Source organism: Amphiura filiformis, chromosome 4 (genome assembly GCF_039555335.1).
Source record: "Amphiura filiformis chromosome 4, Afil_fr2py, whole genome shotgun sequence".
Lineage (NCBI taxonomy): Eukaryota > Metazoa > Echinodermata > Ophiuroidea > Amphilepidida > Amphiuridae > Amphiura > Amphiura filiformis.
In genome coordinates, this window is record NC_092631.1 from 16151992 (window position 1) to 16224080 (window position 72089).

A 72089-nucleotide genomic window follows, 5' to 3' on the forward strand; every position below is an offset into this window, starting at 1 on the left:
TTCTAGAATCCAAGATGGCTGCCAAATCCAAAATGGCCGCCAATTTGTCTAAAATGGTCTGCCAGCTATAAGGACATTGATTTCTTTCCTTTTTCCTGATTATTTTCACTGCTTATGTTTCTGAGAATCCACTGAGAACTAAAAACTTAATTTGGTCCATTTTCTCCAATCCAAGATGGCCTCTAAATCCAAAATGGCCGCCTTTTATTGTAATATGGCATACCGCTGTGAACAATTACTATCATTGAGAGTAAAATACTTATATCTTATTAATATCTTATTTCTGTCAGATATGGATAAGAAAATGATTCTAAAACATCTTAAAGTAGTGCAACAACATTGTTTAAGGAGAATATATGTGCATTTAACCTTTCAAAATGGCCGCCAAATTGTCTTGAAATTGGCTAAGATTAATTAATTTAATTAATTTATGCAATGAAATGCAGATAATCATGTTTTTAAAAGTTGAAATTTCAATATTGTAATTCAACTTCAAACATTTATGATAGAGCTGACCTTGAGGCATTTAAATGCCTAGTTGTCATCATAAGTTCCTCAGTTTGGTGCACAGCTGTAGGCCTATCATATTCTCTCTAAATTCAGGGACTTATTAAATGACAAAACTTTGAAAAGACTTAAAATTCAAATCTAATGGATTTAAATTATACTCTAATAAAGATTTGAATTTTAAGTCTTTCAAAAGTTTTGTCATTTTAATAAGTCTCTTGGACTTATTTTTGAATCTTAGGAATTTAGAGAGTTGGTACACTCTTCAACTGCTCTACAATTACATGCTTCTGTACAAGTCAGATTGTGTCGTCTGCAGGAATATCTTCTGGAGCATTTGCTTATTCCACATCCGCACCTAACAAGCTCGTCAACATACTCGGGAGCTATTGCCATGTCTAACAGGATAGGTACTGGAATGTTATCTGTATCACTCGACCATCCTAGCTTGAACGGGTCTGGAATATTTGGATTTACCACAAGGTCTTGACTCCAAACATATGCTTGCATATGCGCCCGCAGAATGTGTCGATGCCACGCACAGGAAGTTGAAGGAATTTTATCAATCCTCCCTGGTTGGCTCTTGAAGCGTTTCCATCTCAGTTTTTTAGCTGTGTTGGCCTGTAGGTCATTTTTTGTGCCCATGAGCCTGCAAAAAAAGCCTCTCACAGCGTGAAACAACACTTTAAGAAGGCATTTCTGCATCACCAAGTTGACTCAGTGCTGTGAGTTCTTCAGGTGTTGCTTCAGTGAAGGCCTTGAAGGCAGTCTTCTTGCCTATACCTCTGATATGTCCACATGTGTCGCATCGTGTTAAACAATGATCAAATATGACACGGCAACCTTGTTTTGTCGAAAATGCAACATGCATTATGTTCTTTCATCGACAGGTGTTAGTACACAAGAGGAAGCAGACACTCTAATCATGCTACATGCAGCTAGCAGAGATCTCTCAAGCTGGAAAGAATGTCCATACCATAACCCAAGATACAGATGTTATGGTCCTTGCTCTTCGAAGACTCGCGGTTCCTGGTCTTCAGACAACCATGCTGAAGAACTCACAGCACTGAGTTATCTTGGTGATGCAGAAATGCCTTCTCAAAGTGTTGTTTCAGGCTGTGGGAGGTTTTTGTGCAGACTTGTGGGCACAAAAAATGACCTACATGCCAACACAGCTGAAAAACTGAGATGGAAACGCTTCAAGAGCCAACCAGGGGGATCCAACTTCTGGTGCGTGGCATCAACACATTCCTGTCGATGGCGGAACATCATTCATGTTGCTTTTCACATGCAGACATGTTACAGTGACTATGAAGGTTGCCGTGTCATGTTTGATAATTATGGAAGAAAAAACTCAATCAAAGATATAATCAGACGTTGCAAGTTAGGAGTCCAATCATCAGCGAGAGCCTACATTGTTGCTGACACAACCCCCATCCATGACTCAAAGCTATTTTGGCTATAACAATAAAAATAAGGACTCCCTCACAATCTACCTGGCAAACAAAGTTTTGCAGCCATCGACAGGTGTTAGTACACAAGAGGAAGCAGACACTCTAATTATGCTACATGCAGCAGAGATCTCTGAAGCTGGAAAGAATGTCCATATCATGACCCAAGATACAGATGTTATGGTCCTTGCTCTTCGAAGACTCACGGTTCTTGGTCTTCAGACAACCATGCTTATGGAAACAGGTGACAACAGAAGGAAAATCTTGCTGAAACCAATACATATCAGTCTTAGTACATCAAAAGCAGCAGCGCATCCGGGATTTCATTGTTTGACAGCATGCGACACATGTGGACATATCAGAGGTATAGGCAAGAAGACTGCTTTCAAGGCCTTCACTGAAGCAACACCTGAAGAACTCACAGCACTGAATCAACTTGGTGATGCAGAAATGCCTTCTCAAAGTGTTGTTTCAGGCTGTGAGAGGTTTTTGTGCAGGCTCACGGGCACAAAAAATGACCTACAGGCCAACACAGCTGAAAAACTGAGACGGAAACGCTTCAAGAGCCAACCAGGGGGATTCATAAAATCCCCCCCACTTCTGTGCGTGGCATCAACACATTCTGCGGGCGCATAATCAGAATGTTTGGAGTCAAGACCTTGTGGTACATCCAAATATTCCAGACCCATTCAAGCTAGGATGGTCGAGTGATGCAGATAACATTCCAGTACCTATCCTGTCAGATATTGCAATAGCCCCCGAGTCTGTTGTCGAGCTTGTTAAGTGCGGATGTGGAACAAGTAAATGCTCCAGAAGATGTTCCTGCAGACGACACTATCTGAGCTGACTTGTACAGAAGCATGTGCTTGTGGAGCAGATGAAGAGTGTACCAATACAGCTCTGTGCACCAAACTGCGGAACTTGAAAATACTGATAACATAGATGATGAGTATTGATGACAACTAGGCATTTAGATGTCTCAAGGTCAGCTCTATCATAAATGTCTAAAGTTGAATTACAATATATTTCAATAATTTTCTGCATTTCATTGCATAAATGCTGAAAAATTAATCATAGCCAATTTTAAACACTTTGGCGGCCATTTTGAAAGGTGAACTGCACCTATATTCTTCTTAAACAACGTTGTTGCACTACATTAAGATGTTTAAAATCATTTTAATATCCATATCTGACAGAAATGAGATACATGTATTTTACTCTCGATGATAGTAATTGCCAAAAGCGGTATGCCATATTTTAATAAAAGGCGGCCATTTTGGATTTAGAGGCCATCTTGGATTGGAGAAAATGGACCAAATTAAGTTTTTAGTTCTCAGTGGATTCTCAGAAACATAAGCAGTGAAAATAATCAGGAAAAAGGAAAGAAATCAATGTCCTTATAGCTGGCAGACCATTTTAGACAAATTGGCGGCCATTTTGGATTTGGCAGCCATCTTGGATTCTAGAAAATGATCCTAATTATGTTCTTAGTGGATTTTGACAATCAAAAGTATAAATAATCATTAAGAAAAATATGACTTTATGCGCTTTCAGGACAAATACAGCTTAAAAAAGGCTAAAAATAGTGGCCATTTTGAATTTCAAAATGGCCGGCGAAGACACATTCGAAAAAAATGGAACCAACTCAGGTTTGGTTCGTATGGGTTTTCAGAAGCTAAAAAGCATTGGTTCCACTAGTGTAGCAAATTTTGCACTGGGTGACGTAACACCATGTACTATTGACCCCACGAGTTTCATGTGACATGTAGGGGCATGGTCAATGATCATTATGACCAAGTTAGGTCAAAATCGATGTAAGCATGTGAGTGCTAGAGCAAATGTAAAGGTTGACAGAAAGAAACAAAGGAGAACCTGTAAGAAAAAAGACACAGCCGTGACTAACGTCACGGCTGTGTAAATATGATGTAGTAATGAAGTTGCGATTTATTAATATTAAATGTTTAAATTTTCACGATGACACTATCAAGTCCTTCGTGGTCGAGCGGTCTAAGGCGCTGGTCATATGGTATACGTGATAGCGGCGCAGTGCAGCGTGGGTTCGAGCCCCGCACAGTGTCATCTTCCCGATATCTTCATGGCAGAAATCGCCATGGTAGATTGAATCCACCGCCACACATGGCCATTATACATATCGACCTGTTAAATATAATAGGCCGAATGACATCTGACAAAGGCTACTGACAATAGCCCCGATTAGCTCGGTGACTCACCTCGCTGTGTGTCAGTCAAGCATGGTATGCCATAGGTCATATTCTTACGATTGGCCTATACACTGCGCTATATAATTCGGCACATATAAATCAGAATTATTGCGGAATTATTGTCAGTTTTTGACTCAAGACGCAAGCTACTGTCTCAAAGCGCAAGCTAAGGACTATCATATCTGTTCAAAATATATATTCATGTGCAAGGAACCACATCTGGTTTCTTTATACGAAATCATTTACGGGAGATATTCATCATTTTCTAACCCGGTATCCGAAGATGTTCGTCTGATATCAAAATCGTGCATAGCAATTCACGTGTATCGATCCCGTGTATTCATTTTAGTGTCTCTGCTGCACCAAATAATTATTAGCCAGACGATGTCGGTGTGCCCCGCCTCTGCCTAATTAAATTTCCTTCTTTTTTTAAATTTCATATTATGTTAGGGAAATGTGGCTGGGAGAATGTATGTATGGCGAAGAGTGGTGTGGTCTTCGGTTGGCAGGAAGTAACGTCACCGTTTGCATAGTCCTAAACGGCGTCTCCCAACGGACTGCAGCATCCATTCATGCATCTATTGTTTCCGATTAGAGTGCTGGCATATTGGAAAATGTTACCAATTAATATTCATGAGAGTCCCGGGGGTCACTCCCATTGTGGCCTGTACACCATCCACGATAATCAACTTTTGAAAAGCACCCTAAACAAGAATTTAACCCTTTGTTAAAACGATACCCTAAACAGTTTAACTCGCGCCTGTTTTCACACCCTAAACAGGGATTTTATTCCTTGCATCATATTTCATACCCTAAATTGCATTTCCGCGTATTAGTAATTGCAATTTTGCTACCATTTTTTCCAATTTGTCATGTTTTTGACACCCTAAACACGATACGCGAGTATTGTGCCTACCCACGAAAAACTACCTTATGCGCGTATTTATTATCGCGGATGGTGTACAGGCTACAATGGGAGTGACCCCCCCGGGATGAGAGTGTACATTCAACGTCCAGTTTTCGAAATTGGGTGACTTGTGTTTGGCAGGTGTGAAATACATCTGACTGAGTGTTTTAATTACGTAACGCATAAAGGTTTTGGCATCATTGAATGGCTGCCTAGAGTTTTTATATTATTAAGATTATATACTGATAATTATTATTATTTTCTGTATTTATTCATTTCTTTGCACTTATTCTTTCTTATGTATACACTTTAGGGGCCTATCAATCCCTCGCTCTCCTTCTTCCCCTCTCCCCTTTCCCTCCCCCAGTTTCTTTCTTCTTCTTTTTTTTTTGTCTTCCTCCTTCCTCTACCCTCTCGATCGCCCATCCACGACTATTATCATACTGCGGTACATGTCAGGTCATATGGTTTGTCTTTGGACAAATGCATGCTACATACATACTAAACGTTCACCTTTTTGCCTATGAAAATTAATTAAGAATCTGCAGAACACAAAAAAGAGAGTACCATATTTATTTCTTGGACAATGACATGTGAATATGGATGCATGTGAAAGCCACTACGATGGCCAATAGTCATATCCCAAACGTCAATAATTGTCACATTTTCTACACCAGACATAATTTCTCGCAATACTTGATCCACGCTCCAATAATACCAATGTGACTTATCTCGAATTACTTTACCTTCGAGCTTCTGCGTGTTCGCACTCTTTATGAGAACACGCGTGCTAGGATTTCTTGATTTTAACCGTTGAATTGAATCTCTTATTTTATACAAACGATCTCGGTAGAAAGTGAGGTTCGTTCCTCCAAAATGGGCCCAGAGGGTAATCACAACCACTACACTATTTCCATGCTCAATGTCATCAATTGTATTTGGAATGTATTTCATGTCTTTCACGAAAACTTTATTTTCCCGAATTGGGTATCCATGAAATAGATATTTAAGATGGATGTCATGCACCTCATCTGTAGCAATATTTAATCCAAGATGTCTATTTTCGGCCAGTTGTTCAACTATCGTACCTTTTAAAATAACTCGAGCAAAATGTTCATACCATTGACGAATAGTTGAATCACCAAGAAAATAGAGGGTTTGATTTTGTAAACATTTCCTTATTTCTGGTGGTGTGAACTCTCTATTATGACAAACCAGGGAATGCCACATGTCTTTGAAATAAAATCCGGCAACACTGTCGTCCGGTCTGGTTTCGGTAGCTCCCACAACACATGTCTGGAGCTCCTTTGCCACGCATTTTGAAACTGCAGTGTCTGAAATATCAATAATTAACATTCGAAATAATCAGTAGCAAACAGGATGAATAATGGTGATTATGGCTGGAATAATGATAACTAAACTGAGCTCAAAAAGAAACTTACAATTTTTCACAAGGTCATATCTTAACATTCTATCCATCAAAACCAAATTTACACACAGGATTACTTCAATACTCTAGGGGGCGCAGCACTAATTCAGCGTCCCATATAGGATAACGTGTGAATTCGGTCTACTTCAAGCGCCATTTCTGGCGTCCCTGCAATAATTGGCAAAATAAATTTGGTATCAAATTAAAGCTCTGTTTCTCTAGATTCCAAAACTTTTGTCGGCATATATCGATGACCATTGACATTTTTGTGCAAAAAAAAGAGCTAAAAATATACTAAACTCACCACTCACATTTCAAAATCGGCTTTTCTCTTAATCCGCCACAGAAAATTGCTTTTGAGATCAATTGTCCAGTTTTTTCCTGCATGTTATCATTAATGATACTTGTCAAATTCATATGAGCCGATATTGAGTGATTTAAAGTGAACATGTCGGTAGATATGGTCGCTACAATCTCATATTCACTATGGACTATATTAGCCGAATTTCGTTGTTACATAAAATGCGGAGTGATTTAGTGTTGCGCCCTCTCTACTCTAAGCACATGTCAATAACCAAGCAGTTGCCTAACTGACACAATAGCAAAATGCACTGACATGGAACAGCTACCTAGACCACATTCACAGCCCAATAATTGGCACCCAACACAAGAAATCGGTTAGAATGCGGACAAGATACTTGCACAGATAATAATTTCCACTTTTCTGCTTTACACGCACTTTCTGCACGAAACACGTCATGTTCCACACTATTTCATTTACACTTTGGGAATTACCATCTGTAAGGATATTGTACGCATTCGCACATATTTCTTGTGCTGGGCGCCAATTATTGGGTTGTGGATGTGGTCCAGGAAGCTGTTCCATGTCAGTGCATTTTGCTGTTGTGTCAGTTGGACAACTGCTTGATTACTGGCATGCATTTACAGTAGAGTATTGAAGTAATCATGTGTGTAATGTAATTCTGGTTCATTGTGATAGAAAGGATTTTAAGATATGATCCTGTTAAAAATTAAAAGTTTCTTTTTGACCCTAGTTTATTTATACCACAACTACGCCGGGTAATAATACAAAATTGATTTCTTCCAAACACAACGAATTTGAACGATTGTAGTTAGGCGCAATTTTGGAACAGATGTAAACACTGCAAAATATACACAAAAAACAAAACAATTAGGTTTGAAAAATATCAATAACGAGATCTTCAGTTAGATAAATTCGAAGTAAATTTGCTTACTATTGGACGGCACCACATCAATGGGCGAGGCTAATGATGCTACTTCTTTCGGGCTGTGTAGACAAAATTATATAATGAGATACAAAACAGTAGAAACGTTATTCCGAGTTCAGGTCTATAACAATACCAAAACATTTCCATTTCTGACCTCAATAGTGGAGCCGGAATATGAATTCCCGTGCGCGAATTGAGACGAAGTTTTGACGATGTTTTCTTGTATATTCGAGGGTGCTGAACAAGAACTTGGGTCCAACCTCGGGGAAATATGGGGAACTCTCAGTAGAGGGCGTTTTTCAAAATGGCCGCCAAAATACTACAACATAACGTTCTAATGCTCTAAATAGGTTTCTTGTGGGTTGAATTGACGCAAATGTTACAGTTTTCTTCATTCTTGGTAATCAAAAGGCTACTGAGATACAAATTATTATCCAAAGGTCAGCGTAGGGGGCGTTTTTCCAAATTTCGCACTTTTTCACACATGCCAATAAGTAAAAAGGTCAACTTCTTTGCTGCAAAAAAAACCCCGTTGGAATCAGCCCTTCCATGAGGGAGAAATGTCCACGTTTTAGCTTCCCGCACCACCCCCACCCACTCACCCAATAATTCATATGCCGAATTAAGAGTGCTATTATAGTTGACCTGTCTGTTCTATATTTTTGCAAGTTAAAGAAAGTAGACAAATTATAGGACTTGAATTATTAATTCATGAAGCTTCTGGCAAGATGTCATAAGACAATTCTCAAAATAAAATATATTGATATTAATCCGTTATAACGCCCGTCGATTACGAGCTGATCAAAGTATACACATATGTGATGCGATCAAGCAAATTAGCAAAATCAGTCGGAACTCGGAAATATTGATTTTGAGATATAGCCAAAAAAGGCAATATTTCCATTTGTTTCCTTTTGTTATATGGAACCTCTTCAATTGCTCATATCTTTGGAACTGATAGTTCAATTTGAATGGGGTTTTCTGCAAAATACAGCTTTGAAAATGTTTGTTACTATCCTATAAGAAACTGAAAATTTAGTATTTCCGAGTTCCGAATGATTTTGCTTGATTGAATCACATATTTGCTTGCGATTCTCATAAAATAGGAATGAACCAAAACATACTAACCCCGTGATAGTAAGCCGTACTTCCTTTCCCGATATCAAATCGCCTACATATCCGTCATACCAAGCGCTGGTGTGTATGAAATATGTGTCGCACGACAACAATGCTGGTTTGACACAAAACCACGGAAAACCAGTCTTTTCATCGGTAAAATTACAAAAGCTCATGTTCGCCAATTTATGTTTTGGATTAATATACATGTCAGTTGTTATGTGGCAGGGTGTACTGACCGATGGCGTTTGTCCTTCAGCTTTAAATTGTCCTCGGTAACTAATTCTGGCTGGAAAATTTTCCCTTATTCGTTTCAGGACATCAATAGCTTCTGCGGAATTGATAAGCACGATTGAAATCTTCACTTGTCCAGTCCAGTGAAGGCGGAATTTTGCAGTGTAGGTGCCATTGAAATGATCAATTATTTCATCAGCTGCAGCACTCGCATGTAATTCATCACTATGAATCCAAGCGTAGAAGAAATCACCGCCATACAATTTGCTTTCGTTTTTGGTGTTTCTAGCTTCAATAGATACTTCGAGAGTATCACATATATTGTATGGCTTGTGAATAGATTTGACGAAGTAATATGAAAATTGAGGGCTGGTTGGAAAATCCAGTGAAATATTCACTTTTCTTCTGATGTCGGGTGATTTTGCAATCTGTGGTGTCGGGGTTTTGTATTCGTCGCCATGATGTCTATATGCAATTGCTGGCGCTACGAATCCTCGGTGAGATTGATTATGGAAGCTTGCATCTGCTGCTAAATTACTAAACACCTGTAGAAAACAAAGGCAATATAAAAACACTGAGGTCTAGAAAATGTTTGTAGATGGAGTTGTAAATAAATAGTAGAAATACAAGCTGCCTTGAGCAGTGGTTAAGCCAAGGGAAGGAGGAAGAGATGAAGTGCTGGAGCTTCCCCCGTGGGACATCTTGATACCTCATAGTGCAGTTATGTCCACGGCAAATTCACCGTGACCTTTCCAGCCATAAACCCGCTTAGTGAAGATTAAACCGAGATATGCAGTACTAAGCCATTATAGTAATTGATTGTCCAATGCAAGTTTATTACCACGTGATAATATTAACCAAATGCACCATCGAATTGTCCGCTACGGTCGACTGATCCAATCGATAATGACGCTATTGACATGTACGGGCGGAGCTCCACTGACCGAGTTTTGGGGTATTTTTCAATGGTTTGCTGTCATTTACTCATCAAGGCGGTCCCCCGCTATTATAAAGACTATGCTATTGATTTAAAGATTGACATGTAGAGAATAAACCATGCTTGATTGACAGAAAGTACTAATTTTGTACCTATTACGGTTTCGTGACCCCCCCCCCCCTTCCAAATGAGACCAAGCCAGGGCGGCCTGGTGAAGCAAAATGTGCATTGGAATAACACGGGAGTTGGATATAGATGGTAGGATTTCTTTCTCATACAAAATGTATGGTCCCCCGTTATTAAAGCTTGTACCGGGTTGAAAATTCAGATATTTTGAAAAGAATAAGTAATTTAAACATAGAGCGAGTACTAAAATCATAGCTTTTATACTTTTTGATCTCCTATATCTACAACACAGCGCTACCAGCAGGGGTCAATTGCTATACTATTGTGAGTGCCCCTGTGCTGTGTGCATACAGGTAGGCAACAATAACTGCATGATGTTCTTGACCCTTGTGGAATACTGGCCTCTATGATATTAGATTTTTCGGTCAAAATGTCGCGATAACCTTTTATTATTGTTTCAGTCTAAATAGGATTATGTTACTATGCTTTATTTAAACGAAACTATTAGGACCTTATACTGGAGGTCTGATAGTGTAATTTAAAGCTTTATTGCCTGTCGTGCTGTGCCAAAGTCAACATACTTCAAACATTGCCTGTAGACAGGGTTTTCTGATGAAGATAACTTTTGATGAAGGGGTATTTTTAAATTTTTTTGACCCTTTCAATTGTAAATTTTTCCTCTGAAGGAGAAAAAAACATTGCCTAAGGGGTATTTTTATATTATTTTTGAAGACATTTTTAACAATATGTGTATTTTTGGAGCCATAGGCGTAGATCCGGAGGGGGGGGTAGGGGAAATCTCCCAATATTTTGCCAGGGGATGGTCCATATATAATCATCCCCCAATGTTGACGCCTGTGTGTGAGTTTCTGACCAAATTAACCTCATATTTGGCCATTTTAGCCCCAAAAGTGCAAATTTTTGCGCGCTTTGCGCGAATTTATTCCACTTTTGCACCTTATTTCAACAGTTTAGCTTCAAAATGGCAAATTATTTTGTACCATAAACTTATTCTTTCTCCAAAAGGTGCTGGATTCAATATTGAACTTGGAAAATTTTGTAAAATGAAGACCTAATTGAAGCGATTTGGTGGACCATTTTGGCACTATTACTGTGTAAAATTTAAGTTTGAACAGTTGAAAAGCCGAAAATTGTGAAATGACGGTCCATAAAGCCTTTCGTTGTCACGTTTTCCCCATTAGACCTATAAATTGTGTTAAACATAGGGCCTAAATTGGCAAATGTCGAAAGCAGAAGCGAAAATGGTCACTTGTTTATCCACTACGCATGGGGGTGTCTGATGGAGATGTTCCCCGCTGAGAGGGAAAATTTTGCAAAATTAAAGTCCAATTGAAGACATATCTGGTGCATCATTTAAACAGAAAAAAGGACCCGAACCCAATTTGCAAGATTCCAAACTGACACTATACAATTTAAGAGACTCGCAATCACTAAAACATACATGGATCGATGCGGACAAAATGTGATGGGCCCTACATATCGGGAGTAGGTCCTAAATGCCAAAAGCCGAGAATTAATGCACAATATCGGGTGTTTCTCTATTCAAATCTGAACGCGTACGTTTTCAAGATTTTGTACGTATTGGACTTTAGGACTATGGATTTGAAAGAGTCAGAAAAGTGCCTGAACGCGTAAATACGCGTGTTTTGTGCGTTAAAGTTAACCCTGATTATTTGCCTATAGACTTCCTATAATTGGCACTTTCCTGCCGTTGATGGGGTGACCATCGATATCACGTATTATATAAGCAAACGAGGACAGGAATTGTGTGATATCGATGTTCACCCCACCAACGACAGGAAATTGCCAATTATGGGAATAGAATGGTTCTATTTCCGAAAGGTGTGCTTCTTTAAGCGTCAATCGCATTAGGAAATGAATTGGGAGAAAACCTTCTGTTAATAAAATACTATGCTGACCTCACGCTCCAGAGGCTATTTTAGAAGAAAAAAGTCACTGCACGTTAGCAAACGTAAAATCTAAAAGATCAGCTAGCGGATACAAGCTTGAGGGGATGGGGTTGCTGGGAGAGGGGTTGTATCCCCTCGAGTTAAAATCACGCGTTAAAATCGCGCATTTTACGGACTCATTTTTGACGTTAAGGGCTTAGAGCTGATATCACATTACTCAGACATACCAAATTGCATTCTGATTACGAGGAATAGCCTTAACTGATTTTTGCGATATAATACAAATTTTATGACAAATTATTAAATAAAAAATGATATTTTTGATATTTAACAGTCCTCAAAGTAAAGTTTATCAATCAAATGATATGCATTTAAAGTTGAAAATTGATACATGTCTGGTTCACTAATGTATTTCACTAATTCAGTTAATTGACCTGTCATTTTATTACCTACAGCTCCATGAAAGTACAGACTAGGATCATAAATGTCATTAGGTTTATGGTATTGATGGTATTGATATGCAAAAACGAATACAAACTCTGCAAAAATGCATAAAATGCACACAGGTGCCTACAATGGCACGAAATTAATATCTGTAAAATGTAATAATAATAAAACAATCCTTTTAATTTACTTAGAAGGTAGGTTTCATTTAAAATGTCATTCTATTTAATTGAATTGTCATTTTGATAACTCCATAAAAGTACACAGAACCTCTTTAGTAAATGTTGAATGGAATGCTCACGTGTCCCTATCATCTCTTAACCTGTCGCACAGTAGCGTAAAGTTCTCAAAATGTGATAAGATTTTCTGCAACTTAAGTGATGCAAAATAGCATTTAAGTTGTCGGCAAATTGCATTAAAAAGTTGCATACAAATTTCATTACAAAAGATTAAACACACTCTTCATGAACTAAATGTCTATAGCAAAGAACTTTTATAAACATAGAGTGGCAATAGATTACGTAATGCTTTGTTCCTATGATGCTGATTTGATTTTCCGACAGACTATTCATAAAAGTGGTACCATTGTTTCGAACAAAGGGGTTCCGGCATTAAATCGGTTACTGATCCAACAGCAAATTAACGCTATACACAATAGGCGAGTATCAATAAGTGACTACGCAACAGTCATGTGTAAGGGCAGTCATGTGTAAAGTGGTGTCATTGTTCCCGCGTATCCCAATGTGTACTTATGCGGGTCTGAAGTCTATAGAGGAGGCTTTATATATCAATCAGGCGGCGGATGACATGATCGAGCCGGCAAATTGTGAAACCGCCCGGCCGTATGGCATTTTCCAATATAGTCGGTTAGTTTTGTGGGGTTCATTATCGAACCCCAACGGTTTTAGCTTGTATTTATATTATTTATCAACATAGGCTTATTTGTTTGTGATATTTCAAGCGTGATATTTTCAAAATAATCCCATAATCATGAAAATTTACTGAATTTAGAGAATGCAATGCGGCCACCACCTGCTATCGATGTACACTTCTTTATCACCCACCTGACCTGACAATATATGTAACAATAATTATTAGGCCTATATAATTATATATAGAAACTAAACACATAACAGCATTAGGCAGCCATTCGATGATGTCAATGCCTTTATTCGTTACGTAATTAAAACGCCCAGTCAGATGTATTTCACACCTGCCAAACACAAGTCACCCAATTTCGAAAAATGGACATTGAATGTACACTCTCATGAATATTGATTGGCAACATTTTCCAATAGAACAATGAACGTTGCAGCCCGCTGGTTCTATGGGTCTTTTTATCTTTTCAGTTTCCGTAACTCTATTGTTCAGATACGAAAACGCAAGGGATTCAGTAAGTTTACTGTGATCTGATTTCATTGTTAACTCTGAAGTACCAATCAGCTTATTTCAATAGAGATGATTGCCTGTGTCAATATTAAAAGGCTGGAGTGGAGATAAAAGAGTATGGAAAACCGATGTCTGACCGGTGTTTTAATGGTCTAGCGCCCTCTCGTGTTTGACACTGTTTATCAATTTAAAATTGATTCACATTATTATCATGATTATGACAAAATGCCAATCCGAATGAAAAGGTGCACCTTTTTCTGTAAAAACGTTGAAAATCACAAAGGTCCGCTTATAAGCATGTCGCACCCCAATGCACCTGTGCAGGGCCGCAGTTTCGCCCTGCCCTCGTATCAATGTCTATCTCCCTATTTTGCTTCACCCCCCCGCTCTCCGAATGATCAGTCTCCCCACTCTCTACCCGGTTCCTTCTCTCTCCTCTCGAGTTCTTCTCTTTCTTGTCGTTCCGTCTATCCCTCTCCTCTCTTTCTTCCTCACCCCCTCCTACTCTCACTTGTTCAGTCTCAAGTTTCCCCTCCCTCCCTCCCCCTTCCTTGCGAAATTTATCAGTAGGATCCATGACTGAAAATAAGCTCTGCAAAAATTAACATTTAAAATAAACCCGAGCCTTGCATATAGACCCAACCAATTATCAGATTAGCTTGCCAGTGATACGAATGAATAGAATACATTATCTTTGCTCCAATGCAATTCTTTTGTTGTATTTCAATATAAAACATGATTACCAAATCACCACTTGTACGCGCCTCATTGGGAGATATTTGACTATTTTAGACGCTCGTTTCATCGCCAATATGAAAAACTTTTGCTTATAACTTGGCAAATGGTTAGTATATATTTCAATGCAAGACAATTTTTACGAGCCACTTACGTCTAGGCGTAAGTGCATATACACCAAACACAAGTCAATTGAAGCCGTACAATTTACCGCGAATTTAGGACCGTAAAATTTAGACTCTTCTTTTGTCTAGATTAGCACCCAACCGCACATCTCAAGGTTTTATGTAAAAAATCTATATAACTTACCAAAACGAAAACTGAAATTCACGAGCTTCAAATTTTCAGTAACTAACAAAAGGCTAGAATAAAAGATTGGCCACACCTGGGAGACTACCACTTCAGAATAACAATGACTTACAAAAACTATTACGGTTACGGAAACAGAAACTGAAAAGATAAAACGACGGTATGTATGTTGTGTGGCCATGGTTTATAGGTCTTTATATCAATGGATATAAATTAACAATTAATAGAAAAATGTATCAGTCTATAGAAAGCCTGAGGGGTTGGAGCAAGTCTAGATAAAGGTTTGATAAAGGTTCTGTCAGGCAGGATCGAAATATTTAGGGACCTAATAATTCTTCCAATATGTCAGCGCTCTAATCGGAAACAATAGAACAATAAACCCTGCAGAGCGTTGGTCTATATAGTGCCGAACTTAAAACACTAAGATGTTCAGTCCATAAACAGGGTGTTTATTTTCTACAAGCAATATCGTACACATGATACAGGATGAGTTGAGTAAAAAAAAGTGCAATAGTGCAAAGAATCCATCTTTATTTTATAACCAGGTTGAACTTTTAGGATTTAAAACACATGATATATTCATTAGTGGCCTTGTGTGAAACAACGAAGTAATTAGCACTTACCGTTCTATTGTTATGACACATTTTACAGCGATACTCGATTTTAATGCTTGTCCACGGGACATAAATTTTGAATGTCAGCACACTCTTTGTAAGGTAGATGTAGACTTCTCCGTAGTCCACTTGCCCATTTTGCATACTCTGGCTATTACATTTAAGCATAAAACTCTGATTTATATTGATTTGTGTGCAACTGATAGATTTTCACATCTGTATCTGATCTTTTCAGTCACCTCACTCCCTCTGTTTGTTAGCTTCCCAAGTGGACTACTGACTTTGCCTTGTGGTTAAGATTTTTAACACGGGATTCTATGGAGAGTTAGGCCAATTTCTGGCCTAACTAAAATTGGCCATGATGTAATGCATCTTTAAATGGATCTGCCTTGTGATTGGTCGCCCATATCTCGCTATGGTTTAAATCTTCCGGGCCCGCGCCATTACCATTAACTACACCGTACACAACTATCTGTGGTATTTGCGGCGCTTTTGTGTTGACGCGAAAGTTAATCTCTCATCAAACATCTAGCGCGGCTTGTACTATACCATGCTTAGTACTTGTGGTTAATGGACTGATAAACAAGTATGTTTGACAGTGTGTTTTTAGAGAGCAAACTCCCGGGGCAAAGTTCTGCTTAAAATTCAAAGTCCATAGTCGGATTTTCGTGGTTCGCTATCAATAAACTGGTAGATTCCAAAATCAGAATTGTTCAGTATTAAAGTGAGCATTATAATTATGCAAGTTAATGTTGCATTCAATTACTTTTATTGTCACTAATCATCTGATATTTTTAACTCTTTATGACCATTTTACTATTGAATACTTTAACTTTAATAAACATCAGTATAATTTTGAGTTCAACGAAATGGGTTCATCATGACTAATAATAACATATTTTAAATAAAATTCGACTATGGCATAGTCTAAGGTAGATTTGGAACAACTGCCATTTTCTTCATTGGCAGTGAAGTAGAATGGAGTACACTAAGTTTTATTGTCCCTAGTGTTGAGCTGTCTTGTATAAGTAGAGGAAACATTACTTTTATTTGTTGTTATTTTCATATTTACCCTTACATTAAAAATGTTCATTCTCTATAAAAGAAACATACAAATTTATGGGCGGGATTTTCAAATGTCGAAGGAATGCGTGCAAATTGAAGTGGTGTGAATTAGAAATTATTCAGTATAGGGTGGACATATTGCAGGGAATTGAAAAATTAGAGTTGCAGTTGGGTGAGGTATGAAGGACTTAGTTAGTTTGAACCGAAAAAAAGGGAATTGAAAGAATGCAAAAATCAACCTTGATTTAAGTTAAAGCCAGCTTCAGATCTGGTGTCTTTATTTCGCATTGTGTGCTCTCAGATCATTCAAATTACATGAAGCCTCGTGGACAAAGAGTTAAAATGGTTATCGCCGTAAAATGACTCATAAAATATTGAGTGTGGCATTTATAAAAAGTTTCGATAATGGGAAAGTTCAACTTGGTTCTTACGTGAATATTGATTCGTTGACCTATTGTACTTTTTTATTCACCCTGTATATACATTAAAATACCCAAATGATTTGATGTGCTCATCATTAAGTGTCTATGTGTTTATATACCTATACCTTGTAAGCACCTAGAAGAGTTTAAACCGGCTGATTTCACATGCATTTAGCAAATGAAAAAAAATCAATTTATTAGGTCTTTACAGGTTTCCTTAAGCATGTTGAGGAAAACTTCTCTTTAAGCCTTTTTCACACTAATTTGGCCATAAGTATTGTAAATTTTGATGATAAAAAAGTCCCGATATTGAGCCAGAGGGATTATCAAGCTGCCCCCGTTAGCAGGTCTGCATGCCATAGAGGTGCGCACTTACTTTTTTTATTGGTGTCCCCGGTTGCATATCAGCGGCGATGAGCGGCGATCCATCGCCCCTCATGAAAATGTTCCTGATGGTCATAATTTTTGGCCTGTTTTACTGGGACAATTGCGCACGAAGCGCGCAAAACCTTTCCATTTTACACTATTTTAGCACAAACAAAGGTGATATGTTGTAGTAATGTGCAACATTACACTATTTTTGCCCCAAATTAAGGTGTTTAACGGTCTAAAAAAGAAGATGCACAGGGCAATACGGGACAATTTGTGTTCGGTAGATGGACCTGCCCCCACGCCTTTTGCGGATTTTCTCGTCCACGGGCTTTCCCCACGAGTGACCGAAAAATTGGGAGTAAAGGTCGTTACCAGAGGCGTTGTGAGGCAATATTTGCTTGATTTCCCCTGCCAATTGAATATTTGACTGATCACAACAAACTATAGGATATAGGATTTCCCGACTACAATCCACGAAAAAAAGGTTGGCACACTTTACCTGTCTTTTGGTATATCTCTGCCCCCGCTCCCCCAATTCAATGTTGGACCAAGCCATGTTGTCAACAGGTCCGTGAGACCCTCCAACATTGAACGATGGGGAGTGGGGAAGGGTGAGATATAGGGGGGCGTCTGTACTTCACATATATTGCATGCATGTTTCCCTCGCCTCCCCAATTTTAATAGGGCACGCGTTTCCATTGTTTAGTGCAAGTGTGCCAACTATTAATTTCCTGGATTGTAGATTAGTCTTACTTTGTGGTGTGGAGGAACTTCTTTAATTTCTTAGTCATTTTTCGGGCTGAAACTACAATGCTGGCCATAAATGTTGGGATGGTTTTGATAGGGTTATGTAAATAAGCCCCCACTTCCCCCGTCAATGTTGAATCTTACTTTTTTGGTCACGCGCGCCTAGTGGTACCCAACATTGATTGGTGGGGAAGGGGCTGTTAGAAAAGGGTTTAGGTTTGACACTGTAGAAACCTCCACCTTATCACGTTAAAAATAACGGAAATACGGTCATAATATAGTGTACGTGTATCAACACATTTTGGTGATGGTTGTAGTATAGGAATATTTTAAGCACGGATTTTTAATTCTCACTGCACGGACTTCTATTCTCACTGCACGAACGTGCCAGGAGGCAAGTTAAAATAGCCCCTGCAGAGGTGAATCTGCCCCCTCCCCAACCCCCTCCCCTCTTTGGATACGGCACTATTTCTATACGAATCCCCTTCTTAAAATAAAATTAAATGGAAATTTGTTAAAAACAACCTTTATAAGCCTATACTTATACTTACATGTATACGTATAGCGATTACCATTATAGAGTAATATAAACATGTGGACATGGCAGCCTTAATACATTCTGATGTGTAATCGATCAGCAAAAGCATTCAATTTATTTAAATGAAGCGCCTAAAGTCAGATGGGTGGTAAAAATGATTGCATCGACAGCTAAAGCCTCCTTTATAGACTTCAGACCCACACAAGCACACATTTGTGATAAAACGTGAGAACAATGGTACCACTTTACACATGACTGCCCTTACACATGACTGTATTGTGGTCACTTATTGATACTCGCCTGTTGTGTAGAGCATTAATATGATGCCGGAGCAGTGAGCAATTTAATGGCGGAACCCCTTTGTTCGAAATAATGCATTTCATGTACATATCCTTAAAACTTTTGAATCCATGCTTTCTTCAAATGTTTTCAGCTTTGACAGCCAGTTGCCATGGCAATTGCCATGAGCATGAAAGTTAGTCTTAAAAACACAGTGGTCAATCTGTTATCCTAACCAGCTGGACTTCACTTGGGTCACCATGCTATATGCCCTCAGGCAATTCCAGCCCTGAAACTCACTCCCCTGCCCAGCTGACCTCCAGAGCACCAGGAATGTGTTGACATGCAAAAGGTCAAACATCCCCCCTTTGGCCGTGCCAAAAATCTTTGCCCCCCCTGTGGCCGTGCCAAAAATCTTTGCCCCCCCTTTGACGTGCCAAAAATCTTTGCCCCCCCCCTTAACACATGCAAGATTTTGGGGAATCCGAATTTAAAACCTTAAATTGTCTTATCATATAATGCGAACGCAGCGAGCAGGAAATAATTTTATGGCGTAATATAGAAATGGTGCCCAAAATATCTGTGCCAAAATCGCTTCCCCCCCCTGGCCTTTCGACCTGCCGAAAATCGCTTGACCCCCCTTTCGACCTGCCAAAAATGCTTGCCCCCACCCCTTTTGGCCTGTCAAAAATCTTTGCCCCCCTATAATTCACCAGACCGGGGTACACATAATTATTGCACCACCCCTGAGGGGACATGCATTGTGTGGAATCAAACCCAGTAATCAAGAAGATTACAAATCATGTGATTATTTGTCACTTAACAACTTACCTTATAACGTAGGATTATCAATAAATAGCTGACTAAGGCGAATGTCATAAGTTTAATCAGATCACCAAATTGACCCCTTTGCAATATTTTCATATTGATACAAAGATTGCCCTTAGATCTGCTTGAGAAGGAATTTTAAGCGAAGTATTTTGTGATAGATAATATTGTAATGAAGCCGAATTGATGGTTCCGTTTTACACCCAACCAAACCGCAGTCAAAATTGCAGCGAAGCCAATCCAATAGCCAGGCACAGGGAGAATTTGGAGGAGACATGCAGCCTGAAGAGCATATATGTAGTTGATGTGTTAAACAACAGTATAATTTGATATAGTACACAATCTGCATGATTAATTATTCTATATTGATTATATAAAAATAACATAATACAAACCAGAAAAACACGTGTCGGATTTTGCAACAGTGTGTAGAATATTTGGTATTGATTTCGTTTATTTACACATATTTTTAATTTAAATCAATATTTTCTGCCTCTGCTACAGGGTGTCAAGCATATATGGTGCCGATCCCATGTAATGCTATGGAATTAGGTCATTTTCCATCCCATCATGTTAATCAAATCTGCCGTATTGCAAAACAATACACGTATTGTGTAATTTCTATTGTTATACAGGTTAGGTTCCAGACCTTTAAGCAGGGTCATGTAAAGGATTGGACAATGAGAGGCAAAATAAAGATTCCACATGTTTCCTTGCTTTCTTTTTAAAATCTTTATAAAAAAGATGCCTGTACAAGGTGTCCCAGAAAAAAAATACTGGGCGAATGAATTTGGACGTAAGTCGAGAAAATATACATCAGAATCCAAAAATCTAAAAATCAGCGTGTAGCTCATCTTATTCTTATACGCTAATTTTACTGGAATCGATTGACTGATTGCGAAGAAATGAGCGATTACATAACGCATGCGTCAATTCACTTCATTCCAAGTTTGAAAGAAAGGTCATTCAACACAATGCGCACTAGTGTTTAACCGTCAATGGGCTTTATATTTTGTTCGGTGAAATCCTTTTCGTTCTTTTTTTAAACAATCTGTATCTTGCAGAACATTTAATTAGGTTTTGTTCAATTTTGAGAACCGGCACGATATTAAAAATGAAAGCTTGCATGAAAGATGATGCTCGGTACTTGTAAATATCTTTTTTCGTTAATGTTGATATAAATGTTGCATAAAGAATTTTAATTTTGCATAAAGAAATCCAGCTGGCTTAAAAAAATTCTCACACATATAATTATGTTTTTGGAATATTTCCAAGAAATTGTAATGCAAAGTTTAAATCTTTTAAAACTTCAACATTAACGTTGAATGGTATCAAAAATCACACGTAAAGCTGTAAGCACTTGATCATTGTCATTCTTGGCTCAAATGTTCTTTGGAAAGTTAAAATATAACATATCTGCACAACCTAAAGAATTAAAGTTGGAAAGCTTCCAATTGCAGGAATCAAAGTTTTCTCGGACGAACTGTTATTCATCTTCAGTGAAAGCATGCATAACATAACACCGTCGGATTATAAAATAGATAATGTGGACTAAATCTAATGAGATACACAAACTTTAGGAAGCGGTGAGCGAGTATGTAAAAAGCGCCTATTGATCACACTTGGAATGAACTGCATTGATGCGCGCATTATGTAATCGTTAATTTCTTCGCACCAGTCAACTGAATCAAATAAAAAATTTAAGTTTTTTGATTTTTATGTCTATTTCTCGACTTACGTTCAATTTTATTCACTCGGTATTTTTTTCTGGGACACCCTGTATAGAATAGTAAACTCAGGGACAATAATCACATTAAATAAAAAAAAAAGAATATATGTGTTGAAAAAATATAATAAGCGTCAATGTGCGTATTGAAAACCCAACCTGCGTCTTGAAAACAAAAACAAAAATAAATAAATAAAATACATAAAAATTATTCACAAACCATAAAAACACGTGTCAGATTTTGCACTTTGAAACAGTGTGTAGAATATTTGATATTGATTTCGTTTATTTACACATATTTTTAATTTAAATCAATATCTTCGGCCTCTACTATAGTGTATCAAGCATTTGGTGTCGATCCCACGTAATGCTATGGAATTAGGGTCAATAAAAAATTCATCCTATTAAAAGGGCATTTTGTGATCCACAGCCTCATCCCCCACTTAGACTATGGGACATGGGCATTTATCTTTCACTTCCGTAGTCCACTCTTGGGCAGAACATAAAAACATAACAAATCAAGAGTAAATATATGTCTGAATTAATATCCAAAAAGTTCCCACGTTTTACTTTACTCATTTAGGAGTTATTTGGGGTTTAAAATGTGTTTTTCGTGATTTTTTTCCATTTTTGCCCCAAATTGTCAAATATTAAAATAGCTGTAACTTTAAAAATAAATTGAGTAGAAATTTCATTTCTATTGTAGATGTTACATGTCATATGGATTTCCAACACTGGTGAATAAAAATGTCATAGCACAACTCTAAAATTTAAAAAAATGGCAAACCCATATTTTTGTGCTATTTTGGCCATTTTTGACCTAAAAATGTAATTTTTGCATGGGAAAAAAAATAAATATATATTTTCTTGATTTAAAAAATATGTCATTTCAACCTAGTTATTCTGAACAAAAAAAGTTAATGATGGTGAATGTCTGTGACCTATAGTTTTTGATCTATGGCCCTTTCAAATTCACATATGGACTAAAATAGCAAGTTTTTGTCAATTTTTCCAATATTAGGCTGAAAATGGTACTTTTTTGTAATTTTATCAACATTTTCAGTGTTTGGAAAGTGGGAACTTCACATATATTATGGATATATTGTAGTACTTTCATTTTAAGCTAGTTGTAGATCCACTGGTAGCTCGGTTTCCATGGCAGAAGCAATTATATCGTCAATTTTACTACTTTCAATGCAGCAAAATCATTTTAGTCATCATTTTACTGCATTGAAAGTAGATAAAATTGCTGCTACCACGGTAGTGGGCATACTAGTGGATCTTGAAATAGCTTAACATTAAAGTACAATTACATGTTCATATTATTAAGTGAAGTTCCCACTTTCCAAAAACTAACAAGTTGGTTAAAATGGCCATAAAGGACCATTTTTGGCGTAATATTGGAAATATTGAACAAAAACATGCTATTTTAGTCCATATATGAATTTGAAAGGGCCATAGATCAAAAACTATAGGTCACAGACATTCACCATCATTAACTGTTTTGTTCAGAATAACTAGGTTGACATAATGACATATTTTTATTTATTTTTTTCCCCATGCAAAAATTACATTTTTAGCTCAAAAATGGCCGAAATAGCACAAAATATGGTTTTTGCCATTTATTTTTATATTTTAGAGTTGTGCTGTGATATTTTTATTCACAGTGTTAGACATCCATGTAATATGTAACATCTACAATAGAAATGAAATTTCTACTCAATTTATTTTGAAAGTTACAGCTATTTTAATATTTGACATTTTTGGGTTAAGATGGACTTCACGCTAATTTTTGGATTCTGATGTCTATTTTTTAAATTCATTCGCCCGGTAATGTTTTCTGGGACACACTGTATCTCATTCAAACCAATTCAATGCACGACCTCGGAGTTACTTGCATGACTTTGGCGGGCTATTTTGAAACAGTCATGATTGCACATGCAGGTACTTCTTTTGAAAATCCTAAACAAGGTATAGCAGTCGTTGATAGGATATGCAGCTTATAGAACACGGATAACCTCTATACCATGGGTCAGTTCAAATCGTCCGTATTGCAAAACAATACACGTATTGTATTCTATTGTTATACATGTTGGGTTTTTTGTAAAGGCCTCTCCGGATTAAAAAACAAAACAAATTGCATTATCTGGAAACAGTTATCCTGCCTGGGGATGTCAACTTGTGCAATTATGTGTTTCTGGAGTTCACCAACTGCAGGATAACCTTTGATTTCAGATAGCTCCACAAGAAGACATCCAGAGGTGTAAAATCAGGGGATATTAGGGGCCATTCCATTTAGTCCTTCAAAGCAGTCGCATGATTGCCAAACAATTCTACAAGGCATTGTATAAATTACTGTAAAGGAAGTGGTGAAACTGTGATTTTCATTTTATTTTAATTGTTCGCGCAACTGCATTTATTCACGGTTCACATAAATAGCCACCGAGTTGTTTTAGCCACCAACCAAATACCTCGTAGTTTTTGTTTTTGATCTAGTGTCATTTTTCAAACTGTATACTCTATTATAATACACCCTGTATATACTCTTATTTTAATTGTTGCGAAAGTTGACGTCTATTCTAATATTATTAGTCGCGTTGTCAAGTGAAGATCTGAGCGCAAGAAGACTGTAAGTCCACTTTTGACGAAATTGAGTTACAGGTGGTTTTGAAGTTATTGGACGAGGACAAAAATGTTGACAATTTTTTTTTTGACATTTGGCCATAGGGGTCACGTGAGGGGTCAAAATGAAAAATTGTCCAATGTCGTCAAGAGACATGTCAAATCCCACGGAACCCATAGTAATACAGTTTATTCAGTAAAATAGTATGGTCAATGGTGTGCCTTTGACAGATCCATCAAAATATAGTATATACATGCAGAATACATTATCGATTTTGACTCGCCGGACTGCTACTGCACGTGGCTGTATCATGATACAGAGCAGTATATGGAGTCAACCATTTTTCTTGTACAGACGTTCTGGGTTTTTATTATTTGTTCAAAAAGTCTACATAGAACCCCAAAGTTTATTTCAGAAAATAAACGATTAGATTACCATAACAATGTAACAGTTATCTTTGGCGGGGTTCTATGTAAATTTTTACCATTTCCAGTCTTCATTTTCACTAAATATTTTGGCGTATATAAAATTGAAATAAAATTCTCTGCCTCCTAAACGGCATCATCTGTACCACAATTGTATATCACGAATCGTTATATATAATGTGCAGTTAATATTCATTTATTCCTTTATACATAGGATTCTTCAGTTTTTACACAAAAAAACCCACTCTGCTATTTCAAAAAGGTAATGCAGGCTTCCTTAGAATGTGCAACAAATTAGCATTAACATCAAGTTTTTTTTACGCATTTAAAAAGAACTTGGCCAATGGCGTATCATAGGGGGTGGGTGGATTGTTTGAGTGTTTGCCCGGGGTGTTTGCGCCTCTTCGGTCGCTTCAGGAGAAGTTGCCTTACAAGCTAAGGGTTATAGGGCTTTAGACTGTCCACGTAAATCCATTCCATGGCACGATACGGTGATAACAGTTTACAGTAGTACATTCCGGCTAATCTTGGTGTAAGATAATCAGGATCTGTGTAAAGTGATGTCGAAGTCACCTAGGGAGAAAAAAACAGGATATTAATAAGTACTCAATTTTAGAGAATAGCAAATGTACAAAGGCAAATGTCTTTACTATCGTTGTATTTAAACCAATATTGCAACATCATCTAGAAATCGAGATTTTTGCACTAATGTAATGTACCTTGATCACTAAGATACCCTACAAAAATCTAAGCCTAATATGCTGTACTTCTGACAAAATTTACGTATTTCGTCGGTTTATTATTGTGATCAAAATATTAGTTGAACGCACATCAAAAGGATCCAACTCAGTCACGATGGACAGAACGATGCGCATTGCGTATTAAATAGCGATTGTCTTTGTTTTACGTGATCTGTTCGGGTCAAATTTAAAAATGGACATATCTGATGGTGAAAATAACTCACAATCTATTTTTAAATGGAAGTACGTGTTACAACATGGCTTTAGGAAAAAAATAAAAGTAATAGACATCCATGTAATATTGAGCCACATATCTCCCAGGAAATGCATTGAATTTTCATGGTCAGCAACTTCCCAGAATCCTTTGCGAACAAACCGAGATCACGTCAACGTGTCTTATCCCAAGGTGGGATCGAGCGTCAACAGTAACGATGTGCACCTTGACGTAATAAAATAATACTAAAAAGTTAGAACAATCAATTAGATACATTTTGATACCAAGATGAATTCATTTTCATGAGTAAAAGTTGAGTTATGGCAGTTACAAATTTCCCCTACCCCTTAATATTGTCATTTTACGCTGTTAGACATAGAAAATTTACCTTTTCCTCACAGTTTCTGTATATCTGCCTGACAATTAATGGTCGCTTTGCTTTAAAATAATACTAGAAAGCTAGACCAATAACTTGGATATATTTTGATACCAAGATGAATTCAATTTCATGAGTAAAAGTTGAGTTATGACAGTTTACATTTCCCCTACCCCGTAATATTGTCATATTTACGCTGTTAGACATAGAAAACGTACCCTTTTCTCACAGTTTCTGTGTATCTACCTGACAACTAATGGTCGCTTTGCTTTAAAATAATACTAAAAAGTTAGAACAATCAATTAGATATACATATTGAATTGAATTGAATAGAACTAATACCAAGATGAAGTCAATATTATGAGTAAAATATTGAGTTCTGATGATTTATTTCCCCCTACCCCTTAATATTTTTCTATGTTATTCTAATATACGAGGGAAATCAACATCAGTTTTTGTTGGGTTTTTTTTAATTTTTTTATTATTGTTGTCCTTTTCCCAGTGGTTACTCACGTCCTACACATAAATATTCAAAATATTACATCAATGGAAACTTAACGGATTGTGTAAATGGAAGTTGGTGCAGTGTAGTGACATATTCATGCACACACATTCATCCCCTCACCCCCACACATACCCTATGTACACCCAGCACCCCCACACCTCGTCCCAGACACCCCAACGAACTCATACATATTATAATGATTGGAACTGTTACAATAATGTTTCCCTTGATATGCTTAACATTAAAAACAAAATAAAACATTAAAATTTAAATTACAAAATTAAAAATGGAAACTGAATCAATTTTGAAAATATAAAGTGGTATAGTTGTGAGATTTGAGGCCAATGTCAAACTTTACACATATGGTTTTAAAAAATCAGATTAGCACTCATATGGACTATATACTTCCAAATATGCTCAAATGAAACCTGTTTTTGTTTAAAAATAATACTAGAAAGTTAGGAAAATCATTTAGCTACATATTGATACCAAAATGAATTCAAAATCACGAGTAAAATTTGAGTTCTTGGAGTTTATATCTCCCCTTCCCCTTAATTTTGTCCTATTTTTTGTGATTTTATGCGATTATACGTCCATACATAAAATGACCTGTAAAAAAAAGTGATACCACAATTTGAGTCCACTACCTACCTAACAGTGATCTAGAGGGTCCATACTAACTAGGCTACCTATGGTGTCAAACCTTGTATGTAGTGGGGGGTGAACGAAGTCATTTTTTTCAGGTTGCTGCTCCTGTACTATAATGACGTAGTTTCGGCTTGGGTTTGATTAGCATAGGATTTCGGGATATACAAAATCGCTTTCATTGCCACTTTATTCACCTTTTCGGTAAATCCCATAAGCCTTTGCGAGGACACCTGAGAATTCGTCATTTGACGTCACGCCGACTTGCAATGCGCAGTAACGATGTTCGATTAAACGATGTGCGCATCGGCGCTGATCGGCGTGACGCCAAATGACGAGGTCTCAGGTGTACTCGCAAATTACCGAAAAGGTGAATTCTCGCTATTCACAATAAGGGCGCCGCCAGCGGTTTGCGATGTAATCGTGATGTATCATGGGAAAATCGTGATGTATCATGGGAAAAGGTCGACATCCAAGTCCGCGCAATACGAATATTACCATGCTATTACATAGGAACACGTGACAATATTTTTTAGTTTGTCAATATAACGGTATTACACGCAAATCGATAGAGAAAAAATTAATTGTGCACATTTCAAATCACATTATTAAGTATTATTGAGTATCGATTCGCGTGTAACACCTTTATTTTGACAAACTAAAAAATATTGTCACGTGTTCCTATGTAATAGCATGGTAATATTCGTATTGCGCGGACTTGATGTCGACCTTTTCCCATGATACATCACGATTACATCGCAAACCAGCTGGCGGCGCCTCTTATTGCGAATAGCGAGAATTGATATTGATAAGAATGGATGGTGGGTAGGTGTAGAGCAAGGGGCAGGGGAGTGGGGGTGTGTGTGTGAGAGTGGTGTGTATGTTAAAATCCTTTTAAAGAACATACAGTAACATCTTTTTGAAAATACAATCATATAAGGGACCGTTCACAAACACTTGTTAGAGGGCCTGATGCAAAAGGGGAAAATACAATCATATAAGGGACCGTTCACAAACACATGAATACATGAATCCAAAACCCACCCAAGTCCATGGGAAGTGATTTTGAGAAAAAAACCTGTGTATCATTTTAATTCCTTCAGTTAGAATTATCTGGTCAATATGGTAAGTTGTACGTGCAAATGGGTGGGTTAAACTGTATTAGGTATGACGATTAGCATTTCAGGGACTTCGTGGGGTTCATTTTAAATTCTGGACATGGGTGGTTTTTTAAATCATATACAAAGACAATAATGTTGGAATGAGATTACCACTAGTAAGATAATTAAGAAATAAAGCACACAGCTATGTATAATGTTGATAAGCATTCTGCCATAATATAAACCACGCACTTTCCTTGATTAAACCCATTTTTTTTTCAAAAGTCAGTCTCCAGCAATGAAGATGTTACAAGTGGACTTTTATACATACTGGATTTCAATCAATGTGTTACAAGATTCAAATCATGGACTTGGGTTGATTCTTTCATACATGCTATTTTTCACATGCTCAATAGACACAGAGGATGAATTTGAGTTGTTCTTTCATACATATGACAGGCCTATGTATAGCAACACTTTCCCATGCTTAACTCAATTTGGCCAAAGTATGGACTTGGTTGGGTGGCTTTTGTATTCATATATTAAAAAATAAATAAATAAATTTCGGAATTTATATAGCGCTTTTTCCAGAGGATTCAAAGCGCTGTAATTTCGCTGCGTGGTGAATCATCACAATCAGATCGCATCAACTAGGCTAGTTGCAGCCGAACCTAGCGCAAACCTATCCGCACTTAGATTGTAACATCCACCCATTTTCTGCAGCTCCCCAAATTCCATTGGGTGAAGGACGTTTTTGATAACGAAACAACTAATCACCAATTTTGAAAGCAGGAGGAAACCGGAGATCCCTATATTCACTTGTTAGGGGGCCTGATGCAAAAGGGGGCCCTGAAATTTTTTGACCCTCCTAAGGGGGGGGGGGGCAAGTTTATATGCTTTTCTATGGGGTTGACCCATTTTATGTCAAAAAAAAGGGGGGGGGGCTGAAATATTTGAGGTCTGTAAAGGGGGCCCCGAAAAATATTCGCGATGAAATTGTTTTGCATCACCCCCCCCCCCTTACAAGTGTTTGTGAACGGTCCCTAAGGTATTTAATAGATTATGAAGGAACATAGGCCTACCACTAGATCACCCTCAGCAGTGTATTCGTACTCCAGCGAATATAAGAGCCATTTAAAGCCATTGGCTTCTCGATCTTTGCCAAACAGCATATCTCTTCCCCTGGTTATGTATCTATTGCGAGCCTCCGATGATGCTCTTCTCAACGCCCATCTTAAGGCTTCCTAGAATAATAAAGATAAAAACATAGCGTAATTTTCAAAACGTATAGTAAATTGGAAAGCCTTTAGGCGTACAATAGGTTGTTTCAAGTATTTTGTTTTCGTTTTAATTGATTCACGTGGCTCTTACCACCTTACCAGAAACCGGATGAACATTAACTTGCTATTAAGGGCTTTTGCTCTCTATTCCTTGTTATGTAAATAAGACAGTTTCACGCTCCACTGCTCATCAGCCGTATGGCAAGTATCTTGAGCATTAAAATCGGATATAAATTTGGTTATTATACGCGCTGCGCGTTTTCCCTTCTTCAGTAATCCTGAACACTTTTGTCCTATGCATTAGAAGTCTAGAGGTGGTTCTACACTAAATATTAACATTATTTTACACTAATCTCGTCCGGGAATCTTCTCACCTGGTTTATTTCTCGGCATGTTCTCATGTGACCATAAGTCCCATTTCCTAAAACTCTTTCAACAGCTTTCTGATTCTTAGTCTTCACCATAATCTGGTCGGCAGATTCTTTAATCTTTGAAAAATCTATGGGATTAAATGGCAAATAAACCTTGGCTGTGGCAGAGGCCAAGACATCGCCATGTTTATCTTTGACAACAGAAGGTTTGGAGCGTATAAATTCTTCTTCGTCTGGGTACAACTGACTAGTTATGTTGAGGATGCGTTGATATTTGAATGGAATGCTTGCTACCATTTCCTGTAAGAATTTCAAAATCGAAATAATGTCAGGGATGGCTTCAAAATCAACTGCAGGTCGAATGCCGACTGGCCTAACAACTGGCGGTTGATGCTTGAAACCATCCCCAAAAATGCGTACGTGTACATACAAGCAAAATTTATTTAATCTATAAAGTTGTTTTGCCAGTTATGTTGGCTAAATCTCCAAACATTAAAACGGGAGTCTCCCTAGAAAATATTTGAATCCGTGATTAAAATATAATTGTTATTCTACTATTGTTACATTTATACAAAAAGTATAGTGGTACAGAGAGAGGCTATCTTTTGAATGAGAACTTTATTTTTAAAACTTTTCTGTTCATTTCAGATTGAGATCATCCATAAAAATTCATATGTATATTTAAATTAAAACTTTCATAGCATTTTATAATATTTTAGGCCCTATTTACGTGTCGCTAATTAAGCCATCGTTCCCGCTGTAATCATGACAATCGGACTCAAGTTATACCCTATTTTGTATCCAGAGGTTAAAGGAAGACTCCGACAATCACAACATTATGCCTTAGAAAAATAATTATCGATCACGAATCACATGTTTTTATTTAAAACAAATTCATATTGGCTATAAAATCGAATGAAAACAACTGGCTCTCAACACGCGATATTCAAAATTCCCGCGTCGAAATTGCAAGGGCAATGACGTCATATTTATTAGTGCTTAATTGTCGTCAGCCTTCATTGTATTACTGGGTCATTATCATGATTATTGTCCAGACAATTTTGGTGCCCGGTACCGGTATAAGCGTGTTTTAACACCGTATTCGTTTTAATATGTTGTGTTTTTTTTGTGTTTTTTTTTCTTTTAGTAAAACCTCTTGCACCGGGCTTGATAAGTTTTTTTCTAATATATGGCATAATGTTGTGATTGCCAGAGACTTTCTTAAGTGAAAGGTTGGATTTTAAATACCTGTGCTTGAATTGCCCAGTCACATATTTCACCAGAAGCTTCCAAATCCCGAGCTTCAAACAACGGCTCAAATGTTGTGTTCGTTAATGAAACATATTTGCGTAGCATTGTCTTAGCCTTAGCCGCTGATGGGTCCGTGGTCACGACCATGAAAACGCTACAAATGTTAGCAATGCGCATGTGAGCATCATGTAGCGACAGGTCAGAAGGGATGTCACTTTCAAGTACGTTAGGCGGCAGTTCTCCGGACGCATACTGTCCGTGATTAACACCGCTAGCAAGAATAACAGGTTTGGTATAAACAGCTGTCGGATCCGAGGTAACGAGTGCTGAGAGTTCTCTGCAGATAAATAAAAAAAGGCAATAAAAAAAGAAAGAAAAAAAAAAAAAAAAACCAAAAAACAGCGCTGAAATAATGAACGAAGCATTGTACAATAAGTATATGACAGATAATACATTCGTGCAGGTATACATGCGTTATATCGCACATAATTTTTGTCCATGCGTACAATACGCAATCGTTTCTATTACTGAAATTTCTGATAAAATCTTGTTCGTGTAGTTGTATGAGTAGATATAATAAAAAAAAAAATATTTCGTAATTGAATGATAATCTAATAAACTGATAAAGTACAGAGCTTCATTGGGGAGCGGGAGAGTGTGGCCTAATAGTTAGGGTAGGCCGTACTTGCCAGTGGCGTAGCGTGGGTCATCATCAAGCCTCAAAATAAGCCGCTTTTGGAAAATCTTCTTATGGAATTTTCAAATTTTTCAGATCGATGCCGTGCCCTATGACGCTACGCCACTGGTACTTGCATTTGGTGAATGAGGTCCTGGGTTCAATTCCTGGGAGTGGAGATTTGCCTGGATATTGACTTTCAAGAATAAAAACGTCGTTATATTTCACACCTACCTAACACAAGTCACCCAATTTCGGAAACTGGACATTGATGGTACAATTTATGAATACTTGATTGGCAACATTTTCAAACATTTCAACGCTCAAATCGGACACAACAGATGAATAGAAGCTTAGTCGGTCCCGTGTATCTGAGAACCATACCTGTGACGCCTCTCTGCATATATCTTGCAGCCAGTTTCGAACCCCTGACTGTTCCCAACCAGTCCCTGTGTTCAAAAAAAACCCACTGAATCAAGCTTAAAAAGAGAGTGTTTCTTGGATCATAAAGGGTTATCAAATTAAATCCGAACAAATAAAATCAAATAAAAAAAATTTAAAAAATGTGTTGTTATTGGTTGGTGGTTAGGCCTATTGTTGGTTGGTGTGGGTGTTTCCCCATCACCAGCTCAAGGGAGGGTAAGTGTGTTTTCCCCATTAGAAGGCGTACAAGAGAAAGTAAAATAACGTGTTTAAAATACCTTCAGGAAATAGCGGTATACCCTCAGAACATTTCACGAATGGTATTTACATTTTGTATAAACTGACGGAGGTACGATGCACCACTACCCATTTTTACTGCTAGAATGTACCTTTTTGCCAACATGCAGCGTCTTGTAAAATGTGGGTGACATTCCCGGGGACATTGGGCAATGCCTGAAAAGGGCAAAAGGTGACAAATTTTTCCATAAAGTGTATGGGGGGGGGGGGTGCATGTGCCAATGTCTCCTCAGACCCAAATTATACATACGCTCACAATGTTCTACAAACAAATCCCCTAAACGTAGCTGTTGCGAGCATTGCATGTTTTTTATAAGTTTGAAACACGTAGGCCTACGGCAGGTCAGGCTTAGCCGGATTTACAATGTACAAAAATTATCCTAATCATTTTTCTGCCTCCGCAGGAGGTAGTATGCTTTGAAATTTTCACCTAAAATGCCGCACATTGCGCGGCATGTAGGCCGATTGTACAAATTTATATTCTGACAAGTACTCTAATTTCCGCCCAATATCGAGAGCCCAATATATATCCCCCACCTCTTTGCGCCATACATAAATTCGCCTATCGCCATTTCCGAATGTTCATAAAGGTAATCACGCTTCCTCAGCATGTGCAATAAATTAGCATTACAATTAATCTTATTCTATAGGGATTCTAGAAACACCTAGCACGTGGCGCCAATGGTGCGGGTCTATCTAGCTCATGAATTATGCATTAGAATTTTTTTAAAGTCATATATTGTATAATTGAAGACCGAATTAAAAAGACTAGCTTGCGTATGCCGTCCTGTCAACCAGACCAAAAATGCCATACTGCGCAGGTCAGCAACCAATCACAGCGCGCCTTTGTCCTGACGTCAGACGCAAACTAGTATTTTTTTAATTCGGTATTTAATTATGGATTGCAGCCTCATCACATCAGCAATATCGTAGAAATCAAGTCGGACAACCGTTATGCTGTGTGTGGCAATGGGAATACACATTAAACAAGGTTTAATTTCATGATTACATGAAACCTGATTATCAATGGAAAAACTTTGGCTGGAGAAGTTGAAGCTGACGATCATGGCGACACTTTGGATGTGATAATTTGACATCATGGATTGTTTTGTGCAAAATTGGAGGTATTTTTGCGGCGAGTCAGCAGACCGACTGACATGCAGGCTAGCATGCTAGGCTCGACTAGGCCGCAATCATCGTGTCTACATGCTACATCATAATAATAGTTCATACCCGCTGGACAGCAGGAAGAATGTTTATAACTTACATTTCAGTACAATCATGTTACTTTTATCTGATTTCAATAACAATTTCAATATTGCAAACTCATGACCATCAGTGACAGTGACCATACATTACACTAAACAGTGAGATCCGTGCCGGTTTATGACTAGAAAGTAGAATGGATTATTTATTTATGTTCATCTTGATATCAACATTTAAATGGTAAGTTCATGAGTTTGACCTCAATGTCAAATCTACATTGTATGTCGCACAATTATGTGTTGTGCATGATGCTAGCATATCGTCGGTCGCAACACATAGTAGCGTACGTGAAGGACAAAATACGTCTCCGAGCAAAACGTTTTTGAAGGATATGCTACCAGTAATGGAGTCGATACTCCTCCACTGTTATCTCTCAGTGGCCCGATTCCATTTGAAATTTAAGTTAAAGGTTCAAGCTATTAAACTGTATCTTTAATAGATAACAAGGAATAATTATTATAGGATATTAGCTAGTTCTAAACCTATACGCCACTATGTGAAACGGAAAATTTGGAAAATGGCTATACGCCACTATGTGTTGCGACCGACGATATGACTAGTATAGGGCTAGGCCCGGGGCTAGCAAACTGATTTCAATAACAATTTCAATATTGCAAACTCATGACCATATACCATCAGTGACCATACATGACACTAAACAGTGAGATCCGTGCCGGTTTATGACTAGAAAGTAGAATGGATTATTTATTTCTGTTCATCTTGATATCAACATTTAAATGGTAAGTTCATGAATTTGACCTCAATTAAAATACAAAACAGAACCCGTGTCAAATCTACATTGTATGTCGCACAGTTATGTGTAGTACATGACTGAGTGCATGATGCTAGCATGACTAGTCTAGGGCTAGGCCCGGGGCTAGTCCTTTACTAGCCCTTGGCAGTTGGCAGTATCTAAAAAACACTCTGCCAGTCCGAAACTGAAAACCACTGCGCTAGTCCGAATTTGCAAAACATGGCGCTACTCCGAATCTGCATTTCGGAAACACTGCGCTAGTCCGATATTCGGACTAGCGCCGTAATTTCAGATTCGGACCAGCGCTGCAATTTTCAGATTCGGACTGCCGCTTTGGTTTTCTGCAGTTTCGGACTGACGAAGTGTTTTCCAGACTCGGACTAGCGCAGTGTATTTCGGACTAGGGGTGTGTCGGACTGTTAAAGTGTTTTTAGATTCGGACTAGCGGTGTGTCGGACTGTTGCAGTGGTGTTCAAATTTGCCAAATGCATCCATGGGTTTTATATCTTATTTTGTAGCCTATCTGAAAATTTTACTTTGCATAATTCTTGCATATATATAATTAGAAAATAAGGCCTACCTGACAACATTGCATAACAAAATAAAAGAAAGTTGTTGCCAACGACTTGGTTTCGCTCCATTTTGACAGGCCATATTTTGGTAACCGAATATCCGATTAAAATAAAATTTTCAGTCTTGTATTAGGAGAAAATGGACTCACATATTTTAATCAGACAAAAATCTATATCAAATAGCGGTAGGCCTACCTTAAAAAAGATTAAAGCTAGCATTATAAGTATCTCCTTAACTAATAACAAAAGGTGTCCACTGGTATCTTGGAGGCATTGTCTTTTTTAAAGACATTTCTTGTTTCTGTTATTTTGTTACATAAGTTTATATGAGTGATTTTGTTTTGTGAAGTTTGTACCAGATGTTCGAGTAGGGCCTACTTTTACATTGGTTTTTTGGGCGGTTTTTTTTCAATACATTGATAAAATTGGAAAAAAAATCTTTTGGCGTCAAAAAGCCGTAACTTGAAATGTATAGGCACGAACAGTAGGCCTATTCGTATACTTTTACAATAAATTGTATTTAATTAATACCTGAATGTCCTTCCAATTCGTGTCATTCTAGTGTTGCCATCCAAATCGCCCGAAAGGGTTAACACCGGTGTTGGATATGCGCCCAAATCATATGCTGATGTCCCATTTGTCAGATAGGCAGCCCATAAAAGCAAACCAGCATACCTGTCTGGTTCCTTGGTTATTACCGCTTGGGCAAAGATACCTGAAATGCAAACAGAATCAAAGCGCCGTACATTACGCCACAATGTTGGTCAAGAGTCAGTAGATTATATCAAAAAATTGTTTTTTAATGTTATGAAAACATTTTATACTCTTAATAGAGGTTATCCATGTTCTATACGCTGCATATCCTATCAACGACTGCTATACCTTGTTTAGGACTTTCAAAAGAAGTAGGCCTACATGCTTGTGCAACCATGACTGTTTCAAAAAAGCCCGCCAAAGTCAGTCATGCAGGTAACTCCGAGGTCGTGCATTGAATTGGTTTGAACGAGGAATGCTACGGGAACCAGCGCCTTTTGTTAGAAGTCACACATGAGTGAAGTGGATAACCTCTATATACCCTTTATATAACCCGGCATTTAAACGTTTTCTGACAACCTTTTCTAACCTTTTGCGAATGATGTCGAAAACGTTTTGTATTTGCTGGGGACACTTTTGATTGGATAATTAGCCACCCCACTCCTCCGATCAACGCATGAATCCTACTTTTTTGGTCAAGCGCGCACCCCTATCTTGGTGGTGAAGGATAAGTGTTGGGACGTTGGGAAAAGGTTTAGGCTTGACACCAACATGACTAAAGAAACGTTCGTTTTAGAAATGGCGGAAATAAGGCCATAATATTATAGTGCACGTTTTCCATAAGTATTAGGCCTAAGTGTTCGAACACATTTTGACGAGGATTGTATTTGAAAGGTTGATGCTAATTTTCTCGACATTAACTGTTCGTTTCTAGTCACGGGGTATTTTGATGCATAGTCAATAATTACATTGTATGTGCTTGCTATCTTCTGAAGATGGAATAATGATTAAAGTCGGTTATTATGTCTACAAATTATCTTACATTTTATGTATTAATTTGTCCCCAAAGTAACTGGTTTTAAAACACATCAATTTCCGTCAACAAATATCCGGAAATAAGGCTAAAATATATAAGCGCAAGTTTTCCATTAGTATCCTAACACATTTTGACGAGGATTGCAGTAATCATGGTAATGGTCGTTTTATAGTTCGACGTTTTTAAACGTTTCCCGGGCGGGGTCGTTTGGTCTTTTCGTATTTCGATTTTTATTTTTATTTAAAAAAAATTGGCATTCACGTAAACCCAGCATCTTTACCTTTATTTTAAGATTACGAAGATTAATCACTTAGGTCCGATTTCTCGAAGATTAGCTGGCCCGTGGTCAGGCTTCCAAAGCCAGAAGGATAGCCATACCAATGGTGGATCCATTTTATTGATTTATCTATCTATAGGTGATGTACGATGGGGAATTGTAAGGACTAATTGGACTTACATGTAAGCCTGCTGGCTTGGGAATCTATAGCCATGATTCAAGAAACCGACTAGAGTTTCACAAAACACTTGAAAGTGATTTTTTTTTCAAATCCTTGTTTTCTCAAATACCAGAAGTTAATAAATAATTATCATAACATCGTAGTAGTATACATACCTCCTACACAATGTGCTCCTACAAAGATTGGTGCATCCAAACTCATCCCAGCTGCGTGCAAATCGAGTATGGCTGTATCTATCGCATTACTAACAGCAATCGGGTTGGGTAATTTTAAAGGATACCCGGATGTCAAACCAATCCATAACTTCAGCGGTGTAGCCTTCTGAATCTCGATACAAAGGGGCTCATATGCTTCCCCTGCGATAAACTCTCCAGGTATGGATATTAAAGCAGCTTCTGGGCCTATTTCGTGGATAGGAGGCCGAACTACCGTGTAAACAGCACCAACTTTCACGAGATCATTTGTAAGGTAGGTAATAACCAAAATATTTATGAAAATTGATGGTAAAAAAGCCATTTTGCTTAAATTTTGAGCTGATTAGTGTATTGCAAACCCCCGTGCAAACTACATCCACCACGTCCAAGCATGAAAGCCCAAATGTGTAAGTATAAATTCGAATGAATGGTGAATAATTATATATTTATATAACTGGATATATATAACTCGAGTGAATAGTTATATAAGCTACGACGCTCTGGGCTATGAACTATGAGGACATCGGTGTCTTAATGTTATTTCCATCCCGTTAGTGCGCTAGACGTCTTTAGGCCTACAGACTACAGATATATACTGTAATCACTGGTAATCAGTTCGTTCTAAGGGACCGTTCACAAACACGGTCTTGTTAGGGGAGCCTGATGCAAAAACATTTCATCACGAAAATTTCTCACGCCCCCCCCCCCGCCCCTCAGATCTCAACAATTTCAGCCCCTCCCCTTTTTGCCGGCCTTTTTGACATGCAAATTATGGGTCAACCCCATAGAAAAGCATATAGGCCCAACTCAATTTTCGCGGGAAAATTTGTTATCAATTTCCCCTAGGCCTATAGGATGGTCAAAACTTTAAGCCCCCTCCCTTTTGCATCAGGCCCCTAACAAGTGTTTGGGAACGGTCCCTAAATCTTGATCGCCTCCCAGAGAACGGCGTTTTACAGAAAAGGTATAAATGTCGGGTTATGTAACGTGCCTTTACATAAAAACGTTTTGATAATGATAACATTATAAAACAATTTTGAAAATAAACGTGATGCAAAACATTCTAACAGAATGTTATTTAATTAACTGTGGAAAAATATTTTGCAGAAATGTTTGGAAAATAACATTTTAAAACGTATTCATGATCTGTATAAAACCCGACATTTAAATGTAATTAGACCGATTTGAATAAACGTTTTAAGAACGCTTGCTGGGATGGTGGCTTTCAAGTAGTGTACATTGTACCATGGTTCAGATCATCCCCAGAGGGGAATTTCTACTGTTTTCACATCTCTCCTTCTCTTTCTTTCCCTCTTCCTTACTCGTCTTTCATCAAAAGCTACGAAGTTTTCGGGGTAGCACTTCTCAACACCCCGGCTCACCAACTATAACCGATTAGCCCGGTCAATCGGCCTACCTCTTCAGATATGGGGAACACCCCGTTAGTCCGAAACCCTGTCAGTCCAAACCACCGCTAGTCCGAATTTTAAGCTTACCTAACGCTACGCTAAACCCTAAACCTAACCCTAAATTCGGACTAGCGGTGGTTCGGACTGAAGGTGTTTCGGAGACCCCCCAAATAAGGACATGTTTGTCTTCATGAGTCAAGTATTGTAAAGGTATTTGTATCAAGTTAATCGTGTATGCGGAAACGGTAGAATAGCGTACTTAATACAATCATACTTCCGTTATTGTTCTTGATAACTTGCAACTTTACTTGCCTACTGGTGGCTCTGAAAAGAGCCGCTCACTGGAAACTGCGCGTTGCCAACAGAGAACAAGCAGACTTATTTCCTAATTCGCAAGCTCAATCGGAAATAAATCATTTCCAATTGCGCCTACTTCTCTAGGATCTATCAACCTGCAAAACAAACACACAATGATACAGTTTATCTTACCAGGGGAATATTGTTCGTCAGCCGCGAACTTCGGACGGACATCGAGACGGTCAGACCCGCCTATAACGGTGTAAACCTTCGTAAGAAGCTAGAAGACCTACTGATAGGTCTGCGATTCATAAAGAATAGTATAACAAGACCGGGAACAAGACCTATATGCTAGGTCCAAATTATCCTTCACTATGCTCTGCTCAAAAAATCATTTCTTCATAGAAAAGGCCTAATATATGCATAGCCTTAAACCATATAACGCCTGTCAACTTAGATAATATTTCTATGCAGAAAACCATTTACGTCACATGTGTTTATTATAACCTAAACTTACACAAATCAAGCTATGCCATGCGAAGTGAACATGGCCAAACGCTGCGAATAACAATTCTTTAGCCCTAAGGAACCAAAAAAAGTGAGTCCTAACAATCAGAGGATTCGAATTATCCGAATTCTGAGCATCAAACATCTCCCATCTTCCCAAATTACTGGACGGACTGTGACACGGATCAGACACAACCCAAGCTATCACAATTATCATCAAGCAGGTCCCATAGGGCCTAGGCCATAACGCCATTGGACATGTTGGACACAATCCGAAAAGAAATAACTGAACACAAGTTTTGATAAGCCTACGGAAAATTTGACGTCCGTAGCCCTCGGTGCTGGCAACAATCAATGCCTTGATCACACCACGCTGTACACAATTCATGCATACCGCTGAATTGACCATTACGTAATCCTCGATCCGCAGGCCTCCAAAGGAAATGTATACTCCCGTATCTGCTGATGTAAAAGGTTTGGTTGCTCTGAAAAGAGCCGTTCACTGAAGACTGCCCCTTGCCAACAGAGAACAAGCAGACCTTCCCTATCTGCTAAATTTAAAGGTTTGGTGGCTCTGAAAAGACCTGTTCACTGAACACCCATGTCAACAGAAAACAAGCAGATCTCGCCTATCTGCCGAGAGTTTGCAACAAAGTAGGTTGCCCCGTACGTGTGATTATTAAATAAATAGGCTGCCCCTTGCCTATGAATCTAATTGCTTGTAACTTTTTTTCAAGTGTACGGATACTTCTTTGGCGCAGTTTATGCGATTCCAGCGCCGGGTGATTTCAAACATGCTTTCTATAAACAAACGTTTTCGTTTCATAGTGGATTTAAAAAACAACAACAACGATTATAAAACATACTATCAAACAAGCAGAAATGTGACCACCTGAATCTTGTACAAGAAAATCAATTCTTTAATTCACACAAGCTTATATGTGACCGTACAGCACGAGTGGGCCGGAAATGTGCTCAATTGTATTCTGAGTTACAGTGTAAAATGGGCATGGAGGTCGTATTCATAGGTACCTCAATTTGGTGCTACGTGTACCTCATTTAATGAGATACACGTAGCACCAAATTGAAATACCTATGAATATGACCTTCATGCCCATTTTACACTGTAACTCGAATACAATTGAGTACATTTACGGCTCATTCGTGCTGTACGGTCACATATAGTTATACCGTATTTGAAAAACTCAGCCACAAGCAATCTTCAAAATACATGAATTTAATATCATATTAAATATCATTACGATTTTAAAATCCAAATTCACGAGCCATTCATTCCTCAACGGCTTATTTAAAAAGAAAATTCTTACCACGACCTATTTCAGCTTTTCTTTTATTACACCAAAAACTTTATTTTTAATATTGCTTTATACCCTGGGCTTTATATTTATTGCTACTATTATAGTTGTGGGGGAAAACAATGGTGGTGGCACAACAATGGTGGTGGCACACACATTTTCGGTTGATATGTTCCCACATGATGAGGTGGTAGGTCTTTGGGAGCTGACGGCATATAGTTTAAAGGGTGCTGTGAAAACAAGTAAAAAAGGGGGGGCTTTCGGAGCTGTGAACAGTCACTATCAAGTGTCTTCCTTGGCTTTCTAGTTAAATGATGCCTTAAAAAACCCAAAAACAGCAATGTGAGGAATGAGCAATTTTTTGGAGCTGAAATGATCAAAATCGAGGGTCTTTCAGCACTTTATTTTGGAAGGAGCTGCGAAATCCAAGAAGGGGATAAGGGGGGGGGGGGCTTTCCGGGAACATACAGTCATTTGAGATCGGGGCATAGCCACCATGAGCCGTTATGCCTTCGGTTGATATCCCGTCCGGTGAATCACGTGAGGCACCCTATAGGCCTATACAATACCAAACACACACACAAATATATTGAAAATGTTATAGACATGTTATAAAATGGTTTGTGGGTTTCATTTGAAATCGAAATATCACTACAAAAACATTTTTGAAAAGTAACCATAATGTTTATATTACATTTTGCTCACTGGAAATATATTCTGCCAAAATTTAGTTAACATTTTGTTAGAATATTTAAAAAAATGTTTTTTAAAAATGTTTGTGAATGTTATTAAACGGTTTAAAACTTAAAATACCCTTAAAGGGGCATTTCGTGATCCACAGCCTCATCCCCCACTTTTCTCAAAAAAAGTTGAGATTTTATATCACTGGAAACCTCTGGCTCATAATGTTTATGTACAAAATATTTCTTTCAGATTAATTCGTTTTGCAAAGATATCGTGAAATTTGAATTTCGTTCTGGTGCACCAGAACAAAATTACAACGCATTGTCTATGGAGCAGTGTAATACACATAATCATGCATAACTCGCAAACGCAAAATTGGAATCAACTGAAATTTTGGGAATAGGCTTTGTGATATGTACTGAAAAATGTCATAAAAAGAGGATGCTATAGGATCACGAAATCCTCCTTTAATATAACCCAACATTTAAACATTTTCTGTAAAACGTTTGGTTTTTGCTGGGTAGTATATGGGTTAATAATAGGGTCCATAGGCATAGATCCTAGGGGATGGGGATGGGGAATAAATCACCCAAATATTATAGGGAGATGGTCCACACAATCATCCCCCTCCCAATGTTGACGCCTGTGTGATGGTTTCTAACAAAATGAACCTCGTATTTGGTGATTTTAGCCTTTAACGTGCAAATTTATTCCACTTTTACACCATATTTCACCAATTTAGCTTCAATATGGCAAATTTTTTTGTACGCTTCTTATCCTGTAGGCAAAAGGTGCTGGATTTACTAAACACAGCCAAAATTCCATCCCCATTTAATCAGAGTCTGATGAGTTTATGGCAAAATAATTTATATAATAATTTTCTATACACTTTCCTTCGAAGGTTGATACCAATTTGATATCAAAAGTTTAATCATCATATGAGCATAGGAACCGTTGTGTGGAAATTCGTGCAATTTTATCATTATATAAATTATTTTGCCATAAACTCATCATACTCTGATTAAATGGGGATGGAACTAGTGGCGACCTTTTAATTTGGATGTGTTTATAGTTCAAGATTGTTTTCCAACCCCATCCCAATGTCAAAAAGAAATCTATTGATAGGGATGGTTTATAGTAATCTTGGGTTTTTAATTCCTTATATTGCTTATTATTTTGTCAAAAGGACAGTTTATAAATTATATTTGGCTGACAATGAGCAGGATGAGAAAAACCACAACAGTATAAACAGTGGCACATGTACACCGTATAGTCATTTGTACTGAGTACCATGTATTGCATAAGGTCTATAATAGTTATCACAAATAAATAAAATATAATAATACAAGTTTGTTCAGGTATAAATACAACAAATACAGATATAATTCTGTAATACCCACCATACAATTATAGAAGTAATACAGTGTACAATGATCAATATCATTTGTTTGTTTCAATAAATTCAACAAATACAGATATAATTGAATACCTAAGTGGAAGAAGATCCCATTTTTTTACAAATATTGTTAGACCCAGCATTTATTGCCAGCAGACTGTGTGTGAAAGATGAGCCAAAATCCACTCTCTAAATAGTCTTCCAGGTACACTTAATCATGGTTTTCATGGAAGAAAGGCCCAACTCAATGGAGTTGGGCCCTTCTTCCACAAATATTAGGTTAAAGGGAATTTTGTTCATCCATGAAATCTGCTTTTCACTACAATAAACTTTTTTGCTAACATAAAATTACATAATTTCTGCTTGTGCAATTAATGGATAATTTCCAAATTTCTGCAGCTATTTATAACACATCTGCTTACGGAACTGGCAAGAAAGGTCCAACTCCAGCTCGTATTAAGACCTGTACCATTGCCATGGAAACATCATATATGATTTCAAATGTATGTAAAACTGTATGTTCATGTATTAAAGGTCCCCTGAAGATGAAAACATTCTGTCTATAAAACCTTTCCAAATATTAAGTTTTTTCTTAATACAGGCTGAGTCAAAAAGAAGTAAACTCACGTTTGAGGGGCTGCAACTCGAGATCTGCAAATAATCTGCTAAAAATATAAATACCACTTGAAAGAGCAAATTCTATACGTCTAAATAAAAAAAAGAATTGTTGAAATTGCTCACAGCAAACTAAAGTTATACTCATTTGAATACAACCACCCTTTTTGTAGCTGCACACGGTTGATTGATTTTCATCCATTTCAATCTCGACGAATCAGCAAAGTGCTAACAGGATTTATTGTTGAAAAGACAACTTTTGCTTTTAATTAATATTCAACAAAGTCCATTACGGTACTATAGTTTGTAGGGATACCAATTCAAGTCTTTATGAACGATCCAGCAGAAGCTTGATTGGGGAATGTTGGGTAAAGGATTGAGCTGATCTTTGGTCTTGCTGTAACGCATGTCTAACTCTAGCAATGGTCACTTGACTTGTGATCTAGCAGTTCGTGGTCTGCCTGAAGCTTCCGGCTGTCTGTTCCTTAGTGTCCCATGCACATTGAGCTTGTTCACATTTTTATATACTGCTACCTTACATGAAACCCGGTTAGCTGTAGGAAATTGGAGACGAAAAAGACGCTGAACTTCAGTGGGACTCTTACTTTGTCGACAGAAACGTGCGCTCCCGTGCGGTAAATTGTGGTGCCATGTTGTCATTTGGCCCGTTGTATTATAATGTAGTGCAATGAGGTAAAATTCATATTGAAAAGAGCCCTTTAACATGTAGGAATTATTGATCGAAACCACACCTGCCACAGAACTTTATTTGCATTTGAATATCGCGCCTTACCAATCAATATAAGAGGTATGCCCCTGCTTGGGAAGTGAAACCGTGTGCAGCTACAAAAATGGGTGGTTGTATTGAAATGAGTATAACTTCGAGTTTGCTGTCTGCAATTGCAACAATTCCTTTTTATTTAGACGTGTAGAATTTGCTCTTTCCAGTGGTATTTTCATTTTTAGCAGATTCCTTGCATATCTTGAGTTACAGCCCCTCAAACATGAGTTTACTTCTTTTTGACTCAGCCTGTATCTCAAAAACAATTTTGATGGAGTTGGGCCCTTCTTCCACTCAGGTATTCAATTCTAAAAAATTTTGATAGCGTGCTGCCATACACTAATAGCAGTAATAAATAACATACAATTACACCACAATAATGTATCTTTATATTAGAACCAATATACACATAAATATGGGATTCTGTAATACCTAATACACATTAATAAATAACATACAATGACACCAAATAATACATTGTACATCTGTGTTCACATATTACAACCAGTATACATTTAAATATTATGAAATACTACAATACTTGATATAACATCACACTGAAATAAATAACATACAATGACACCAAATAATACATATTTGTTCATAATACAACCAATATACACATAAATATGAAATACTATAAAAAATATATAAATGCATATTATAATTTGATATTGCTTAACATTCAAAAGGCACCAAAACGAATATCTTCAACAGGTAGATTAATTTCAGAACAAATACAATGTACATGCAGGCACTATATTAGAAAAGAAACATAGGCACTATTATAATAGTCCAACCTCTCTTGTGATAATGGGATTTTAGCAATGGCTATATCTAAGTGAAAAATCTGGACAAGGGAATTAGAGTCCACAGTATTAAAATTGGACTAAAGAAAGTATTGCATGGGTTATAACCATTATACTAACACCAATAAAAAAATGTTTGCTTGCCCTCCAGTGGGATTTTTCGGGAAGGTCGGTTGGAAAAATATATATATTTTTTAATAACTCACTACAGTATAGGCCTGTAGGCAATAGGCATGAACATTGGTCATGTGGAAAGATAAATCAGTAGGGGGCCTACTTCACTTCAGAACTTCAATATGCAAGATAAACCATACATGTATATAGAAATTGATTCAATTAGAACAACGGCATACTGCATACTTTATACAGGCATAAGACGCCAAGTTTATTAGAAACATTAATGCATGAATGTTATGACTTTACAGTAATGATTTTCTTCATAAGAAAAATACTGTTGGCCAAATTTAGCTTTGAAATGAAATTTAGACACAGACAAAGTAATAAAACCATTAAAATTATAAACTAAAAACTTTTAAAATGGCCGACCCTGATTTTGGCCAATTTTTGGTCGGTCAGTGTTGGGCAAGCAAACAATTTATTTGCCTAATAATATGAACAGGCGAGCCACCAAGTGGCAAAGTAAAGCATAAAGGCTGGAGTGCCCACCTCTCTTTCCAAGTGATTGGGCCAGACTCCTCTATATAATGTTGCTGCAGGGGGATCAATACAATGAATACATCACCTCCGCAGTGTGTCTGTTACCTTTCCAGCATTGAATCAAGCTGGTTACCCATTTGTACACCTGGGTGGGGGAAAGGCAATAAAGGTGAAGCGCCTTAATGCCTAAGTGCACACAACTCGTTGACACCCAAGGGATTTGAACACATGATCACAAGCTGCCTTACGATTAAGAGTGAAAGTCATATACCACTGCACCACCATGCCCAACAGTCCAGCATTATAGCTGTTTATTAAGGCCAACCATTCCATACAAGATATTACAATGCTTTACCATTGTTACCATGTATTTTTCAAAATGCAGTCTTGACTGTAAACATGGAGGCCCGCAACGTTGCAAGTGATTTGATAGACACATGCTGTAGTACGACCGGCCATCTGAATTTGCAAGAATTATTGCATATAAAGTACGAAGACTTGCGTGCCTCTTAATATATAGTTATAACATCAAAATATTCACGACAACAACTATGCTTCAATGCATAGAATGAGCTACTTTAATTTATTAAAATCCATACACCCCCTATGAAAGACATGAAATCTACACTTAAGGCCGGTTCAAAGTGTATATTCGAAGGCGAATATTCAGCTTCGAATACTTTTTGGTCGTCAAAATATATGCGGCTTGAATATAAAACTATGAACGGAGAAAGATATATTTCTACAATTCACAGCGTTGCCCGACTGTTAACAAGTATTGCCCGTTGACCTAGGTAAGCAAAAATTAGAGAATTTCTTTAACGTAGTCAATACAATAATAGGTAAACTCAATATTGAACTACTGTCATGATTTAATGTCTGTAAAATAAAAATGAATAAATAATTAATAAGTTAATAAAGAAATAAATAAGTCAATAAGTAAGTCAAGTGACCATGCATTTTAAGTGGAGATGTAACATTTTGGGGTTCATAATATAGGCCTACCCTGGGGAGGCCTACAGCCTATGTAGTTAAATTTGGTGTCAAACTAAAGCTTGTGATGATACCAATACAGTAAGCATAATAAATGTTGTAAAAATTATTAACATTTGAATAATTGGTATATAATTAGCACTCAATAATTTGCGGGGTGGAGGATGATCAGGAGGAGCAAATTGAATATAAGTGACCACCAGTGGTCATATAATGCAAGAGGTCCATTTCTTTTTTCACATTTTGTTTACAATTCACTTTAAACTGCATACTTTAACACCATACAATCATATTCGGGGTAATTTAATTTGCTTTGAGAAGCAATTTTGCATATTTCATTTTCTGTAATTATCAAACACATGGCTAATTGTTATCTAATCAAGTATAACATTATAATTATAGGCCTATAAATAGTAATGAGTTGAGTTTTTAAAAAGTAATATCCGCCTTTTTTTCTTTCTTTTTGAAATGACATACTCGTTACAAAAACAAAACAGCATGGAAAACATTTTTTTCGTCAGAGGCAGATATTTGGTCTATTCAGTGTCATAAAGCTACAAATAGACGATCTTTTAAATTCATTTTTAAATGACTTTTTCTTTTTCAACCTTATTGTTTGTATTTGTAATGTTCACACAATCAATGTCCCAACTTATACCTAATGTGAATCGAGCCATTTAACATGTGCTTGTAGGACAACGATTTTGAATTAAACATATTAATTGTGATATTTTAATTCCCCTAGAACACCACAGTTAAGCGTCAAGTCCAAAATTGTAAGTGGGTTTTCTTTTATTTTACCTCATTATTTTGTTAAAATTACTTGAAAACCCTCCTAAGAGTTGTTACTGATATACATTTCATAATTTTGGGCAAAGAATAGCCATATAGTTGACCGAAATCGTATATTTGCACCAATATTTGACTGAAATCGTATATTAGCATTACCGCCCCTTCGTGACTTTATCGCAAGCCAAAGTGCTGCTAAATGTAAAACGAGATTACGAGAAATATATATTTCAAGAGTTGAACAAGTTTCAACTCTAAGAATATATTTCTGAAATATGTCTATCTGATTGGTTGATGGTCAAGAGGATTACGGCATCCTCAAAGTCTCTTGCTGTAATTCTCTAATCGATATCTATAGGACCGATCTTTTGAAATCCATACAACCGTGGCAAATGAAATAGTCTCGGATCATAATTTGTGCACGATACAACGTTGATACTTCAGATTTCGGAATTTTATTTAAAATAGGCATAAATCACCTTGAACAGGTTGAATGCTGGCAAAAGTAGATAAAATAACTATGGGTTGAATTTACATTAACCAGTGTCCTGGGCCAGGATAACATGTAGGTCTCCTTCGCACTCTAAAACAATACTTCACCAAATGTCCTTGCTTTCATTTTCTCATTTAATTTATTTTTATTTTTATTAATTTCTTTATTCACTGCCTATGTGGTCAATCCGGTATTGCCAAATATTTCTCGTCCATTACCCGTGTTAATCTATTTATTTATTAAAATGCACCATCTATTAATTTCTGTAATACAATGTATAGTCCTAGTGAATTTGATAACAAACTTGTTTTTATTTTTGATTGGAATTTGGGGTTCCATAGATTTACAAGGGGTCAGTTTTTACACGATTTCAATATGTTTGGGCATGGCGGAATTAATATATGATTAAAAATAGACATACTCTTAGGCCCCCTTTTTTAATGTTTGTACATTATTAATATTAATATTAATGTACAAAATGCAAACGAATGTATATATATATTTGATTGTTTTGTAAACATTAATTTTGATGTTTACTCATAATTATGTCTGGAAAGTCAGGAAAAAAAAAAAGTATCGATATTTCCTGGGAAAGTGGATCAGATGAGCAGTGAGTAAAAACATTACGCTCTAAATGTTTATTTGATTTGTATTTTTTATGAATTTATTAGGCCTACTGGTAAAGTGCAGAAAAAAACTCCAAACGCACTCTAGGATTTTTCATCAGCAGCAGTAGAAATTTCTCTTGCATATATTTTCGGGTGATCGCGCTTGGATTTAGCAAACAATGAACTGTTCCCTTGTACATTTGTAGGTTATGTTTGTAAGCCTAAATATCATATTATTTGCATAAAACATAACTTACCATCACTACAGCATTGGAATGCTATTGCCTGCCAGGCATTTTCCTTTTCTGGGCGTCTTTATATAGTCCCTTACTTTTATGTCATATAAAATGGGTACGCTTGTACCGCACTAATAACGTTTTCTTTCAGTTCGTTATCAGCCATTTTGGAACTATCCAGGCGTATTTTGCACAACTGTGCAAGTTAATTTTCATGGGGGATTTTTGAAATCATCGTTCGTCGAACGATATTCAGGTGACCTCGAGCCTTTCATATAAATCAATAGTATCTCGCTATCAGTTGCGATATTTAATCCGACTCAACTCGGCGTGTCATCATATTTTATTTGTTGCCGTATATATTTTGACGTCACAAAAAGTATTCGACAACGAATATTCGCCTTCGAATATTCACTATGAACCGACCCTTAATGTGTGGGAGATTAATCTTCCATAGGGGATGTATGGATTTCAACTGCAACAGCCCAATGAAGGATCACAACTGGCATACTTTTTCTGCAAGGTTACTAAGGCGAGGCGAGTTGGGAGGCGAGTTAAGCGCAGCGGTAGTTCCTCGCTTTGCACCACTGAGGTCCCGGGTTCAAGCCTGGCGCGCCCAAGGACTCATGTGCACTTGGTTTATCCTGATCCATGCTCGCTCTCGCAGGTTTTCTCCGGGATCTCCAGTTTCCTCCTGCTTTCAAAATCGGTGATTAGTTGTTTAGTTATCAAAAAACTTCCTTCACCCAATGGAATTTGGGGAGCTGCAGAAAATGGGTGGATGTTACAATCTAAGTGCGGATAGGTTTGCGCGGGTTCGGCTGCAACTAGCCTAGTTGATGCGATCTGATTGTGATGATTCACCACATAGCGAAATTACAGCGCTTTGAATCCTCTGGAAAAAGCGCTATATAAATTCCGAAATTTATTTATATTTATTTATTTAAGCTGGATAACGGATTAATCAATATAATAAGAGGTAGGTATAAAAGAGGTCGAACTATTGTGTTTCAAAACAAATATACAAACATTGTTTCAGAACAAATATATACAGGCAATGTCTGTTTCAAAACATAACACAGGCACTAATGTTAAATATCTGAAAACGTTCAGCTTCATGGTAAAGCACATTAATTATAGGTTAATGAACGTGTATTACTTATTGGGAGAGAAATTAGACAAAATAATGCACACGCGCTGATGTTGATGCGTCTAATGCACGAGCCCCGAAATTTTGGGTTTTGAAGAGGAAAACTTTTTTGGCCCCCCCCTTTCCTACCACCTAAAACTTTTTGGTCCCCCCTCTTTTAAGGTCCAAAACTTTTTGGCCCCCCTCCTTTTACCAGCCCCCCACCAAGTTTATTAATCTATTTCATACACGAGAAGAAAAAAACACTTTTTTTATACATGTAGTAACAAATTATCACTAAAAATGTTGGAAAACAACCAAATATAAATGCATCAACCCGCCCGACAAATGAATCGATCCTACGCGACGCGAACGCTCGCGAAACACTGCGCGTAGTACGCGGAGTGCACAATATACACAATCAATGCAAGTTTTGTACTTTTCTAATAGCTTTTCTGATTGGCTGCTTTGATATAGGAGTGTATGAATACATAAACACACACTATTGCTCAAATATTAATTCATATGGCTACAGAAATCTTAATGTTACAAAACACAATATAGTGTGACAACGTTGTCTTTTTACAAGCACTTCTGTCAATGTTTTACTATGAAGAAAGCCCATTAAACATCTATATAGCATTCAAGTTGCTAAGGCACAAAATAAGTCACATATGACCCAGTGTGTTAAAAAACAAGACAGGTCTCAAGAACTGGTGGATTTTCCTCAGGCTTATACAATCATCCAATAGCATAGGAATTTTATTAAAGTTGAAATTATTTGTAAATATGAAATTGTTGTTAAAAGCACTTCTGTCAAAGCTTCACTATGAAGAAAGGCCATTAATAGCATTCAAGTTGTTAAGGCACTGAAAGTCATGACCAAGTGTGTTAAAACAAGACAGGTTTTCCTGATGCTAATTGAATCATCCAATAGCATAGGAATTGTATTCAAGTTGAAATCATTTGTAAATATGAAATTGTTGCATAGTTCTATAAACCTGGGACCTTTGAACCAAGGAGCATTTAGCACTATACTATGTAAACATTCAAGTTAAGGGGTTTTGATGATCATTTTGGCCAATTGAGTCTTCAGGTGAATATATTGCAATTTGTTTTTCAAACTAAAGGAGTATTATACTATGATTAACAGTGTTCCCTTGTTTACACACAAATAGGGTGAGACCATGCTGAAGATTAAAAATTGAACACAGTACAATGAGTCTTTGGGTTAGAGCACTTAAAAAACTTTGGATCTTAAAGAAGGGGGTCTTAAAAATCAATGGTTTTAATGCATTTTGCATCATGAAAATAAGCTAGTACCATTGTATTACATAAAAAACTCTCTTAGTGGATGATCAATAAACTATTCAGCATTTATAGTAATACATATAACTTATAGTATACATGTTCAGAGTTTGTTAGCTTTAACTGCTTGTGAAATTGAAATATTTTGCCCTTTTTTCATATTTCAGCCATCACTCTTACACACTGTACACAAAAAGTATATGAACACTTAACACAAAAGCAATATGTTATCTCGACCTAAATTACCAAATAAAGTAATCAATATTTTGATACCTAATTTGAAACGATGCAACTTTATTTCCCCAACTTATACCGAATTGGAATGGAAAAGATAGCATTTCACGAGTGACATATTCTGGCTATTTCCTCCTTCAGGGTGATTCCAACCAGCTATTCTAACGGGCTCATTATAGCGTGACAAATCAATACTCACTCGCGGTGCTCATAATTAGTGCGTTTTGAGAGAAAATCTATGTGTATTTTGTCAATTTTGAAATTGTCTCTTTTTTATTCAAATTGGTATCACATCAAGTCGGATCGTGACGAAAGAGGTATTAAAATATGCAGAATAAAATTCGCCATCTATTGACTAATTCATTTGGTAAATTAGGCTTAGTGTCTTGTATTATACTACTTTTGTTTAAATATTTTTTTTTGTACATTTTACTGCGTACAGTTACCATTCTGATTGAAAATTTTGATGACTCTGCTTTCACAGGCATCCACAAGTCGCTGGAGATTTGTCAATAAACGCCACACCTGCTCCGTACACAGTCAGCAGTTGTTTGTGAACTCTAAAGGATAAGAAAAAGAAAATAGCTTAATATTAATAATAATTAAGAAATTGAGAATAATATAGTATCCTTTAGTCAAATAATGTGTCTGAGGAAGTCGAAACAATTATGGGCGATGTGTATTTAAAAGAAAGTGAATCATGAATTCTTTCAAAGCATTGTGATATTCAAGTCATAAACAATAGATATAGAGACCATCCCCTTCTATCTGAAGTCAAGAAACTATTTTGTGAAAAGTCCATCAAATATACAGGTACAGCTTTGGAATACTATTAATTCTTATATCAAATGCTCGTCATCAGTTAAACAATTTAGAGAAACATCTTATTCAAAAGCTATTCTTTTATGGAATTGCAAATTCATAGAGCATTGGTAACAAAATGAAAATGATTTGAAATTAGACTTCAACACAACTTGTTTATTTCGCCTACTGGAAGTTTTTTTGAGGAACTTCCTCGCCATCAGCTGATGTTGGTAGCTCTGATGTTTCTTGGAAAAGGCTAGAGACCAACCTGATCAGATGACGGCACACTAATGTCACTGAAGTTGGAAAATTCTTGTCTTGCTGGCGTCTGATCAGGTTGTCCCATACAGGGACAAATGCCAATCTTATGTCTCTGTTCAATGAATGTCCTTGCATGTTTCTTGATCTGGATTGCTTCCAGGACCCTCCAGGAAGCAACCCAGAAACTTCATGTACATTGTAAGACGTACAGTCAAAATAAAGATACTTTATAACTACTCACCGTATTTCAAGTGACATAGCTGGAAACATCTCCATGTCTATATTCCACATCGATAATTGATCTGCACTGCCCACCTCCTCTACATCCTGACTAGACTCATTGGACATGAGCTCCATCTTGGATTGTTGGATTACTGTTGTGCTATCATTGGTCCGGGGACAAGCTGCTTTTGGTGTGAAACGCACCGCTTTGATACGACGAACACACATAAAAGGCATATCAAACTGTTGAAAGAACAAATATTTTCATTATTGATAACTGTTTTAAGATCTGTGGTATTATATTGTGTAATTTTTAAACTTTTACTATGAATTTCAGTGTACTCTAGTTTCATAGTGAATGAACCACTAATCATTAGTGGATATAGGTTTTAATGAAACAATTTTACATTTTCTTTTAACCCTGACATACCTGAGCTGGGGTGGTTTGGTTAGAGGGTATGGCACATCAACAAAGGGTGTCCATGCGACAAACATGCTCAGTGGGTGGTATGCCACCGGACAGAGTTCTTCATAAACATGTAATGGGGAGTGACTAGCTGCACTAACTTGTTCTATGGTGCAAAACATTTATTTTAAAAGCCATTGAGGTGCATATGCTTACCAAGTGGCCACTCCGCATCATAGCAAAAGTTTGTCAAACCGATTTGTTTCTTCTGAAGCATATTATATTATTATGCTTTGAGAATCTTCCATCCTATACTTTATACACACGTTTAAAAACCAATTATTCTGTATTATCTGACACCCGAAACTGAAATTGGTGACCAATTTCACCCGATATCGGAGGTCTCTGCATCAGTTTAGGCCCTTCAGTCCACGATCACCGTACATGTAGTGTGTAGATATCGTAACATTGTTTAGCGACTCACTTTTAACGGTTACAAAATGTAATCGAGAAAATTTTTGACCAAAAAGTCATATTTTTGACCAAAAATCAGATTCTCAAAGCATAACAATGATATAATCGAATGGATCCTTTCGCACGATACACTAAGATATTGGTCTCACTGTGAGTTTAAAAGATATCATGTGAGGCTACTTTTAAAACGCACAGCTTGATCACATCATGCTCAATCCATCCCAATTTTATATCAAAATCACCATATCACCCTATAAACATGCAGCCCGGGACATGCAGACAGAGAGACGATACCAAAGCAACACAAACCAAACAGAAACCTACCTGATCTTTCTCGGATGCATATCGCCTAAGGTGCTGAACAAACTCAGCCTTTGTGGTCGTCCTTGCTAGTATGAGATCGGCACTTCCATCAGCAAGGTGTGTCTGTGGGGACATACCCCCTGGACACAAGGAACAAAGGTTGGGTAGCGTCATCAAGCTCACGTTGAGGAAAGCGCCATCCACTGTGCGCCAATCACTAGAACCTGTAACAAAAGAAAATGTTGTCTGTTATGGGGTGGAGGGTCCATTTCGTCAGTTCATTTACAGAAGTCGAACCAGGTAAGATGAGGGAACAAGTCAAAAGCTTGTGTTATATGGCAATGGGTCACAAAATGTAGCCAAAATATCCATATTGTTGTAATTTCCACACACTGTTAGAATTACAATTAATTAACTGTCCCTATAGTATATAATCTGTGATGTACCTTATAATATGTTTAATTTTTTTTTATTTGAATGTCATTATAACTCAAAAACATGTCTGGCAACTTGTTTTAGATTTTGTTGGAGCTGGTCACATATTTCATTTGGTGGTGCCAAGTGGTGCCAAGATCTGTTTCTACTGAGCATGTTAATGGGTAGGCATACAGTTCCTATAACTATACTATCAATTTCAATTGAATGAACACAGCCCAACACAGCATTTTTTTGCGCACACTGCACGATGTACGTAACGCGTGAATCCAGCCATGCCAACTCACTTGTGTTTGGAGCAAGCCTGGAAACAAGCAGGCGCCGAGCGATTTTTACCCTACGGTTACTGAGTTTTAACGCCTGGATCCAACCAAAATGACACGCCCAGGCGCCAGAGAAAATCTGTATTTTGCGCCCGGTATCAGTGCTCAGGAAATGGCCCAGTAAAACTTCGTCAGGCAAGTTCATTTCCGCTCAAAATAGTAGCCATTTCCAATGTATTTTCAACAAAATGCAGTGCCAAAACTTATCTTTTACCTAATATTTCACCAATTTTCCTTGAAATTTGCATTCAGGGCTCATAATTTGGGCAGTATTTTGCCTTGTTTTCAGGTTAGGTGATCACCACGATCGCTAAACATGAAGGCGGCCATCTTGAATTTTGGCGACATTGTTTCTAGATATTTAAAATTTTCCTAAAATCACGAAATAAAAGGCCAAATTGAATAAAATAAAAAAATGAATTTAAAAAAAAATGAATAAAATAAAATAAAATAAAATAAAATAAAAAAAAAAAAATTAAAAAAAATAAAATAAAATAAAATAAAATAAAAAAAAATAAAAAAAAAAAATAAAATAAAATAAAATAAAAAAAAAATAAATAAAAAAATAAATAAAATAAAAAAAATAAAAATAAAATAAAATAAAATAAAATAAAATAAAATAAAATAAAATAAAATAAATTAATAAAATAAAAAAAAATAAAATAAAATAAAATAATAAAATAAGACTCAACTGGTCTGTTCAGATATAATAACATTCATTGTACTATATTAACTTGTTATTTGTTAACTTGTGACAATAATTAATAATATAATAAGTTAAATAACAAATAACATGGATCTAAAAGTCTCAGGTGAGCATCGAAAGCTGTAGAAATAACAAAAATAAGCATTTTGATACTTTAAGAAAAATGACTCCTGGCTCTTTGAAAATGGCTCCTGGTTCACTAGAAAATTACAGGACCAGGAGCCGCTTTTCCAAATGTTTGGCTCCTGGTTCAGACCGACTTATTTCCATCATTGTACCCAAGGTTGTGCATTTGCGTTGTAGTTTGAAATAAGCAATATAAAATTGCGGTTGGATCGTACGGAAACCTGTGTTTGTACAATTGGAATTTCTAATATAAATCACCCAGTAGAAACACAGAGTTTACAGAGATACCTACTATTCTCAAATCGATCAGGCAATACAGCAATCCCTTCTACTCTTTGCTGTAGCTTCACAAAATGGCTGGCTATCCCACGATTCATTGCACCCTGTTCCTTAGCAACCACTGTAGGCTGACCATTAAGATACTCATCAAATCCCTGTGTCCAGCTATTACCGCTAGATGGTCTCCGGCGGTCTATGCTTTCAGATGACTGATCTGTTTCATAAAAAAATAATTATAAATGAACTTAAAAGGGCATTTTGTAATCCACAGCATCATACCCCCACTGCCTACATATATGCCCATCCACCACAAACTGGTCGTAAAGTCGGCATTTTCCATTTTGAGATACAATCAAAAACAGTACACGGATTTCTATGTAAAGTATAGTAGGATTTTGACCTTTGTTGAACCATAACTGCACTTCCAGGTGTCCGATGAAGCTGGTTGAGGTGTCATTTTGAAGCTGAAAGTGCATTCTTTCAAAATCTGCAATAAACAGAAAATGATCTAGAGCCGACTTTACTACCACTTCATGGTGGACGGTCACATATTGTTTATGTACAAAATGTTTTTGCAGATTAATTTGTTTAGCAACAATATCGTGAAATTTGAATTACGTTCTGGTACACCAGGACCAAATTATAACACATTGTCTATGGAGCAGTGTAATACATATAATCATGAATAACTCGCAAACGCAAAATCGGCATCAACTGATAATGGGAATAAGCTTTTTTCGTGGATAATGAAAAATGTCATAAAAAAAGCATGCAAGGATCACAAAATACTCCTTTCAGAAAAACAGAAAAAAAAGGTCTGTAGTTCTTCCTAGCAGTATATCAGGGTGTGATTCAAAGCTTGTGAAATATTCAGAAACAGGCATGAGACTGCACTTTCCTAAAAAAAACTGAAAAAACTGAAAATGCACGTGAAATTGGGCAAAAAGTACCAAAAACAGGCTGAAATTAAATAAAGTTGCGGAAATTTTGACTATAAAAAAAACTGAATTCAGTTTTTAAACTGAAAATTCTCATGCCTGAGAAAGTAGTAGAAAATCCAGAAAAACAGCATGAAATTGTGACCTCACTTGATTGGGATTTATTTCTCAGATTCATGCTGGTACAAAAATATGACTGTAGAATTTCTTCTCACCCCAACCACCATTTAGCAATCCTGGCAAATTATATATCATTTTAAAGCTTATAATCAAGAGATGATGAATCTGACCATGAACTTCCAAAATAAAGATTTCCTCTCATTTTGTGGTAACAGGTCTTAAATAACATTGTTGTGGGGCAAAATAATAGCCAAAAAAGGAATTGAATATATGAATACAAAACCCACCCAAGTCCATACTTTGGCCAAATTTTGAGTTAAGCATGGGAAATTGATGCTATAGGCCTGTCACGGTAAAGGGTGTAACTTTGGATTTTTAACATTTTGATCCGTAGTTTTGAATAAAGCCACAGAATTCCATGATTTTTGGCCACATAAGTCATCTAGTTAGCAGCTACCTTGGGTAGCATAATCATCTTCGGGAGTTACTGCGTTCAGTTTTAGCAGGCTTAAATGTACCTAATATTGCCATTTTGAAAAACTGTAAAAAACAGTAACATTTTTGTAAAACCCTGTGTTTTCTTCAGTTAGTTCATGGATAATTTTTCTTATCCTGAAAGTATGGTCATATGTTCAGTAAACACTGCCACATTAGATTTAATTGTGAACAGCCCTGTATTTTTGAGAACCGGACTTGATATTTGTCGTTTGGAGGCTTCATTTTCCGTTAACAATTGTTAACAAACTTTGTGGGTATAGCTTTGGTTCATAATTCTTGGTTATTTCTTCACTTCTTCTTGATTCATAACAGTTGATATCTTAACTTGAAATGGGTAACAAAAATTAGTTGATTTGCAAGCTTTTAAAATTTTTATAAAATCTTGACTTCAAAGAGCCGATTTTCTGTTAACTTTTTGAAGCCTCGAAACAAACTGTTCAGCAAGCTTGTGCAAATATAAATAAAAGAGCTCATCCAATCTATTTATCAAAATGTAGCAAAAGTAGATCCTCAAGTCACTTGTTTTTAAATCATGGAGATATATATCACCGTTTGAAAATGGGACCCAATACAAACTTTCCGTTAACAATTGAAGCCTCCGAAACAAATGAAGCCTCCGAAACAACAGTAAGCTTAATTATCATCTATTCATATCTAAATTGGTATGTTCCATATTGATATCTGCATTGTAATTGTTGCATGATATGTGCAGAATGTCATAAATTTAAAAAAAAAAATTGATATTATGGTTAATGCTTGAAAAATATACTGATATCCAAGAAAGCCCGTTTCGGAGACTTCACATGCAAATAACACCATACTTAACAAATGGGTGAAAAACTTACCATGTTATAAATCTACAATATCTGCCGCATAGAATCATTGATTCAATACACACAAGAAAATAACAGCTTAGATGATCCCAACAGTGTTGTTTTCAAAAACTACTTCTGCAATGTTTAACCATTGTTAACATGAAGCCTCGAAACAAAAAAATGACTTGCTGTGATAATTTAATTTTTGTCACAACTGAAATTCAATACTTAGAAGCAAAGCATGAAAATTAGTAATTGTGATATTTTTACCTATTTTTTCATGTCAACTTGTAGTAGTTAGCCAAATATTTTACTTTTATGATCACCTGTGTTGTTAACTGAAGCCTCCGAAACACAAATCGCTTGAATTGCCAATTCTAAAAAATAACTCCAATTTCTGTGAAACTTGGCTGGGAGGTTCCTTTCATCAAGTAGTATTTGTACATGAAGTTAGACATTTAAATTATTTTAGGAACCTAATTAAAACTTAAAAAATATGTTTAAGGTTGGGAAATTTCCAATGCAAATGACCCTTGATGTTAAAAATTTTCAAAATTGCAATTACAAACATAGCAAAACATGGTATAAAATTTAACTTATATCTGTTGACTTACTTTGGAATGGGATTTCACATGTATTCCAGCTTTCATGTCATAATTTTCTGAGCTTATGTAAAATACATTTTTTTTTATTTTTTAACCAAAATGTTATGGAAATGTCAAATTTTTATCAGAAATCAAAAGGTTTAAGCCTTGAAACACTATTTTACTGGAATTTAAGTTGCTTCTATGCATGATTACAGTAAACAGAAACATATTTAAGTGGTTTGAAATTTTGACCCTAAAAATCAAAAGTTACACCCTTTACTGTGAAAATGACCATGTATGAAATTGTATTATCTTACTAGTGGTAATCTCATTCCAACATTGTTGTCTTTGTATATGATTCAAAAAACCACCCAAGTCCACCATTTAAAATGAACCCTCACGAAGTCCATGAAATGCTAATTGTCATACCTAATACAGTTAAACCCACTCATATTGCACGTAAAACTTACGATATTGACCAGGTAAATCTAACTGAAAAATTAAAATGATACACAGGTTTTTTTCTCAAAATCACTTCCCATGGACTTGGGTGGGTTTTGAATTCATGTATTCAATTGGATATGACATTCTTACAGAGTTGTGGGGTCCGTCTTCCTTCTGATGATGCATAAGATGATATGGAAGAGTTGTCAGCTGAGTCTTCTGCATTTATGTGGGGAATCCTCAAAAAACTGGCCAAGGCTGGTCCCTTCTTGAGAGCTGGTGGGGAATTGTTTGCCCAGAATGGAGGCTGTGTAAGACTTCTATGGTCTCCAACGGTTTGACATATTCTGCAACTATATAATAGAAAATTAAACATGTACCATCAGATTTTAGGTAGAGTTATAAAATACCCTTTGCTTCCTGTGTTTTAGAGTTAGGATTATGACCTTTACTCAAATGTTGACCTTCGAAAGAGTCGGCAATAGCTGTGCAACCCTAGTGTTCTTTAGTTATTCCCAAGTGCACTACCCTAATCCGTCTACATTTAGATTAACTATCAAAGCCAGGATCCTGGAGGTTTTCTTAAGGTAAACCTGGAAAAGTAGCAGTAAATTCTTTGTTCAGGAAAATCTAAAATTAGTTACCTTTTTGGATGAAGAATTACATTTCACTACCTGAAGGGAATTGATCAAAACTGAATTCCCTCCTGAGGTTGGTATCTGTCAATGAATTGACCACATCACCAGGCTGTCATTATACCTAGAGGCAGTATATGGCACACATGAGTCAATGAATTACATTAAAATGACCTTGTGTGGTATTTAGTTTCCAGGATGTGAGTTTTGCCTGAGGCAATTTGTGGTTAAATGTTGATCCCTCACAACAAGAGTTATATACATGTACCATCGATTTGGTTGAAAAAGGAGGTGAGACATGATCAAATCTCTCCAGGTAACCAAATGTAATGGACAGAATAACGACACTGACAGGGGCTACAATGTTAAATCATACCATCACCTACCAGAATCTAACTGCACTAATTTGACAGCTAGTAAGTTATTTCAGTTTCCCCACTGTTTTGACAATTACTTCAATTATTCATCCTCACCTGCTAACTGTGGTCCATGCTGTGTCACGGACACCACATTCAACCACACCCATTGTGTCAGCCTATTATTATATTATATTCTTCAGTGGTATTTCTTACCCAGCCTGACATGGTGTCCTGTCCGGTATACATCCATCTACATCCGAAGAACAAGGCAGGAAGCTCACTTCACATTCATAAGGTCTGCAAAGCAATATAATAAGCAAACAAACACAACTTTATTCTTACATGATTCTCGTTTAATCCTCTGCATGCTGGGTTGCTGGTCATTATGCTTCAACATAAAAAGTTTTGAGATATTTTCTCAAAATATCAATAGCTATCTTAAGAACCACTGAACCAAAACTAGGCTTGTTTGTACTCATTTTGATGCATTTTTCATGCTGATTCAAAATGTGGTCATAAAAATGTACAATTCTAAAATTTTGAAGAAAATTTGAAACTTTTCACCTGTAGTCAACACCCGCGTAGAGAGAGTAAAACAAAATTGATCTACAAGCGGAATGCTGTAATATTGAGATAATCAATAGTGGTCATCCTTTTTTCTGCATGTTAATTGCATGACTGATTTATTGCAATGAAATTTTACTTTACAAAATCTACAATCATCATCCTGATAACAATAGATTTTATAGATGACACTCGACCACTTTGTTATTCAATTCTATATGCTCAAATTGTAACACAGGAGGTTTCAAGCCAACAACTGCATAAATCAAGGAATAATATAGGAACATTATGCATGAAAATATAGGCCAGCAGAAGTAAAATACAGTACATATTCCAGTAACTACTGTTAAGGGGGGGGGGAAGAGACCAAATAAGATACTTTGCATGATGTGTGCATCATTTTTGAATGGTATGATGCCTATAAATAATATGCAGGGTATCCCAATGAAAATGTCCCACTGAGGGGTTGTAAAAAAAAAAAAAAAAGATTTGAAGAATAAAATTCAAAATTTCTTCTTTCCTCTCTGGATACATCACTTAAATGTTGCACTTGAACATCAGTTTCACTTAAAACATACTTAAGTTTCAAGATGCTCCTGGCCACTGCATACTCTGCTCTTCTCTTTCCTAACAGTTTCTTCTTCTTCTCGGCTCGACGTAAACAGTCACCTCCGAAACCATACATTGCTGAGAAGCCAAATTTGATCAACTTGTCATCTTGGAAGAGTGTGCATACATCTATATGGTGAGTAGTTCCTGCAGGGAAACCAAAGTACATATCCGATATAATACTGATATAATATTGGATGGCTGAGCATGATACCATAACATATCGGATGAGTCATAAAAATATCGGACGAGCCAGCGGCGAGTTTGATATTTGTATGACGAATCCGATATGTTATGGTATCATCTAAATAAGCTTTCATCAATATTATCATTATTAGGTTTTCTTAACTCCTAATAACCCTGAAAACATAATAATGAATGGTATTTGTCTTGCTAAATTTGAGTGGTGTTCTCGAACCACAACAAAACACCATGATTCTGTCGTATTTGTATGCCACACACAAATCTGTCTCCTACAGTTTAGTGTCCTGTGAGGGGACTTCAATATTGGAGGTGATATGTATATTGTATTGCTAAGGGTCTTTTCAGCATCGCTGTCACCCAAAGGGTCCCATATTGTTGATAAAACTTTGACATCTGATATATTGTCATAATGTCTATCTCATCATTTTTCAGTGGCCAATGGATCAGCTTGGCTGTAGGAGACACAAACCTAGTTAATTAAGTGTCCTGTGGGAGGCTTCTTCAATATTGCAGGTGATATGTATATTGTGTTGTTAAGGGTCCCTTTTCAGCATCGCTGTCACCCAAAGGGTCCAATATTATTGATAAAACTTTGACCTCTGATATTGTCATAATGTCTATCTCATCATTTTTCAGTGGCCAATGGATCAGCTTGGCTGCAGGTACAGCTAGGTCTGAGTGAAGCAGTGACTTGTGGCTAAGAAGTGTTACTAACTCCTGTTGCGCTGCATATGTGCACTCAATTTACCGCTGGACTGGGCTATTCCAGTTGAAGTCCATACACCCCCAAGACATGACTTTAATCTTCCACACAGGGAGTGTGAATTTCAAATGGGGTTACCTGAATGGGTGGCTCCATTTGAAATGTACACCCCCTGTGTGGGACATTATAAGGTCATGTCTTCAATATAGGGTGTGTATGGATTTCAACTGGAATATCCCAATGCAGCAGTCAATTGAGTGCACATATGCAGCTCAACAGCTTTTAGTAAGACTTCTTAGCCACAAGTCGCTGCTTCACCCAGACCTAGCTGCACCTGCAGCCAAGCTGATCAAACAAACAAACACACCTACCATATATGATATGGAGCGTTGATGTAACTGGATCGCTAGCACCTTGTGAAGAATGGGCAACCAAATTGAAGGGACCTGTAAAACAAGCAAAAAAACTTCTCTTTTAAACTTTGGTATAATGGTGTTTGTTATGCCATATTTCTTCAAAAAGTTGGTGTAGAGGTGGTATGTTGACATACAATCTTTTACTCACCGACTGGGATGATTCCAAGTGGAATACAACATTTAGCCAAGTGGGTGTGGTCTGGTTTGATTGGCAGCTGAGCATCAGACTGAGTCCTTAGCAACAAGCCATTGGATACCTCTGTAACTATCTTATCATCTCCAACACAGACAATCCTGCGAAATGAAATGATGACATTATGATTAAATGACAGACAAAATAACGGAGTAATTAAGGGGTCGATCACTCACCTTTGCACAGAATTTTTGTAGGACCTGCTAGAGCACAGAGCACATCACCAGGGACAGGCGATTTGCGCGGAACTTTCTTTCCGCGCAATTCCGCACAATTTAGGTATACATGATTTGCACTGAAAAAAAAGTTCCGCGCAATTCCGCGCAATTTGCTATTTTTTTCCGCGCAAATCGCCTGTCCCTGCACATCACACATCAAATTGCATTCTGAATACGAGGAATGTCCTGATCATTTTTTTTTAATTTGTGGTATAATACAAATTTTATGGCAAATTATTAAAATTGTTGAAAGTTTTGGCATTTTTGACATTTCACAGTCCTCGAAGTAAACTCAATAAATCTAATAATATGTAAAATAGGTAATGGGGCTACACATCATGCACAAAAACAAATAAACACAATGGGGAAAGATTGTTCACTACAGGAGGAAACTGAATATAATTAATAAGAAAGAAAGAACAGTTTACCAACCCAAAGTGTTACAATTAAACAAGACAACAAATAAACACAAATCCCAACCGGCACACAACCCAACTTGAAAAAAAGCAAGGGAATGTGCCGGCACGGGATTCGAACCCACAACCTTCCGATGACCAGATGGACGTTCTATCTATTATGCAGCTCCCACTGATAAACAGTGGTTAAAGCTGTGTCTAATGTGAGCAGTCGAAGTATACAATACACACAAACAAATATTACGCAAGCACACAAGTACAGGAGATCATAACTGATGCTTAATCATTTCCCCAGCATACAAGTAAAGTAGGTAATAGGGCTACGCATCCTGCACAAGAACAAATAAACACAATGGGGAACGATTGCTCACTACAGAAAGAAACTGAACATAATTAATAAGAAAGAAAGAACAGCTTACCAAATAATATGTACTTAAAGCGTTTAATATATAGGCTAGTTAATCAAAACAGCTGAAATAGTGCTTGATACTATTTGACAGTAGAGCATGTAATAAAATACAAACAACATATCTTTTAACCTATATAGGATTCAATATGTTTTAAGTCCTTGTAGCATTATCATAGATTAATATTTATATAATAGTCACGTTATCTTTCTGCAAAGTATTTGCGAGGTGAGGTGCTATATAAATGCAGTTTTGTTGGTGTTGTTGAATAAAACAAATTTAACTGCAAAAAACACAAAAAAATTTGCAAAATTCAGGAAGCTTAATTATATCACGCTTTCAAGTAATGACTATTCCAGTTGAAATCCATACACCCCCTATGGAAGACATGACCTTAATCTCCCACACAGGGAGTGTGACTCCATTTGAAATTCCCCCAGTGTAGGAGATTAAGGTCAAGTCTTCTATACGGAGTGTATGGATTTCAACTGGAATAGCCCAATAATAATTGAAACTCACTCTCAAAATATTGAGTTCAATCAAACAATCAACCAACCAACCAACCAACCAACCAACCAACCAATCAATCAATCAATCAATCAATCAATCAATCAATCAATCAATCAATCAATCAATCAATCACAAAATATGACGCACCAACAAACCACTGCACATTAAAGCAGAGAGTACAGCTTACCCGTCAATTCCTTCATAATTCATTGTCTGTAAAACCTGCTTCACGTGGCCTGGTTGACTGGAATCTGTATGAGTTAACAAAATCAATAGCAGGTAGTTATTAACAATTCATTAACTGTATATTAATGTTCGAAGAGACAATGAACCGACAGCAGCTGACCTTTGATAAACGTGTGGGTTTCATGCATTGATTTTTGTTAATAACACTTACACACATGTATATATACTGCACCAATAAAGTATCCTTACATTTGGAAAAATAATCACAATTTCCAAACTGAACAATATAGGGGTAAATTTGTTTTTTTAATAAATGCACTATATAATCTTGCACATTATGACACCACATTGAATCCAATGTGACTTCAAGAAGCAAAATTACAAGCATTTGATTAGACGAAGGTCCCGTTTTAAAAGTGACAAACTGGCCTATTCAAAACTCCACAGACTAGACATATGGTTTGAAAGTGGTGAATGACTAATTTATTTGTTTGGCTTTAATTTAAAACAAAAGGAACAAAAGAAAATTGAAACAAAAGAACTGACAAATAAAATGAAAGTTATGAAAAGTACAGAGAAGTAAAACTGAAATAAAAACTGCTTTAAATAACGCTTCATTGAAGAAACTGTGTTGTCTCTTTGTTGCGCTTTGTTGGAATCTTTTTGCACCTTGTATAGGCCAGTTTGTCACTTTTAAAACTGGACCTTCGTCTATTCAATTGCCTATAACTTTACTTCGTGATGTCACACGTGATTCAATGTGGTGTCATAATGTGCAGGATTGCATCTATTAAAAACTAAAATTTACCCCAATATGGTTCACTTTTGAAATTGTGATTATTTATTCAAGTGTAAGGATATTTTATTGGCGCAGTATATTTTGGCATAGCTATATAATGCAGTAATATTTAATAGGAATTCAATTTCATTGCAGGCCTGTGAAGAATTTTCTCCCCGGCCCACAGCTAGTGCATACTGCATTACACAGTCTTTTTTTTAACATTAACAAAAAAAAAAATGAAATAAACTTGTTTCTACAATTGTATAACTCATCAGTGGCAGTGCCAGGGGGGTGCCCCCCCCCCAGTGAGAACTCTTGCCCCATGTTGCCCCCAGAAAAAACCCAAAATTACGAAAATTTCCACTTTTTGCTGTAATTTTGCGCAAAATTAGTTGATTTTGCCCCCCCCCCCCCTGAAATTCACTTTGCCCCCCTAATGCCCCCCTCCCGAAAAAAAAAAATCCTGGCGCCGCCACTTTAACTCATTGGAGAGATTTCTAACTTAATCTATTCCAATCATGATTTATGAGAGCTATATAAATCAATAATATAGTTCTGACCGTTAATTTCCTACTTAATTTGATTGCATGCCTAATAACAGGAACTCATTATTAATGTTAGAGGCTAATGAAGCAATGTCTCGCACAGGACAAAGGGTATTATTCTGGTATACCCTGCGCACGCTGTGTTTTAGGGTCAGGCAAGGCTCCCGCTAGCCTTCAAAAACTCTGCATCCGACTGTAAAACCTGGTCAGGAAATGTGCATCCCACAAAATTTTTGTGCGACCGTACATGTATGTTAATGTGTTGGGCAACAGGGAATACAATTTTACAAAGCCCCCGATTGCCAGTATTGCATCGCATTACATCACAGTTTGTTGCAAATATTTGACTATTTCCTTTCAGATTCCTGATGATATTTTAAAGATTTATGTAAATATTATTGTCAATAACAAATTACGTGATTGCAAACTTGCTGACAATGTACGATAAAGTTGTATTTTTGCTCTTGTGTTTGACAAGCTTATCACGTCTCGCTGCCGTAAGAATTTTCATTATGTGTGGAGGGATGTAGGAGTGGGTGGGTGTGAATGACATCTTACCAACAATTTCAAAGGCAATTTTAGCCAGCTGCAGTAGTGGTTGTACCTTCTTGTGGAATATTGGCATCTGTGGGGTGGGGGTATGTGGGGGATGTAGGAGTGGGTGGGTGTGAATGACATCTTACCAACGATTTCAAAGGCAATTTTAGCCAGCTGCAGTAGTGGTTGTACCTTCTTGTGGAATATCTGCATAGCATTACCATTCTCACACTGTGTGTCTATGAAAACATGAAGCATCTTTGGCCTGTCTGTATAACCTATGTAGATAAATAAATAAATGAACGAACGAACGAACGAACGAACGAATGAAATAACTGAATAAATAACTGACCGAATAAATAAATAAATAAATAAATAAATAGATAAATAACTGACTGAATAAATAAATAAATAAATAAATGAATAAATTTAATATATAAATAAATAAATAAATGAATAAATAAATATATAAATAAATAAATACATACGAGGGGGTATCAAAAAGTTTTAGAAATCGCCCATAAGTGAAAGAGCTATATCAATGAAATTTTGTCAGTGCAATCAGTGGTCCTTATGTACATTATGGTCCAAAAATGGTCTCATAGGTATGTTTACTTTTTTTACAGGTGGTACTAGATGCCAATAACCCGCTGCCCCAGTTACTGCGCATAAACTGCAAGATTGAGAAAATGGAGGCAAGCAGCATTATTAAGATCCTGCTTTTGAAGGGTTGCAGTGCCTAGAAAATTGATGATGAAATAAAAGTTATCTTCGGTGGTGATTGTGATATGTCACTGTTGCTTTTTGGAAAAGGAATATTTATTTCATCACAGATTTTCTGGGCACTGTAACCATTAAAATGGAACTTAATCATGCTGCATGCCTCAATTTTCTCCATTTTGCTGGTTATGCGGTTACATAGGCAGGTAGTGACATATAGCTCCTGTAAAAAAAAGTAAACATACTTATGAGACCATTTTTGCACCATAGTATAAGGACCAGTGATTGCACTGACAAAATTTCAGTGATATAGCTCTTTCACTTCTGGGCAATTTCTAAAACTTTTTGATACCCCCTCGTACATACTACTACTAGGCTTCCAAACAATGTTGAAGTGGACATTTTTACATAACATTTCAATTTCATGATTTTTGCAAATATAAAAATATGCAAAATGTTCTTTTATGTTCAGGATTATGAAGAAAACTCGAAGTTGCAAATTAAAAACAAGCAAGGTAGTTCAGAATTGGCAAAAATTAAACCTCTGAAGATTACCACGTCTACAGTATGTCGAAAGAAAAAACAAAAGGTTCACATTATTTTTTTCTGTAACTATAATTAGACACCAGAAATTATTTGCTTGCAAGTTCTCTTAAATCCTGGCCCTTAGTACCTTTTGTAATCTGCCCAATAGCTTTTGCCCACATCTGACATGTTTCTTCGTTAGCCGCACACAACGTGACGTTACCCTGTCGTAATAAACAGCTCCCTCGTTTGGGCTTTCTGGTGAAAAGAGTGACACCTTGTGCATAGCCTGATTTTCTTCCACTCCTCTGATATCTCTTGATGCGGACGGCAAAGACCTCACGGAGGTAAAGACACTGATGGTTACTTCCAACTTTGGCTGTAAGTATGGTACATGTACAAGTGAGTAAGTATGGTAAGTAAATGTGACATGATCAAGAGAAATGAGTCGGATGTCGCTAATATTGTTTTTGAGATATTGGCAAAAACAGTGTTCAAATTCTTTTGTTTTATATTGTTTTCAGCCATTGATAAATTGCTCATAACTAGTCCTGGCCCTAGCTAGAACCCGGCCTACACCGGATAGGGCAGAGATTTTGACACTTGATTTGGGTTATTGGACCTTTGAGGTTAACGAATCACGGAGGTGCTTTTTATGCGAAAGCGGCTGCGAATTCGAGAAATCAAGATGGCCGCCATGGCCATTTTGAAAATTTTAAATTTTAGTTTTCACTCAATATTCATGTGTAATACATCATTCTATAGGTTTTTGAATACAAGGAATCAATTTCTGACATTATTTTTATGATTGAAGGTCAGTATAACATGTTTACATTCAAAATGGCTGCCAAATGGTTGCCAAAAGATGGGGTTTTCATTAAAATGTATTTAGAATTCAATATTTTAACTTATTTGATGTTAAAAATAACCATGGGTTGCTGATATTATGGTCAGTTGTCTATGTCATTTCTATCATCTCCTGGATATGTGTAAAAATCAAAATGGCTGCCAAAATGGCTGCCAAAATGGCCGCCAAAATCGTCTTTTTTCATTAAAATGTGTTACAGGAGTATTATGAAGTACCAGATTTACAATGAAATGGTGCCAAACATTGTGTTCTTTTGTATTCAAAGTATCTCTCTGGTAAAGGGGTAAAAATATGACATCAGCATCAATTAATATGATCTCATGGGCATGTAAACATTCAAAATGGCCGCCAAAATGGCTGCAAAAACATGATTTTTTCATTAAAATGATATTTAAAACAGCATTTTAATAGATGTTGTGTTAAATATTTTCATTGAACGCTGATATAATGTTAAAGGAGTATTTCTATCCAAATTTCTTCCTGCTCATGTGTTTTTACATTCATGAAAGAAACCTAAACCCAAATTTTCATGCAAATCGGACATTCAGTTGGCGAATTATGGGCTATAACATATATTTCAATGGTCCATAGGATTGTGTGTGATACTTTCGTTGTCGACAGAATGAAATTCAAAATCGAACATTTCGGCCCGTTTCTCTAGATATAAATTATAAATTTATAAGATAAATTTGCAAGATTCCTTTTGCACATGATCATTATGCTGTGTTATGCACCTAGTAAGGGAGACCGGACAGGTTGGCCCCTTTTCCCCCACTTATCTGGAGAGCTCAGTTTGTGGGTTAGGAGGCTCTCATGATCAATTTGATACTTGAGAGCTGTTTACTCTAGGTAAATGCTAACAAATTTATATGGCTCTGTGACTTATACAAAAGTTATAGTAGTTGTAGGAGAGAGCGAAAAGAAAATTAACCAGGCCGGGCAGGTTGGCCCACCAAGCGGGCAGGTTGGCCCTCTATGCACAACCGTGTGTTATTGCCATATTTCTTTCCAATAAAACATTCTAAAGTTACAACTGCGGTAAGATATCACCTATCATAGTTCCAAGATAATCAAAAATAAAATTCATTTTATGCCATCATGGGTCATTCTTGAGGAAATAGCTAAAATCAAGGAAATAACGTTAACCAATCATCTTATAAAACCCATAACGAAAAACTGAAAGGCTGTGGATAACAATTGTAATTGACTTTTTTGTTCATTATTAACTATTCTGAGTGATGAATTACTTTTTATGTACAAATTCCCAATTATAAAGAAATATGATATTGAAATATTGCTATTTCCAGTCAAAAAGTGCTCAAATAGGACAACAATATAGATTTTTTTGTACTATACTCCGCCTTTGAACAATTTTATCCATGGAACTGACTAGTGTTGGTGTGTAAATTGTATTTTGCTTCATTTGACACAAAATGGGTGAAATGGAGAAAGTATGCATAACTCTTGCCCATAAACACAATGGGGGCAACCTGCCCCAGCACAAGTGGGCCAACCTGCCCCATAGTCTATTTTTTGTTTTCCATCAAATTCCAAAAACAGAAACAGGATGGAAAGCTTTCAACTATATGGCATTTTAAGCAAGACCCATACCTTCCAGCAACTTACAATTTACATAATGTATTATGTGCAACAATAGTGCTTTCTTTCCTTTCTTTTTTTCTCCAAAATGACCATGCAAGTAGTTTTTAAATTGATAATATTATGTCTCAACAACATGTAATTTATCTGATTTTTGAAGGAAATGGTGCCACATGAGTGCTTTCTTCGAGATCCAAAAATATCTTTGTGGCAGAAGGGTAACGTAAAATATGTCATTCAAAATTATCCCATGGGTAAGTTCAAAGAAATAAAAGTGACTCCCAAAATGGCCACCAAAATATTATTTTTTTATCAAAATTTGTTACAGCGACACTAGGTATCTGGTTTTCAAGGGGATGGTGCCATAAAAGGAGAGTATTTTCACACATAATCATTATAGCATAGCAGTAATAGGAAAACAGCATGGACTTATGGGTAATTGGGCATGTTTAAAATTCAACTTGGCCACCAAAATAATATTTTGGATGTTGGTGTAACAGTCATATTCTTTTAAATGACTGTTACACCAACTTTCAAGATACCAGTTTTTACAGGAGATGTCATTTTTCAGCTTCATGGCATATGGTTAACATTCTGTCGTAAATGATTCTGCCGGCATGCTCATACCAACGGGACCCCTTATATACTAGGTGCATAATGATCATGTGCAAGAGGAATCTTGCAAATATATTCCCTTTCCAGAGAAACCGCCAACATGTTCGATTTTGAATTTTATTCTGTCGCCAACGAAAGTATAACACACAATCCTATGGACCATTGAAATATACGGTATGTTATAGTCCATAATTCGCCAACGGAATGTCCGATTTGCATGAAATTTAGGATTTAAGATTCTTTTATGAATGTAAAAACACATGAGCAGGAAGAAATTGGGATAGAAATATCCCTTTAACATTATATCAGCGTTCCATGGAAATATTTAACACAACATCTATTAAAATGCTGTTTTAAATACCATTTTAATGAAAAAATCATGTTTTGCAGCCATTTTGGCGGCCATTTTGAATGTTTACATGCCCATATGAGAGATAATATTAATTGATGCCGATGTCATATTGTTACCCCTTTACCAGAGGGATACTTTGAATACAAAAGAACACAATGTTTGGCACCATTTCATTGTAAATCTGGTACTTTATAATACTCCTGTAACACATTTTAATGAAAAAAGACTATTTTGGCGGCCATTTTGGCAGCCATTTTGATTTTTAAACATATCTAGGAGATGATAGAAATGACATAGACAACTGACCATAATATCAGCATCCCATGGTTATTTTTAACATCAAATAAGTTAAAATATTGAATTCTAAATGCATTTTAATGAAAACCCCATCTTTTGGCAACCATTCGGCGGCCATTTTGAATGTAAACATGTTATACTGACCTTCAATCATAAAAATAATGTCAGAAATTGATTCCTTGTATGCAAAAACCTATAGAATGATGTATTACACATGAATATTGAGTGAAAACTAAAATTTAAAATTTTCAAAATGGCCGCGGCCATCTTGAACTCTCGAATTCGCAGCCGCTTTACAAAAAGCACCTCCGTGATTCTTTAACCTCAAAGGTCCAATAACCCAAATCAAGTGTCAAAATCTCTGCCCTATCCGGTGTAGGCCGGGTTCTAGCTAGGGCCTGGACTATAACTCGGTAACCAGATGTGCGATTTTGATGGGGTTTACATCAAAATGTAGCACTCATAAACTGCCAGAAAATGATGTTAAAAACTTCAAATTGAAAATTGCTG

The 72089-nt window shown here is 36.8% G+C and overlaps 3 protein-coding genes across 3 annotated transcripts in view; all 3 read right to left on the reverse strand.

Annotated features, from left to right (window-relative positions):
- Positions 1–5512: 5512 nt before the first annotated feature.
- Positions 5513–20150, reverse strand: LOC140149697 (NXPE family member 3-like). The gene is made up of 4 exons (XM_072171769.1): positions 19856–20150; positions 8895–9661; positions 7773–7825; positions 5513–6421 (listed from the first exon to the last, which is right to left on the reverse strand). The coding sequence occupies exons 1-4, from the start codon at positions 19946–19948 to the stop codon at positions 5622–5624; spliced, it is 1713 nt and encodes a 570-aa protein (XP_072027870.1). The 5' UTR covers positions 19949–20150; the 3' UTR covers positions 5513–5621.
- Positions 20151–23366: 3216 nt separating this feature from the next.
- On the reverse strand, positions 23367–37737 carry LOC140150612 (uncharacterized). The gene is made up of 6 exons (XM_072172663.1): positions 37280–37737; positions 35628–35811; positions 31106–31445; positions 29861–30157; positions 29289–29450; positions 23367–25199 (listed from the first exon to the last, which is right to left on the reverse strand). The coding sequence occupies exons 1-6, from the start codon at positions 37638–37640 to the stop codon at positions 25062–25064; spliced, it is 1482 nt and encodes a 493-aa protein (XP_072028764.1). The 5' UTR covers positions 37641–37737; the 3' UTR covers positions 23367–25061.
- Positions 37738–51116: 13379 nt separating this feature from the next.
- The window catches only part of LOC140150613 (ceramide kinase-like protein), a 24354-nt gene continuing 3381 nt past the window's right edge, over positions 51117–72089 (reverse strand). Inside the window, exons 2-13 of the mRNA XM_072172664.1 lie at positions 67997–68227; positions 66750–66881; positions 64742–64805; positions 62959–63104; positions 62766–62840; positions 61457–61634; positions 60528–60611; positions 59471–59673; positions 55932–56132; positions 54071–54273; positions 52886–53109; positions 51117–52139 (exon numbers count right to left, since the gene is read on the reverse strand). Of these exons, the coding sequence (XP_072028765.1) occupies positions 52058–52139; positions 52886–53109; positions 54071–54273; positions 55932–56132; positions 59471–59673; positions 60528–60611; positions 61457–61634; positions 62766–62840; positions 62959–63104; positions 64742–64805; positions 66750–66881; positions 67997–68227 (1823 nt within the window). The 3' untranslated portion in view covers positions 51117–52057. The remainder of the gene's footprint in view (positions 52140–52885; positions 53110–54070; positions 54274–55931; positions 56133–59470; positions 59674–60527; positions 60612–61456; positions 61635–62765; positions 62841–62958; positions 63105–64741; positions 64806–66749; positions 66882–67996; positions 68228–72089) is intronic.

Coding starts and splice junctions, on each gene's coding strand:
- LOC140150612 (XM_072172663.1), bottom strand. CDS start 37,640: ATGGCTTTTTTACCATCAATTTTCATAAATATTTTGGTTATTACCTAC. Junction 35,812..37,279: donor AGGAGCACATTGTGTAGGAG/GTATGTATACTA, acceptor TTTGCATTTCAG/GTATCTTTGCCCAAGCGGTA. Junction 30,158..31,105: donor ACTGGGCAATTCAAGCACAG/GTATTTAAAATC, acceptor AAATTCTTACAG/GAAATGGTAGCAAGCATTCC.
- LOC140149697 (XM_072171769.1), bottom strand. CDS start 19,948: ATGAAAATATTGCAAAGGGGTCAATTTGGTGATCTGATTAAACTTATG. Junction 9,662..19,855: donor TGATAATCCTACGTTATAAG/GTAAGTTGTTAA, acceptor TGTTTTCTACAG/GTGTTTAGTAATTTAGCAGC. Junction 6,422..7,772: donor TGATGTGGTGCCGTCCAATA/GTAAGCAAATTT, acceptor TTGATATTTCAG/ACACTGCAGTTTCAAAATGC.